At 32.9% G+C, this 53750-nt stretch overlaps 3 protein-coding genes across 3 annotated transcripts; 2 read left to right on the top strand and 1 right to left on the bottom strand.

Moving 5' to 3' along the window:
* Positions 1-29702: 29702 nt before the first annotated feature.
* Positions 29703-32086, bottom strand: LOC120580530 (uncharacterized). The gene is made up of 3 exons (XM_039834262.1): positions 31939-32086; positions 30862-31778; positions 29703-30749 (listed from the first exon to the last, which is right to left on the bottom strand). Exon 3 carries the CDS (start codon positions 30579-30581, stop codon positions 29727-29729), a length of 855 nt encoding a protein of 284 aa, XP_039690196.1. The 5' UTR covers positions 30582-30749; positions 30862-31778; positions 31939-32086; the 3' UTR covers positions 29703-29726.
* Positions 32087-32860: 774 nt separating this feature from the next.
* On the top strand, positions 32861-35421 carry LOC112422073 (uncharacterized). Its single transcript, XM_024784809.1, has 2 exons — positions 32861-34523; positions 34607-35421. The coding sequence occupies exons 1-2, from the start codon at positions 32861-32863 to the stop codon at positions 35419-35421; spliced, it is 2478 nt and encodes an 825-aa protein (XP_024640577.1).
* A 9119-nt stretch (positions 35422-44540) lies between these two features.
* LOC11427253 (cytochrome P450 83B1) lies at positions 44541-47163 on the top strand. Its single transcript, XM_039834077.1, has 3 exons — positions 44541-45495; positions 46397-47026; positions 47070-47163. The coding sequence occupies exons 1-2, from the start codon at positions 44611-44613 to the stop codon at positions 47003-47005; spliced, it is 1494 nt and encodes a 497-aa protein (XP_039690011.1). The 5' UTR covers positions 44541-44610; the 3' UTR covers positions 47006-47026; positions 47070-47163.
* The last annotated feature ends 6587 nt before the right edge of the window (positions 47164-53750 follow it).

Here is a 53750-nt window from a genome sequence, read left to right as displayed (position 1 = left end):
CATCCTTTTTAAGAAAAACACTAAAAAAACACTTTAAACGTATATTTTTTAATTTATTTTTTAAGGAAAACTAAAGATAACTTCAATGAAATAACACTAACTGCTTCTTTATGGCTTTTAAAATCACTTTTAATTATATATTATTTTTTGTTTTTAAAAAAATATTCTTTTGGAAACTTACCTATTTGTTAAAATAGTATTTTTTTTTTTTTGGTTACATGTTAAAACAGTATTTAAGGTGTTATATAAAATTCCCTAAAAAAAAGGTGTTATATACAACATTTTAATCAATAATTATAATTTATGCATAATTTTTATGTATATAATTATAATATGCACAATAAATAAATTAAAAATGTTGACTGATTATATGAGCAACCAAAAAGGTAGCAAGTGTTATTTTATTTCATAAACCAACAATAAACTGGTTCAAGTGTTAAGGAATTTTGACCCCTTAAACAAATGGTTACATGTTCGATCTCAGACTCTACCTTATGAAATGATAAAAAAAAAAAAAAAACTTAGATTCACTCTAAGCATCAATTGGGCGTCCCTGTTAATAGCAATATATAATGAATTGAAAAAGACATAAGGAGTTTATAACCAGATCATGATATGCATCTATTCATTCAATTATACAATAATGATACCTTTTTAATTGATTTTGTATAAATGTTTTTATTATACTCTTTTTAACATTTATGGTCATATTATCCTTAAAAAAAAATATAAACGTGTTCAATGTGATATTTAAGTCATGCGGCTCTTCTATTAGATTAGTCTGGATTAGATTCTCTTCACGTGTTATGTCCTAATAGTTGGTGTTTTCATTGAGAGTTGACTCATCGAAAGGGCCACCTATAGTTGCATTAAGGTACTCCGTCGAATATTGATAGACGAGTTAAATCGTTAAAATGGAAAAAGTTATCATCGGATCAATACTATAGATTGCAATTGTCATGATGGATGTATGTTCTTAAAGTGTGCGACAATGTTATAAATATCACATTAAATAGATAAAAGGTGTGTTTGATTTGCTCAAAAATCATATAAAACAAACAAATATTATTCAATGCTATTAAAATTTGTCATGTACTGTTCTGCCTTGTGTTGTGCTGTTCTATCTTGTACTGTTCTGTCCAATACTTACTGTTTTGCAAACCAAACACACCCAAAAATACTAAATGTGACTTAAACTCATGAGCTCTTCCATCCATCTATTAGAGTAGTATTTTGATGTAATTAAGTCCTAACAACCTTCCTTCACTCTCCACATACATACATAATAGAGCCATTGCATAGATTTTGTTCATAGTTATATGGTTATACTATCATATCCATGCATAATTTGCCAAAAAAGATGGTAATCATGTGACTTAAAAGACTTGTAAATAACAGCTATAGCACAAAAACATAATTTGAGTCAATACTATTCCACATTCCATAATCATCAAAAGAAGAAGAATAGATTTAGAACAGTTAAAAGTAAAGAAAAAATAATGTAGAAAACAAAAGAAAGCAGTATGAAACAATGCTCTTGGATATGTAAGAGTATATGATATGACCTAAGGTGTGGCAAAAATAATTAACATTTTAATAAACTAGTTATAATGATACATAGTGGGGTGGCAGCAACAAGGTTTTAACAAAAGAAAAAACAACATCCCAGATTTTGAGGCCAAAACACGTGAGGATGGGAATCCACATTTTTATATTCACTATATGTGTGTCACACCCCAATTAAATCCTTTGTACATTTTGTTAACGTGAAAATAATTCTTTAAATGTAACAAGTTTGATTAATGAAGAGTTGGTAGTCATAATAATATATTAAACAAGCTATGGTACCTTAAGTCCAAATATGAATGAATATAAATGATAGTCCAAATAGGCCATACCCATAAAACAAAACAATTTTAATTTAAAAACATAAAGAGCCAAAAGGGTAGAAAAAAATTAAAGGTAAACGGCGCTGCTCTCTCTTCGTCTTTGGCCCCTATTTTAAGGGTTGTGACATTGGGAAGCTCACTATCGGAATCTATGCACAATTTTTTGTTCTATGTATTAGTGACCTCCTCAGTCTCAATCAAAAACACCACTATACCTAACACACACCCCAACCTTCTTAACTTTCTGAAAGTGGGCATGCAATTTTACTCGAGGATAACCCATTTGGGTTGGTCTGGTGGTATTGACTAAAGACATGAGAATATGCTTCTTCTCGAAGTTTTCAGACCTGAGAATATGCTTCTTCTCGAAGTTTTAAGTTCGATTATCTCCAGTGTCAATTTAGATGAAAAAATTTAGCTTATTCAAATTCTTTTTTACTAAAGGATTAAAATTATCTTTGGTCTATGTCATAATCATGGAACATCATCTAGTTTGATCAAAAGCTCCACATCATAGTTTTTATAAAATCATGATGATTCAACGTGATTCTGACCTATTCATCCTATTCACCGTAATATTGAACATACACCAAATGCATCATCTTATGTTTGTGATTTGAGTGCTTACAATATTGAATTTTTATTATAAACAATTATAACTATATAATTAGATGTGAAAAACAGAAACATAAGTCCAAGATGTGTGAGAGTTTCGGAGTGACATGACATTCAGAGATGGTACCAAATCAAATGGATGAAAGAGCTACTTTTACCCCCTCGTTGATTTCTTGAAAATCTTATCCCTCCATATTTATCTAATATGACAAGGAAAAAAAATAATGTTCATTTTGTGTGTAGATGGAAAAATAATATGGACAAAACTGAGTTTTTATCGTCGGAATAAATAAATTCAATATGGAATTAGTTTTTAAGAATCATAAGTGGCGGAGCTGAGAAAAAAAGCCATGGTGGACCACTAAAATAAATTATAATATATAAACATAATTTTCCTTCAAAAAAACATAAATTGAAGTTGTAATATGCATTAAATACGAAGTTCTAAAATGTTAGGGTGAATATTTAAAGAATTACATATTTTATAACTACTATAAATTATGAAACTTTTGACAGAACAATATGCAGTAGATTTGAAACCCATGCAAATGTGAAGGTCTATAAGCATCACAAAAATCACGTATGCCACTTTTGAAACCGCCGAAAACTAAAATCGTTGAAAAGTTGTTTAAAGTCTCGCAAAATAGACTTGTAATATCTTTATTCAAAATGAGTTATATGCCTTTGAAATTAATAATTGGTCATTTCAATTTAAAGTGAATTATTTAAATTTTTCGGATGGATCGCTACACCATTTTACAAGTTTCGATCTGCCGAAACTTAAAATCAACACAAAATTGTATAAAATCTCGCACAATAGATTATATTCATTAATTTTTTAATTTTTTCGGATGGATGAACCTATGAAGGGCCCCGCCTATGAGAATCATTACGGTGCGAAAAAAATGGATAACCAAGATACACAACCTTGAATTGAACAAAAATTAAATATAAAAACTATAAACTATTACTTTTTTCATCATAAATGTTTCTTAGGTTACGTGTTCTATTTTTTTTTCTTTTTTAAAATACCTTTTAGATTTTAAAATCTAAAACCTATTTAGAATTAAATATATAATCCGAAATCATGCAGTTTACAACTATCAACATGCACTCATTTCATGTCTTTGTGGATTTAACAATTTTCAATATATAAAATAATATAAAAGAGATTGAGGTTATAATTATATATAAAAATATTATAAATATATATATATATATATATATATATATATATATATATATATATATATATATATATACACCAAAATAGTTGAATTTATATATATCATTACGCATTTCAAATAATGATATACATTTCAACGGATCCACCCCAATATCTATGCTACAATCATCAAGATTAAAGCTTTCATCCTTTTCAATCTTCACCCTATCTCTAACCTTCTTATCAGCAATGACTTTCTCTTCGGGATCAAGATTTTCAACAAAGTACAAATCTCGGTCATCTCCTACAACCTCATGATCCGCCGCCCCACATAGTGCATTATATAGTCAACCATCCTACCCATATATCCTTCATCCCATTTTTTGCATCATCTTGACTGTGTTGTCTCCATGGCGCAGAAGTGAGCGAAATTGGACAACCCTCTTTCAAATATATTACCATAAAATGGTTGTTATTCGAAGGTTTCATACTCTATAGTCTGATTGTTTCCCACTTTTTAAAAAGTAAATATTTCGGATTATACTATTCAAAATGTTTAAAACTTTCGTATTCTATTATTCGAAACAGGTTTTCATCCAACTCTTTGCAAGGATGAGTCTTAGATATGCTGGCATTCAGTTTTTACGTTGTTGGATTGTATAATCCTAATAGGTTTCGAATTCTAAAATCCAAACAAAGAGTAATTTTGAAAATAAAAAAAGGGGGCTTGAGAAAGCCTTAGGGTGGAATAAGTAATAATAAAGACCATACAATACAAAACGAGTACAGTAGCCCAATTGTTTCCAACTATCCAAAACACACACTAGATACTATCAGATGTTAAGCCCAACCAAAATATAGCAACATAAACTTTTTTTTGTCAAGAAAATAATGGGACGAGATAAAAAATAAACCAATTCTATTAATAGCAAAATATAGGAACATAACCAAGGTTTAAATCTAAGTAAATTACCATTTTATCCTTAAAGTTGAGCGATTAAACAATTTAATTTTCCAAATATATAAAATGGAAGAATTATTATCTCTTAAATTAATTGTCAGTCAACTCAATATTTGACAATATAATTAAGCTCGATTGAATTGCTCAAAACTTTGCAAAATCAAACATCATAAGTTAGCCTTGGATTCACTTCCAGATATGCTAATACAGTCCCCATGACACCCTTACTATTATGATACCGCATCTTGAGGTGGACTCTCGAGGACATCACACCTAATCTGTCAGAGTGGGGCGCCAAAGATGCAATTATATACTGAAGGGTTTTCGATCGCTAAGAACTTACTAATGATTGTCCTTTGTGTCACTTGTCCCAAAGGTAACGGGTAATTTCAACAAACCTCAGGGGCATGAAGACGGTCCATCAAAACCTTGGAGATCTCGACCTTCGTATCAGGAAATGTATGTCTCTGAGACCAATAATGTTGAGAAGACTGATGTACATTATGTCGCATGAAACTTCTTTGTTGATGATAACCTTTTGGACATCATAATTAGCAATCATGGTCCAAACCACCAGTGGGACATGGTCATTGGCTTTCCCATTGACCAGGTGTGCTTCCCTGGAGCATAAAGATTTCGATGTTTGCTTGGAGGTTGCTAATTGATATTCTTTCAGCAACCTGTTATAAAGATAAGTTCAAAGCTAAAGGATTCTCATATGATTTTTATTTGTGAAGCACTCAACCTGTTATATTTAGGTGTGGTTATACCGATAGTACGATTTTAGATTTTTTACTTTTTGGTTAGTGATGTTGTTTTGGCACCTTGTGATCTTGTAACCTTTGCAAGTTTTAAACCACGGTATTTCTTATGCTTTAATTGTTTCTTTCAACCTATTGTTTTTTGGCCTTTTTATTTTTACAATTTTTTCGGCCTTCTGAAAAGAAAATAAAAAAGTAAATCCTATTATATAATAGGAATAATCTCACCAAAATAAGATCAATATGAGTTAACCCTCCGATTTGTAGGAGAAATGAGTACTTGTTTGGAGTTTGGCATGAAGATAAGTAAAATATGATTAAGAATTGTTCCATCTAGATATTAAACTCGAATTATCTCATACAATTCGTCATTTTGATGGATCTCGTTAAGCACTTGAGTCCAATCACTTAGTTATACATAATACACTTTCAAGAAAATATTTGATTTGTGTAGTGTAAGTTAATATTGAAGATCTATGTAAGTTTTTTTTTTTGTCAAAAAAAATGTAAGTTTTTTTTGTTTTGTTTTAATAATGTTTCATATGTTTTCCCAATCGTGGTTGTAGCAATGATCGATAACCAATGCTATAGCTTACTATAAATAAATACTCAATATAGCTAGCTGATTAATTAATATTTTTTTTGGTGGTGGTCGGGATTTGAACCTCAAACTTTGTATATTTTATGCATTGTCCTTACCAACTGAGCTAAGTTCACTTAATATGATCACATGGATAAGTTATGTACTTCTTGCGATCCTTTTCTTAAAAGTTTATCACGGTGAAACATCATCAATGCTACAAATATCTTATCTATAAAACAACATGCATGAAGCTTATTTGATTGTTTGCTTGATTAACACTATATAGTTCTTTTCTAATTCGTACTTTGAAATGTTGATGACTATTAACAGAAAAATAAGTCTTGTGGAACTAAAGGTATGTAAATATGTAATGACTGTTTGCAAATAAATCTAATATTCAATGTCACGTATGGAAGAAGTATGGATGTAGTATATAGCAACCACAAATTGTTCTCCTCAGGTAACCTAGAATAAGTTATACAAGCTCCAAGACCAAGAAGCACCTTAATACTCTCAACCACATCGTCTAACTTGAATAAACCAACATTAACAATGATGTCGTTCCTCACCTTCCAAATAACCCACAAGGTCGCATGCCAAATAATCCAAAAGCCATGACGAAGTTTCTTAAAGGGCACAATTTTAGACCAACATTCAAAATGAACCGAGAGGTTATTAGGAATAATGTAATTGAATTGCAACCAACACATTAACTTCCGCCACACCCTTTGAACCTCTTCACAATGAAGAAAGAGATGCACTTCAGATTCCTCCCTCATCCCACATAACACACAACTTGTACTAGAATCCAACACAAGCACTCCTCTAGCCGCTAAGTTAACCCTTGTCGGTATCCAGTTGAGAAGTGTAGCCTAAACAAACGCCAACACTTTGGATGGGGCCTTGCTCTTCCAAATATGGTGAAACACAACCTCTTCCCCACTAATCCCTTCGCCTTCAAACAACCACAACCTCTCAAGCAACTTGTAACAAGAGCTAACCGTAAACACTCCTTCCGCACCCGGTCTCCACCTCCACTCATCTCCCCCCTCATCAAGCACCACCCTCTCCACCAAACGCCACAAATTATGAAGAAGCTCCCTCTCCCACACAAAGAGGTCCCTTCGCCACGTTAGCCTCCCACTCCCCTCCTCTCCCGACTACACCTCCCCCACCTTAATATTTTGTTGGTTAGAAATAGCAAAAAGCCTCGGAAATAAATCACCAAGAATACCTTTGGCAAGCCATTTCTCCTTCCAAAATCTCGTACCCATGCCATTCCCCAATTTCCTAATCACCTCCATTTTGAACCAAGGCACACCCTCTCTACCTTCCAAATTCGTCACGTCCTTCCACCAATTCGAAGCATATAAAGGCCAAGACACTCCACCTCCTTCCCCCAACATACCCACTCCCTCCCCATATTTATCCTCAAGCACCCTCTTCCAAAGAGCTCCATCCTCGTTAATAAGCCTCCATCTCCACTTCGCAAGAAGACTTAGGTTTACTAACTTGATGTCCCTCACCCCCAAACCACCATTGCTTTTTGGTAAACAAACCCTCCTCCACTTCATCCAACATAATCTCCTTCCCCCCATCACACCACCCCAAAGAAAATTCCTTTGAAGCGCCACTACCTATTTCACAACTTTAGCCGGCATTTTAAACAAGGATAAGTAGTAAATAGGAATAGAATTAAGCACCGAATTTAGGAGGACTATGCGCCCCCAAACTAATATACCTATTTCCCCATGAACGAAGTCTTCGCCTAATTTGCTCCACCAACGGCTCCCAAGTATCCACTCTCCTTGGATTTGCACCCACAGGGGGACCCAAATACACCAAAGGCAATGACGTTTGCCGGAAATTCAAAAAAATACACGCCCTTTCCATAAACTCCGGTCTCTTAACAAAGAATATTCTATAAAACGAGAGACATGTTTATTTTTATTTTTTTTAGAGACAGTGAAACCTGCACATATGGAACTACTAAATACTAATGGAACATTAAACACAGGAAGGAATGGGATCCCTATAATTACTTTACATCCATATTCATACGATCGTTCGTCTCCAACGTTGGTACTTACAAGTTCATTACTGATTTAACCTCCAAATTAGCCTAAGAAGACACTTGAAGTGATCGATTCTACAATGGACTAGTCTAGGATATATAGTTTTCCTACATATATGAGTGACTTTAGAACAAATTTTGAATCTGACAGTTCACTAGCAAGTAATAAAAAAATGAGTTTCATAAAGTAAGACCAGCTAGTGTTTAAAATAAATGCTAAGTGAGACCTGCATTGCATAAATATCAAGTGCCCCTAGAATTGGTGAACCATTATTTTTTATAAGGAGACAAAGTACATTTTGTTCAAACCATCAAATCCGGTATACATATAAAGAAATTAACAAAAACACCAGGTATACATATAGGAGCTAGAAACATTCATATAATTGACAGCTTACATGCGGGAGAAATTTTGGGACAGGAGTACAAATCTTCTAAATATTGGGGTTTCGGCACTGGATTTGGATTTGAATATTTAGCATTGCAGATTGTCATAACCTGTAGAAGTCTTGCATTCTGCAAAATATATGTTGCAAATTGAAAATCATGTTCGAAAGCTTCATAGCCTACAATGTTACATGTTGTGAGACGAGACAAAACACATTCAGGAACATCATATGGGTATTTCCAATTCTCTTTAGTTGTTGAATCAAACCCCTGTCAATCGGAAACAAAATAGGATTTGTAAAAATACTTGAATACAAAAAAGAACAAGAAAAAATCAGTAACTATCCTTTGATGTGACAAACAAACCTTTACAATTTTAAGTGCTTGAAGTTTGGGACATTTCTGGAGCATTTTCACTACCTCACCCCAGTCATGAATGCCACGACGAAAATATAGTTGAAGTTCTGTTAAGTTTCCGAACAAGGGAAGTCCTTTGTAATATGAATATATTTCGTCATCGGAGATAGTTTTCCCCAACTGCATGACACAATAAGAGACATGAAGATTGCAAAAACAAACTAAATCGAACCACAAACATGATATAAGAAGAGTTGTAATGATTGGTTAATTTAGTCCTTCAAATTTAGTCTTCTAAAAGAGACTATTCAAGAAAACATCTTGGTATTTTTGCATCAAAATAAACCTAAAACATTTAAATGAAGGACTAAAGTGACTATAACCCTTCCGATTTTAATGACTAGAATGGTGATTTAGTGCAATAATATGATATCGATAATAAAAGAGGATGCATGACTATCATATATTATACCCGAGAATTAGTAACACAGAGATACTGGACATTATAAAGTGCTTTGAGCGGAACATCGCGTATATGGATACTAGCGTTGATCAAGTTGGACAAGGGTTTAAAGTACCCTCTTTCTGTAACACCGGCATTAGCTTCAACAATTGTAAAACCTGGTTTTATAAAAGTTGTATCCAAACATTCAAGTTTTGGACACCCTGAAAGAAGTTTAAAACAGTTCTCCATATCCTCAAAGAAAACTGCGAACATAACCAAGGTTTTGAGCGACGGAAGATGAGCAGAACAATTAAACGAAGTGCCTACACGTATTCTTGCCAATTTTAAAACCACAAGTGTATCACAACAAAAAATACTTGGCGCCAAAGGAACGTTTAACAAGCATAGATCGAGATACTCGACATGACGTTGCTTTGCTGCTTCAACCAACTTGTCAAAACCATCACAGTCGACAAATTCGGAAGAACATCTGAGATTAAAAGATTTGAGGGTAACGTTTTGAGAGTGTGGGGAGAGAATGATTGCGTCCACGAATCTACGGAAGTGAATCCAGTCCTCCGCATTGTTCACGCCTTCATCGTTGATTTCGAGATTGGAGAGTTTGTAGCATAATGAGACCCATTTCTTTGAGAGAACGGTGGTTTTGAAAGCGTCTTTGAATGGAAGAAAAGAGACGATGTGAGTTAGTATATCGTCTGGGAAGTCGTTGATCCTCCTTTCTACCATCGTCGACTGTGTCGTCGACATTTTGTTCCTCTTACTACAGTTTCTTTTGTTTAGGTTTTCCATGGAATGAATGACGATCTATTGTTCTGAAGAGGATGTAAAATTGTGCGGGAATGTTTTTGAAGAAAAGGATTGTAAGAGAAAACCCTATTTCTGATTCTGTTATCTTCTTATATATTAAAGTTAACATGTAACCCTAATTTAAACCTAAACGCTATTGCATAATTTTACTGTTTTAACCCTAATGTTCACACCTAATCTCCTATTTTCATGAACAATCCTAATGCTCTCTCCTAATCTTCTTATATATTAAAGTTAACATGTAAGCCCTAATTTTAACCTAAACCCTATTGCATAATTTTACTGTTTTAACCCTAATGTTCACACCTAATCTCCTATTTTCATGAACAATCTTCTTATATATTAAAGTTAACATGTAAGCCCTAATTTAAACCTAAACCCTATTGCATAATTTTACTGTTTTAACCCTAATGTTCACACCTAATCTCCTATTTTCATGAACAATCCTAATGCTCTCTCCTAATCTTCTTATATATTAAAGTTAACAAGTAAGCCCTAATTTTAACCTAAACCCTATTGCATAATTTTACTGTTTTAACCCTAATGTTCACACCTAATCTCCTATTTTCATGAACAATCCTAATGCTCTCTCCTAATCTTCTTATATATTAAAGTTAACATGTAAGCCCTAATTTTAACCTAAACCCTATTGCATAATTTTACTGTTTTAACCCTAATGTTCACACCTAATCTCCTATTTTCATGAACAATCTTCTTATCTTCTTATTCCTAAACAAAGCTTTGTTGCCCTAATTTTAACCTAATATTTTAAACCTATTATTTTAGCAACTTTTCCCTCCTTTAAAACCTAACCATATTTCCTAATTCTCCTCCTCCAAACCCTAACCATCTAACTTCACTCCTCCTAAACCATATTTTCTAATTCCCCTCCTCCAAACCCTAACCAATATATTTTAATCCTTTCTCCTAAACCGAAATCTCTTTTTAAAACCATATATTTCTCTCCTCCAAACCCTAACCATCTAACTTCACTCCTCCTAAACCATATTTTCTAATTCCCCTCCTCCAAACCCTAACCAATATATTTTAATCTTTTCTCCTAAACCGAAATCTCTTTTTAAAACCATATATTTCTCTCCTCCAAACCCTCACCAATATATTTTAATCTTTTCTCCTAAACTGAAATCTCTCTTTTCAACATGGCTTCCAGAAGCATTCAGACTTTGCTGTCATACCACTGCCTCACTGGTAACCATATCTTCATTCCACTCTGGTTTAAACTAAATATATAGATTTTTGCTCTTATTCCTCGCTGTTTTAAAGTATAAATCATTCTTTCAATCCCTTTCAATCTTTTGTAGGTCCGTTGGTGAAAAACCCTTTTTCCGATCTTGACAAAGCAATCAACAAGCTCAGACTGAAATACAGATCATATATCGTTGAATATGACATTAATGTTGTATGTGTTTTTTGCGAAATATACCTATTCTCAATTATTTGCATTCTATTTTATCAACGTTTGTGATCTTCTTATTCTTAAACAGAGCTTTGTTGCCCTAATTTTAACCTAATATTTTAACCCTATTATTTTAGCAACTTTTCCCTCCTTTAAAACCTAACCATATTTCCTAATTCTCCTCCTCCAAACCCTAACCATCTAACTTCACTCCTCCTAAACCATATTTTCTAATTCCCCTCCTCCAAACCCTAACCAATATATTTTAATCCTTTCTCCTAAACCGAAATCTCTTTTTAAAACCATATATTTCTCTCCTCCAAACCCTCACCAATATATTTTAATCTTTTCTCCTAAACCGAAATCTCTTTTCAACATGGCTTCCAGAAACATTCAGACTTTGTTGTCATACCACTGCCTCACTGGTAACCATATCTTCATTCCACTCTGGTTTAAACTAAATATATAGATTTTTGCTCTTATTCCTCGCTGTTTTAAAGTATAAATCATTCTTTCAATCCCTTTCAATCTTTTGTAGGTCCGTTGGTGAAAAACCCTTTTTCCGATCTTGACAAAGCAATCAACAAGCTCAGACTGAAATACAGATCATATATCGTTGAATATGACATTGATGTTGTATGTGTTTTTTACGAAATATACCTATTCTCAATTATTTGCATTCTATTTTATCAACGTTTGTGATGTTTTTGTTTGTTATTTTTTTAGGGTGCACTATGCTTGCCAAACATGTTTGGCGGTGATTTCGGAGATCAAATTGGGCGCTATGCAATATTGACTGATCCTAAGTCCAACAAGTTTGAAGTATTGGTCGATAGAGTAAACGAAGCATTTTTTCTCACAAAGGGATGGAAAACAATTCGTGACTTTTACGGAATCGATCTTGGTGCCTGGATTACCTTGGTTTTTGTGGGTGACGGTGTAAAGATCAGAGGGGGTGCTCCGATGGTTGGGTCACATGATACCATCTACCTTGATGTTATTTACAATTAGTCTATGTTTAGATAAATTGTGCAAGACCTTTCCAATTTGAATTTTAAGTTTTAGTTTCTTAGAGTTTTGGAAGCATCTATTTGTGTTTGTTTTTGAATTTAGCAAATGTCCCTTGAATTTCATAAATAATTTAGCCTTGCTTGCTTTGCTTTTTTATTTATATATTTGTGTCTGTTTTTGTGTTGCTGAATCAATTTAGTAGCATGACTATGTTACTGAAGCATTTTAGTAACATGGCTTTTAGTAACATTATTAGTAACAATTACTAGAATCAATTTAGTAGCATAGCGGTGTAACGTCTCCTCTTAACATTATTATTACTAACAATTACTAATTCTAATCTCTAAAATATGTGTTGGGTGGAAACAAACTAAAATCCTAATCCTAATTTCTCTCATTCAAGTAACTAAAAGATTTCATTCACATCTCTTAACTAAGTTTTTGGTGGAAACAAACTAAAATCCTTATTTCTCTCATTCAAATAATCAGGGGATTTCATCCACATCTTTAAAATATGTTTTGGGTGGAAACAAACTAAAAATCATAATTCCTCTTATTCAAGTAACTACTAAAGATTTCATCCACATCTATAAAATATGTTTTGGGTGGAAACAAACTAAAAATCCTAATTCTTCTCATTCAAGTAACTACTAAAGATTTCATCCATATCTCTAAAATATGTTTTGGGTGGAAACAAACTTAAATCCTAATCCTTATTTTTCTCATTCAAGTAACTAAGAGATTTCATTCACATCTCTTAACTAAGTTTTTGGTGGAAACAAACTAAAATCCTTATTTCTCTCATTCAAATAATCAGGGGATTTCATCCACATCTTTAAAATATGTTTTGGGTGGAAACAAACTAAAAATCATAATTCCTCTCATTCAAGTAACTACTAAAGATTTCATCCACATCTCTAAAATATATTTTGGGTGGAAACAAACTAAAAATCCTAATTCCTCTCATTCAAGTAACTACTAAAGATTTCATCCACATCTCTAAAATATGTTTTGGGTGGAAACAAACTTAAATCCTAATCCTTATTTCTCTCATTCAAGTAACTAAGAGATTTCATCCACATCTCTAATCTAACTTTTTGGTGGAAACAAACTAAAATCTTAATTTCTCTCATTCAAATAAGTAGGGGATTTCATCCACATCTCTAAAATATGTTTTCGGTGGAAACAAACTAAAAATCCTAATTCTTCTCATTCAAGTAACTAAGAGATTTCATCCACATCTCTAAAGTAACTTTTTGGTGGAAACAAACTAAAATCCTTATTTCTCTCATTCAAATAAGTAGGGGATTTCATCCACATCTCTAAAATATGTTTTGAGTGGAAACAAACTAAAAATCCTAATTCCTCTCATTCAAGTAACTATTACACATTTCATCCACATCTCTAAAATATGTTTTGGCGAATCAACTATGGTAATTCTTAAGTACAAAAAAATGTCAATTCTTAAGTAAAACAAAGTGCCCCATCAACAATATTAATTTCATTTTATTCATATTAATCTTTATCCTAAAATGTTGGCCATTTCCTAATTTTGTTCCACTATTTTGTGCTTATCCTGATAACTAATACTCTTTATTGCTCAACCGACATATCCTACTCACACGTATGCCACCTTTTTCCTATAAATATATCATAACATATTAGCCAAACCATCTCAATCTAAATAAGCATCCTCTTTCTTGGAAAGGAAAAAACAAGCCAATGATGTCTGCCAAATACACTCCAATCTCAGCTGTTTCTGGAGGAAGAAAGAATTTCAAGATGTGTGTGCGAGTTGCTCACATTTGGTTGATGAAAAGGTTTCTGCATGTTTGCACTCTTAGCTTTAAAATTAAACTAATGTCATTGTTGTTTTTTAGTTATGTAATTTAACCAGCTGTTTAATGTTGTTGTTGTCGTCAATAGGGTGGACATATTCACGCCACAGCTAGAAAAGATTTGGTGGCAAAGTTCAGGTCCATGGTTCAAGAAGGGGGTACATATCAGCTTGAAAATGCAATTGTAGGTTTTAATGAAAGTCCTTATAAGGTAACTTCACACAAACATAAGCTTAGTATGATGCACAATTCAACTTTTACCAATGTACACTCGCCTGCTATCCCTATGAACGTTTTTTATTTCAAGCCATTCAATGAAATTCTCTCTTCAACTGTCGAGGAAGTATCTACGGGTAAGACTTCAATTCTGAATGTGTGTTGTACATTATTTCTATCTATAAGCATTCGTTTAGGAATTTCATACATTTGTTTTTGCTTTTGTATACGTAATTTCAGATGTTATTGGTCATGTAATTGAAAGAGGTGATATAAGGGAAACTGAAAAGGACGGAAGGAAAAGTAGGGTTACTGATCTCACTTTAGAAGATCTTGAGTAAGATTTGTCTCTTTCTTTGTACCTGGTTGTAATATAATTTTAATATACCTTATGTTCCTGAATTGATATTTTGGTAATATTTTATTACAGAAACAACCGCTTGCATTGCTCTCTTTGGGGTGAACATGTTGACAAAATTGTGACCTTTTTTTGCAACCATGACAACGACACACCTACTGTATTGATATTGCAGTTTTGCAAGACACACATGTAGTTAGGTATGTCGTGTTTTAAGTTTGTGCTTTCTGCTGATATCAACAATGAAATGTGAAATTATGTTCACTTGCTGTTGATTTTTTAAAAAATTAGGTGCTATGGGAGTTGCTAATGCCTTTAATGGGACTAAGCTGATACTTAATGGTGATTTGCCTGATGTCGCTGCGTACATGATATGGTAACCATTTACATTTTTATATGCTTTAGAATAAAGGCAAGTTTTTTTGGTCGTAATTAAGTTGTCTGGAGGTCTCGCCACTCTTCTATTAACATTGGTGCCCTTTTATTAGAATGAAAAATGCATCAATACTGTTCACCCGAAGTGTCAGCCAAATTTCAATGAACAGCTCCGCGTCTTTATCAGATGACTTGCTCAACACTAACCGAATGACAATTGAAAGCATGACTGAGTCAACTGAGGTAGCTATCTCTTTATTGAAATTTTTAGATGTCGTTTTGGATTCATCTTTGTTATTTTTCACATGGACAGTTGTACGTCGCAATATCACGGGTTACTTCGAGGGGTGGTTTAAAGATATTGATTAATGACGACGACGGCGATGATACCGATGTTGCATCAAGTGTGGTCTACAGAGAAGTTTTCCGTAATGTGTAGGACTTTTTGTGTACTATTCATTTTCTTACTTATTGAAACTATTTGCATGTCAACGAACTTCAGTTTCCCTTTTAAAATTATATGTTATGTTAAAGTAACAGGAACTACGTACTAGAATTATGGAACAATAACAAAGTCTATGGTAATTGACATTTTGCTTTGATTCACGACAATTTTTACATTCAAGCGACCTACAGTGTCTTATTTTTTCTGTGAGTATTAATTTTTTAAATGACACGTGCGTTAGCACGGGTCAATGGTCTAGTTACTAATGAATCGGTGCAATTAATCTTTTTTTTAACCTACCCGAGATTTCCTACCTAATGGATGGATCGGTGCAATTAAAGAGGGTCTCATTATAGATGTCTCATTATGCAAAATAAATCCAATATTCAATGTCATAAATGTAGCAAGAGTGTAAGACATAATACATATCAGCCACAAATATGTCCTACTCAAGCAATTTAATTACGAAAAATGCTAAGTAAGACGTGCATTGCATAAATATCAAGTCCCTCTAGAATTGGTGAACCTTTGTTTTGTATAAGGAGACAAAGTACATATTGTTCAAACCATCAAATCCGGTCATAGCATATATAGAAATTAACAAAAACACAATGTATCATCTGATGAGTTTTAATTAGTGTCTTTTATTTAATATTTAAGTTTATTTTAATTAAATTTAATATCTTGTAGAACTATTTTACTTCAATTGCAAGTTTATTTATTTATTTTAGGAATAAATATTTGAAAGATGGAGTCTTGGAGCAAAAGAAAGGAGAATTATAGCTTATTGATGCCAAAAATATGAAGATCTCATACAAAAATATCTTGTGCAAGGGTTCATGCCAAAAATATGAAGATCTCATACAAAAATATCTTGTGCAAAGAATTTGAAGATCTTATACAAAAATATAACAAGTGGCGCGCCCCATATTACCCTTCTGCTGCTTTTGCTTATTTGACAAAGCTGCCTATTTTAGTATTTCTGACCTAGAGCCTATGGTTTCTTGTGCAACACTTTAGTGATTTAATTCTTGGGGCTCAAGTCAATGTAAGACTATAAATAGAGCAGCCATCTAGTATGTAAAACCATATTTTGTTCTTGGAATAAAAGTTCACCTTTATTTTATTTACTTTTATGTTCTTCTTCTTCTTCTTCTTCTTCTTCTTCTTCTTCTTCTCTTCTATGTCTACAATGAATGTGAATGAGTAGACTCTTCTTGTATTGAGATTGTTGGGTAAGTCTAAATGACATAACCCTAATCAAACCAAGCATTGAACCCTAATTTTATATAAATTTACTTTCTAATCTAATTTCACCGTTATTATAATGAATTAACAAATATCAAACTCATGAAGCGAAAGTGGAGAAACATAACTGCATACAAGACGTGAATTAAATTGATCCAATAAACAAACAGAGGTTCATCTTAGAAGCCTACTCAATTAGGGTTTAGTTACTCATGGTAACTAAAAAAAAATTACAAAATCAATAAAACATACTCTAGAGACAAAACTTTGAGGAGAGACTCCTCCCTTGATGCTCCTAGTGTCTGCCTTCCTCTTGAACCGCTTTGTTTTGAATGAGATTTTGTGAATGAGAGAAGTTGTATTTATAGGTTGTTTCCAATGAGGTTTGAACTGAAAAATTGGGCTTTTCCACAAACCCACACTGGAAAAACATCAAAATGATGTTATTTCACAAAAGCGCACGCGTGGCGCATTAAAGCGATGCTTTTAAGAAGTTTTTTTTTCTCACTAGTGGCACACGGCAGCACACCTAGGGTGCATGGCAGAACACCCGAGGCGCGTAGAACCTTCTTCAAATGTGTTTTTGCTTTTTTTTCCTTTGTCTTTTTGAATGATTTTTTCCCTCAAACTTATTTTTGGCTTGAGACAAAATTTTCTCAACTTGTAATGTCATCAGAGGCCTCTTGAATCCTCATTCATTGTATTCCTAATTCTTCATGCGGTATCTTACTTTGCCGAAATACTTGATTTTTTCAATGAAATACATAAAAAAAAACCTAAGAATTGCTTGTTTTAGGAAAAACTAGAATTACATGACTGGATATGAAAACATTACGAAATGTCCCTTAAACCATATGAAATTGTTCTAAAATTCATCTAATTGGGTCAAATCATAACAAAAATGACTGAAAAATATGCTAAAAATAACGTAAGATGGCATGTCATCAATTCTACAACGTGATTTTTTGTGGCCTACCATGTTTAAGGATTGTATAGAGTTTGTGGAAAAGTGTGACAAATGCCAATGTACAGGTAGTATAGCCAAGAGGAATGACATTCCCTCAATAAAATTCTAGAGGTTGAACCTTTTGACGGTTGGAACATCGACTTTTATAGAATATTGTTGCAACATCAAGGAAAGATTGGTCTAAAAAGTTGGATGATGCATTATGAACATATAAATGCATTCAAGACACATCTTGACATGTCACTGTATCACTGGTTTATGGGAAATATTGTCATGTACCGATGGAGTTAGAGCATAAGGCATATTGAGAAGTCAAGTTCCTAAATTTTCATCAAACACTAGCTCGAATGAAAAGATTGCTGAAAGTGAATGATTTTATATAGATGAAGTTACAACTTACAAGCTTATGAGAATGCAGTCATCTAGAAAGAGAAAACTAAGAGGTAGCATGATAAGAATTTGATAAAGAGAGAGTTCTACATTTGCTAACTAGTTTTATAAATCAATTCATGGTTGATCTATTTTCTGGGAAGTTAAAGTCCAAGTGGTTTGATTCGTTCGTGTTCAAAGATGTATCATCTCATGACACAGTTGAAATACAATAACCCAACACCACCTCCACAAAGTGAATGTGCGTAAGGGTCATCAAGCACCAAGCTAGAGATGCTAAAGAAGTGTTTTATGGGAGGCAATCCATTTTTATTTTTTTTAGATTTTTTTAATATGTAGTATAAAAAACTCCCTCACTGCACAAGAGTAACATGATTTGGTCAGATAGTGGCGCAATTTAAGAATGAGAAAACATGTTTTTGATTCGTCAAAAATCACAAATGACATGGATCATGATGCAATTTTTGAATTTTAAAATCCAAGGTGTCTTTACAAAAGCAATGTAGGGCGATTAAGGCTGATCGTGACGCGATTAATCCAAGATTGTGATTTTGTCAATACAAGAGTAGCCATATCTGGAGTATCTCTTGGATATTAATAAGCACCAACATCCTGTTATTTTTCTTTTATTGTAATATTTGCCTGTAATTTCTTGCATTTCTAGTTTATTATAAGTGGACAAGTGAAATGGGAGCAACTCCCATGCAAATACTGTATCTTATTTGTGTTGTCTCAGTTGTACTTGAACCTCGGCAGTTTAGTAGATCATGTTCAAGACCCATACTATTGGATTGATTGAAAGGTATTAAGGAGTTGTTAAATATTGTGTTTACACCTTTTTTTTTGTATCAGGATATCGTGTTTACGACTGCTCATGCAATATTTGTTTTAGGTTGCAGTTAATTTTAATTTAGTAATTTATGTTCAGTTTACATGTTGTTTGTGGTAGTTTTTAAAAATTATTGTTTTTATGAATCAATGGAGGCATATTTGGAAGCTTTGGATGTGCAGAAAGCAGTGGACGAATATTATGAAATTCATGTACTTACGAACAATCCCACCATGGCACAAATAAAAGAGCAAAAGGAACATAAACAAAGAATGCAAAGTCAAAGGCCTGCGTGTTTGCTTATAGCTCAACCACTATTTTAACAAGAATCGTGTCCTTGAAATCAGCAGAGGAGATATGAGATTATTTCAAGAAAGAATTAAATACATGCAAACCTTGAATTAGATAGGGGAATTCGAACTTCAAAGAATGAGGGATTTCGAGATGATTCAAAATTACCCTGAAAAGCTTCGGTGAGACTTTTGAGATCGTAATTCGTTGACTCAAGAATTGTTGAAAAAGTTCTGGTAACGGTACCCAAAAGTTATGAAGCAATATGATGTTGTAAATTCAGCAAGTGCATCAAATCATACTCAAGTAATAAAGTAGTAAGTTATAGTCTCCATAAGGATTGTCGTTCAACTTGGTAGTTAGATGAATTTATTTAAAAGTAAAAGAATTAAGAAAACATGAACGTGGTTCCAGGGTTTTAATTGCCTTATCCAATGCGAGATTAAGTTTTGTGATTCAGAAGTTTAATGATGATTAGGAAACCCTTGAATCCTCTCCTCCATTTTTCTTTTGGAATTAACTAGGTTGATTATTACTTATGTCATGTCTTTCAATTTAAGAAAGCTGTTTTGGTGTAAGCCCTAGAGGCCAATAGTTTATGTCAGACTTATGTTATGTATCATGACTTTTATTATTCAATAATATGACATTCTTTATTATATTTGTTGTAAGATTAATAAAGTCCATAGAATAGATAGTTCATATAATGGAATATTAAGTGTGACTTAATCATGAGATTACATTAACGTAAATAACGTTATTCTTAAATGTATTCGTAGTTAAACTTTAATATAAATTGGGATAATAATAAAGCGTCACGACTATTATGTATGTAGACTGATGATCACATCTCATGGGTCATGAATATGAGATATTAAGTCTATAGATAGGTATCAATATTAGGAGTAATACTTATACTGGCTTGACCCAACGTGAGAAAACTACATAGTATGTTATGAAAATGTCATAAGATATTCTCACAATGATAATGGTGTATACCACTCTTAGACATGAAACCACTATGATCCCAAGATGTGGACTCAAGTGCTTTATTGCCATTCAAACGTTGTCTGTAAAAGGATAACCATAATGTTGGTTGATGGGTACTTGACGAATAATGTTGAGGGACATGAATGTCCTAGATGGGACTTTTCCCTCCTCATAACATGAGATATATCTTTAGACCTCTTGATCAAATATGACTATAAAATTGCATGGCCATGTCGAAGTAAGTCAATATGAGATATTGGACTTATTCGTTATTTAGTATATTTCGGGATTAAGAAATATAAATATTGATCTATACAAGGGTGATATAATATATGCCTTGTGATCAATATAAATATGAGGACAAAGGAGTGATTGTGCACATGAACATTATCATGGAAAGATTTCGTCAGATCATATGACATTCTTGTCACTTGGGTAGCAATGATGTGTTTCTATAAAGTATAGTGTCACACACAAAAGAATGGTCAAAAGGAGAAAATATAAGTAAGACTTATATTATGGATACATTTAGCAAATAACACTAATTAGTTAGCAAAAGTTGAATGAGTTATTGGGCTTACGAAAGCCTAATAGTGACTGCTAACTTTCTGAACACAGAAGGAGTTCTCCAAATAGGACCCTTGTGCTGAAGACATGTGTCATACCCCAATTTTTGACCTAAGGCCCCACTAACACATGTCACTTGACTCTGATCGATCTCTGATTTTTCAGTGAAAAAATTCGGCAGGGAGGTATTTTAAAATAACTCATTTTTGATTCCGAGTCGGACCCTCTTTTCTCTTTTTATTTTCTTTCCATCTTTTATTAATTTTAATTTTAAGATTAGTTACTTTTTTTATATTTAATAATTTTTATTTTCCATCTTTTAATTTTATTTTTCTTTACATAATTTAGTTTAATTTGTTTTTATTTTATTTCGTATTAGATTTATTTTATTTTTATTTTATTTCTTTTTAATTAATTAGTGTCCAAAAAAAAAAACAAAGTGTCAATAGGTCCAAAATAAAATGTACAAGGTCTAAAAAAAAATTTCAAGTTAAGTGTCAACTTTAACATTCCTTTTTCAAAATTCACCATAATTGTCCATCATTTTCATTAAATCAATTTTCCATTTTTCATCAACCTCCTCACCTATAAATAGAGCCCTCATTCCACACAATTTCACGCACCAAAAGTTCTATTGAGTTGTCAAAGAACTTTTCTCTCTTCTCCCTCTTAGCTTGTGTTGACGAGCTATTCTTTTCTTCTCCCTCTTTTTTCTGTCCCTTCGGAATAAGTCCCTTCGGAAAAGTCCCTTCGGAATTTTGTCCCTTCGGTTGTCCATTTCTTTTATTTTCTTGCATTTTATTTCTTTTTAGCATTTTAATTATTGTTATTTATTTTCCAGCAATTAGAATGTATTTAGGTCCAATGTAAATATAAATGAGAAAAGTGTGTGGGTTTGTGTGTCCTTTTATTTCTTTACCGCCTTATATATATATATCCAAAAATGCAAAAAAATTAGATTAGGAATTTTGTGGTGATCCAACGTCACTACAAAAATCCACGCGCTTTTATTTTTATTGTTCCGTTAGTTTAATTTTTATTTAATATTTCAAAAAACAACAAAAAACATGCAAATAATCAAAATCACAAAATATTTTCATAATAAACCTTGATCCAAATCAAGTGACCGCATTTTTATTTTCTTTTCTTAATCAAACTTCAATCAATTTAACTTTACTTTAAGCCTCTTTTTTCAATATTAAAAAACACAAACAAATACTCATTTGCCACTTGACTTTTCATTTTAAAACCTTTTTCAAAACAAATAAAAAACACTCAACAAATCAAACGTCAATTTCTACCCCGAACTACGAGGTTTTGATCCCTCACGAGTACGTAGGCAGAGGACAATCGTCCTTCCAAATCAATAAAAAATGTAGATAATTAGGTCTTTATTTTTCCACTTTAATTCCTTCTTTTTAAAAATAAGCAAGCAAGTTATAGCACATTAATTAAATAAAATCAAGAGGTTCCCGTAGAGTACTACGGACATAAAGGGTGCTAATACCTTCCCTTTATGTAACTAACCCCCGAACCCAAAATCTTTTCAAATAGGGGTAGTTTGAACTTTTTTCCCCTTTTCATAATAAAATTAAATGTTCGGTCGTGAAATAAATTAGTGAGTCAAAAGCTAATTAAATAGCCTTGATCTCCGAAAAATGACGCGACAGAAATGGCGACTTCACTGGGGAAACCCCTAAGAGGGTTGAGCCTAACTTGGCTTTATTTAAATTTTGTGCTATAACTTGCTTAAAACAAAAACAAAAAATAAAAGATGGAAATACGTGTATATATGTTCTCTCTTCTTCTTTCTTCTTTCTTAAACGTGAGTGGTGAGATAAGTCCTACACCGGGACTTGAGAGAAATATAAGATAGGAGTGGTAGACTCATAGTGGCATACCGAGAGTATACTCGTGTCTTGTCACACGTGAAATAACCACACTTAGCGGAGGAGCTTGAAGTGATATATGTCGGCGTGTGTTTTCACGTTTAGACTTTATTACTCTTAAGTTTCCAATGAAGCTAAGGACCTTTAGTAACCCTTAACCCATCTTGGCTTTTAGGACGTAGTGCGGTGGCTAACCGGCTGTTTTCTCGGAAATAGTCGACACGCGATACTACACTCAAACGAGACTTTCCTACGAATGTTGTTGGACCGGGTGTTTTCTCGGTATCCAATAAAATTCGAAAGTGGTTGTAGACTTTGGGAACTTGGTAGAACCCGAAATACAGGTACATGTGAAACCATAGTCCCTGGCGTTGTTACCCTTAAACTCCAACATTGTGGACTTAACCTCACCATGCATTCCATGTTCTTTAGCATAATCATGCATACATGCATTCATTCATTGATAAAAACTTTTTTCTCACTAATATTGAAGGACTTAGATAAGTTCTTGTAAACATCAAAGATATGGTCCTTGTAAGAAAGAACACCAAGAAATACAACTTCAAAAATCTTAACTAAGCTTTAGCTTTTGTTAAGAACTTTTTCCTTGGTTTCGTTCTTACTTTTGAAAAGGAAACCAATTGCAACATCTTCACAATTTTCAAATAAAACAAGTTTACAATTACTTTGACAAGTCCTTCAAAAAAAAAAATGTGTCTATTTTTTGCATAAGCATAGCATGCATCATTTTGCATACATAATTTCAAGTCTAAGTCTTACACTGTGTCTTTTCTACTAAAGGTCAATCCATCTCAAAGGTGTCCCAACTGTCCTCGTCCAAAGTCAACTCGCACCTACGACACTCGTGCAAACAAAAAAGAGAACGTATCAGTTTGAACAAGAAATCCACGAGCATTCGTGAAGAGGTAACAACACTATTGACGTTCCTTCCGCTACTTTTTGTTCAATTAATGTTTGTTTGTTGCTTTTCGCTTTTTTTTTTTTTAAAAAAAAACATCCTTTCGTCCCGCCCGAGATGAAAGTGATCTTGTGTAGGGCTTTTTCTTTAAGTATTGGTCATCATTAACAAAAAGGTCGTTTTGATCCCGACTTTATTTTATTTTGTGCTTTTTCTGAAAAATGGTAATACAAAAAACCAAAAAAAAAAAATAATAAATAATCATTTTCAAATATCTGCATAATCATAACTTGTACTTACTTGTCAAAATCAATAATCAAATCATGCATTGATAAACCTGTTGAACACAATAACCATGTACTCTCTTCCAACTTTGAGTTCCTTGTATCCGAAGCAGAAGAGAAAAGTGAAGAGGCTCCCGATGAGATCTCTCATCCACTAGGGCATCTTAGCCGTCAAAGCTGCGAACAAAATATCAAAGAAGATTGCCCAGAAGATGGCGTTCATTTACGAAGCTTAGCACGAGATGCTACCATTTGCACTTCATGAGTATTGTCCGGTAGTACACACTTCAACAGGGGAAACCCCCTATTTCCTTAACATACGTCATGAAGGACATACTTCCCGTGGAGGTCAAAGTCCCGTCGATAGGAGTTCTGCTGAAGTCCAAGCTTGATTGAATTTAAATGCATGACGACCTTGTACAACCATGTCAAAAGAGGTTGAAACAAACTTCCAACAAGAAGGTTCGTCCCCGTGAAATTCAAGAAAGAGACTTTGTGCCCAAAAAGGTACTACCTTTCCAACCAGACTCTAGGAGCAGGTAGACGCCTAACTATGAAGGTTCATGTGCAATGACTTTTACAACTATGGATGGTGACAAACTTGCACTTCCTATGAATGCCGGTGCAGTCAAGAAATATTCTATCAAAAAATAAAAGCTCGATAAGTCGCAAACCTGAAAAAGCGGCTTAGGCAAAAATGAGTGTCTCGATAGATTGAAAACCCGAAAGGGCGGTCTAGGCAAAAATTAGAGACATGAACAAAAAGATTATCCTGATAGATGAAAACCCGAAAGGGTGATCTATGCAAAAGTTAAGGATCAAAAGACAAAGTAACTGCATCCGGTCAGGCACAATCCACTTGGGGCATCCAGCTATCAAAAGACCTTCGATTCGAAACATCTACAGATCAAAGACTCGGAACAGGGGCATTCAAAGTTGTTAAGGAGAATAGCGGTTATTTGTGTTCAATGTACCATCCCATACATTTACCATTTTCCAAATTTTTCAAAGATCCGTGGAACCATGCCCTTGGTAGGTCACCACTCAATTCATCAAATTTGAGCCTGTGCCCATTTATTTAGAACTCTCATTTATTCTATTTGCAAAATTTCTTCTATTTTTGATGGCAATACTTAAAGCAAAAATTTTTAAAATACAAAACTTTTTTTTACATCTTTTGAAAAGTGTGAACAACAAACACACTCACTTTGAACTCATGAGTAGGTGAAGCGTACATCAACATTCGCCTCGAGAACGGTTACACTCCAGAAGAGAAACATAGCTAAGCACTATGGAAAGGACCTCTGCCTTGAACAAGATGCTGTCACAGTAAAAAAATATAAAAAAATAAATAAATACAAAAAATCAAAGCTCGCTAAGTTGAAAACCTGAAAAGGCGGCTTAAGCAATAGAGAGCGTCCTGGTGGACTGAAAAACCCGAAAGGGCGGTCCAGGCAAAAATTAGGGGCACAAAAAAGGAATATAATCCTGGTGGACTGAAAATCTGAAAGGACGGTCCAGGCAAAAGTTAGGGATCTTTTAAAAAAAAAAAAAAAACGACTGCTGAAGCATACCAATGGAAGAATACTCTCTGCCGGTTTTCAAATAGCGACTTTCTTCCAAACTTTTTATCAACAATGGGCTTACCCCCTAGAGGCATCAATTGCTACCTTGTGCCAGGTTCTTACATCGTCAATGGCTCGATTTGTTCACAATAGTATCATCTCCAAGGAAGTTTGCCGAGTGTTTGTACTGCGATGTCAGTCCACCTCCCATCTTGCCTGTCTTGTCTCGTTTCATCGAGTCACCTGTCATATACAGTCTATATAGTCATGCAGTTGCATATTTGTATATTCACACATTCATACATTCACACATCCATGCATTCATACAATCATGCATTCATCAATATTTTCACATATTCGTACGTTTATACGTACACATCATATGCACAACATCAATTCACACATAATTGCATCAGTCGTCCAGAATCTCGATTCGGTCGTGTCTCTTCGGTTCAGTCTTAACTTGCCATTGTGTCAAGCCGCAAGTTTCTACAAATAAGCCTCTTTCATTTACCTTCTTATTGTCAAAGTGTCTTCCCCGGCGTGAAGCCGTGCTAGTCATGACACTAATCAAACTTCAATTTCAATTTCAAAAAGTGTCATCCCCAGCGGTAGCTGTGCAAGTGGTGTCACCAGTCAATTTCAACTCTCAATAGTGTCATCTCCAGTGTGACTGACCAAGTTGTCCTTTCATTCTTACCTTTGTTAAGCTATCTCATCGATAGTTAGGTAAAAGTATCATTTGTCTTTGTTAAGCTATCATTTCAACGATAGTTAGACGATGGTTTTTCTTTCATTCTTACCTTTGTTAAGCTATCTCATCGATAGTTAGGTAAAAGTATCATTTGTCTTTGTTAAGCTATCATTTCAACGATAGTTAGACGATGTTTTTTCACTCATTCTTACCTTTGTTAAGCTATCTCATCGATAGTTTAGGTAAAAGTATCATTTGTCTTTGTTAAGCTATCATTTCAACGATAGTTAGACGATGGTTTTTCTTTCATTCTTACCTTTGTTAAGCTATCTCATCGATAGTTAGGTAAAAGTATCATTTTTCTTTGTTAAGCTATCATTTCATCGATAGTTTGACGGTGTTTTCTCTCATTCGTACCTTTGTTAAGCTATCATTTTGATAGTTAGGTAAAAGTATCATTTGTCTTTGTTAAGCTATCATTTCAGCGGTAGTTAGATGATGTTTTTCCCTCATTCTTACCTTTGTTAAGCTATCTCATCGATAGTTAGGTAAAAGTATCATTAGTCTTTGTTAAGCTATCATTTCATCGATAGTTAGACGATGTTTTTTCTCTCATTCTTACCTTTGTTAAGCTATCTCATCGATAGTTAGGTAAAAGTATCATTTGTCTTTGTTAAGCTATCATTTCAACGATAGTTAGACGACAGTTTTTCTTTCATTCTTACCTTTGTTAAGCTATCTCATCGATAGTTAGGTAAAAGTATCATTTGTCTTTGTTAAGCTATCATTTCAACGGTAGTTAGACGATGGTTTTTCTTTCATTCTTACCTTTGTTAAGCTATCTCATCGATAGTTAGGTAAAAGTATCAGTTAGACGATGGTTTTTCTCTCATTCTTACCTTTGTTAAGCTATCTCATCGATAGTTAGGTAAAAGTATCATTTGTCTTTGTTAAGCTATCATTTCAACGGTAGTTAGACGATGGTTTTTCTCTCATTTTAACCTTTGTTAAGCTATCTCATCGATAGTTAGGTAAAAGTATCATTTGTCTTTGTTAAGCTATCATTTCAACGATAGTTAGACAATGATTTTTCTCTCATTCTTACCTTTGTTAAGCTATCTCATCGATAGTTAGGTAAAAGTATCATTTGTCTTTGTTAAGCTATCATTTCAACGATAGTTAGACGATGGTTTTTCTCTCATTCTTACCTTTGTGAAGCTATCTCATCGATAGTTAGGTAAAAGTATCATTTGTCTTTGTTAAGCTATCATTTCAACGATAGTTAGACGATGGTTTTTCTCTCATTCTTACCTTTGTTAAGCTATCTCGTCGATAGTTAGGTAAAAATATCAATCGTCTCTGTTAAGCTATCAATACGATAGTAGACAATCATTTTCCCCAGTGAAACTACATTCCCCTAGCGGAGTCGGACCCCTCTTTTCTTCAACGAATTCGGGTATCCCGTTGTTATTTCTCATTCGAGTCAAATCATCCAGCATTCATAAATTGCATCACATGCATCCATAGCATGTTAGGTCAAAAATTGTGTACTTTGTATTTAAGTCTCTTCGACTCATCAAATCAAAGATTTCATCTTCAAATCTCCGGACGAAGAAACTTAAATAGGAGCATCTGTCATACCCCAATTTTTGACCTAAGGCCCCACTGACACATGTCACTTGACTCTGATCGATCTCTGATTTTTCAGTGAAAAAATTCGGCAGGGAGGTATTTTAAAATACCTCATTTTTTATTTCGAGTCGGACCCTCTTTTCTCTTTTTATTTTCTTTCCATCTTTTATTAATTTTAATTTTAAGATTAGTTACTTTTTTTATATTTAATAATTTTTATTTTCCATCTTTTAATTTTATTTTTCTTTACATAATTTAGTTTAATTTGTTTTTATTTTATTTCGTATTAGATTTATTTTATTTAATTAGTGTCCAAAAAAAACAACAAAGTGTCAATAGGTCCAAAATAAAATGTACAAGGTCTAAAAAAAAATTTCAAGTCAAGTGTCAACTTTAACATTCCTTTTTCAAAATTCATCGTAATTGTCCATCATTTTCATTAAACCAATTTTCCATTTTACATCAACCTCCTCACCTATAAATAGAGCCCTCATTCCACACAATTTCACGCACCAAAAGTTCTATTGAGTTGTCAAAGAACTTTTCTCTCTTCTCCCTCTTAGCTTGTGTTGACGAGCTATTCTTTTCTTCTCCCTCTTTTTTCTGTCCCTTCGGAATAAGTCCCTTCGGTAATTTTTGTTCCTTCGGTTGTCCATTTCTTTTATTTTCTTGCATTTTATTTCTTTTTAGCATTTTAATTATTGTTATTTATTTTCCAGCAATTAGAATGTATTTAGGTCTAATGTAAATATAAATGAGAAAAGTGTGTGGGTGTGTGTGTCCTTTTATTTCTTTACCGCCTTATATATATATCTAAAAATGCAAAAAAAATTAGATTAGGGATTTTGTGGTGATCCAACGTCACTACAAAAATCCACGCGCTTTTATTTTTATTGTTCTGTTAGTTTAATTTTTATTTAATATTCCAAAAAACAACAAAAAACATGCAAATAATCAAAATCACAAAAATATTTTCATAATAAACCTTGATCCAAATCAAGTGACCGCATTTTTATTTTCTTTTCTTAATCAAACTTCAATCAATTTAACTTTACTTTAAGCCTCTTTTTTCAATATTAAAAAACACAAACAAATACTCATTTGCCACTTGACTTTTCATTTTAAAACCTTTTTCAAAACTAATAAAAAACACTCAACAAATCAAACGTCAATTTCTACCCCGAACTACGAGGTTTTGATCCCTCACGGGTACGTAGGCAGAGGACAATCGTCCTTCCAAATCAATAAAAAATGTAGATAATTAGGTCTTTATTTTTCCGAAATTTTTTTTTTTCTGCCCTTATTTAATTCCAAAAATACAAAAATGCCCTAGTTTTGAAAAAAATTGCATAAATGCCCTACTTTTTAGAATTTACTGATACCTTGCAACCCCCACTTGCGGGGTACCTTAAAAAAAATTTAAAAACTAACTACCCCGCAAGTGGGACTTGCGGCCTCCTTTTTTTTTTTTTTTTTTTTTTTTAAAAAAAATTAAATAACTATAACTACACTACATGCCTATATTTTTTTTTTTTTTTTTTTTTAAAATTAATAGATTGCTACCCCCACTTGCGGGGTAGGCTTAATTTTTTTTTAAAATTTTTTTAATACCCCGCAAGTGGGGCTTGCGGGTTTGTTTTTTGTTTTTTTTTTTAATTTTTAAAATAAAAAAAATAATAAAAAAAAAGAAGGAAAAAAAATAATAAACATATTAAATATGATGATATCTACAATTATTATAAATGCCCGGCTGTCCCACACCCTCGTCTTCGACGATTTCTTCCGCGATTTACTTGAGGGTCATGTTGGTCTTCGTCGTTGTTATCTGCAGCTGATTGTATTTGACTACCATAACCCAATGACAATGACACATCGTGTTCCCTTGTTGGCCATCCCATATCCAGAAATTGATCACTAGAGTTCAACGAAGCCGGAGAAAAGTGAGATAATAGGTTTGTTGGTGTTGGTGGGTGGTTGTAGTTTTGGTTGGTGTACATTGGGTACTGTGGGTTGCTGTAGGGGGGGTAATTGGTGTTGGACGGTCCAGCTTGGTTTGGGTCATTATAGGAGAAGTAGTTGTTGTTGGATGCGCCAGCTTGGTTTGGGTCATTGTAACCATAAGTTGACTGATAATGGGGCTCATATGCATTTCTCGGGGAGGTATATGGTGGTGGTTGGATGATGTTTTGTTGGGGGGTGTCGAGAAATTCATACATTACAGAACCATGAATGTTTTGGGTTGTATGTGGTTGGGATTGATGATCATGTAGTTGAGAAAAAATGTCTTGATCCCAAAAATCATCATGAATTGGTGTTTGGTTGTTGCGAATTTCAGGTTCATGTTCCGGCTCTTCGGCTTCGTCTGGATCTGAATTTGATGGGTTTGTTTCAATTGAAATCCTTAGACGTGGGTTGCATGTGGTTGTCAACCACTCAATATACGCATGAGTGTGGGTGAGTGATCTTGGCCGCATGCGTGGTAAAGTATGGCTCCGTCGGTTGTCCCAATGTTCGCACTCTTCTGGAAAGCGATAACCATTTGATTTGTACCACGTCTTGAACCGTTTGTCTATTACATGGTACTGTGTCATGTCTCGTGGGGGCCCTGGTATTTCTTGTGGCAGACCAAATTGGAGCTTGACCCTATCAGTTGGATGCCATTCAACTTTGTCAAAACATATAAGGTAACTTGTTGCAGTCCACTCCCAATATTCTTCAGGCAAGTTGTGTGGAACATTCTTGTATGGTCTCCATTTAAACTAGCACAAGAGATAAGATGTAGTGTAAGGTTAACAATTTTGATATATATATATATATATATATATATATATATATATAAAGTCATAATTAAAAAATCAATTATAATATTACATCATGGGGTAGTATGTCATCAAACTTTTTTCGGTAAGAAATAGTGTCATGGCTTGGATTTTCATAATATCTTGAACCTGCACCTGTCCATCTAACAAATGATATAAACAATTTAGTAACTAATTTATCAAATAATAATATTAATAAGAAGTGAGAAAATGTGACGAAATAAATATTAAAAAAAAAATTGATCACGATTACTTTAATCCAAGCGGCCACTGGAGTGGGTTATCATTTTTCGGAGCGATATAACTCAACCGACAATATCCCCAAACTTGTAACAGGAAATGACATCCTGTTAGTGCTTTTATATTTGGGTGTGATGCCTCACACAAGCCACGATAAAGGTAAGTCAACACTGCCGATCCCCAACTATAGTTTCTTGTTAGATTAAAATCCATTAACAAATACAACCAGGAGTTGTGCACAAATAATCCAGTTGTATTAGGAAACAAGAACCCTCCAAAGAGGTATAGTAGGTACCTCCTAGTGTGTTGTATTTTTACCTCCGGAGGAGATTGTTCACTGAAGTTATTATCGACCAGATTATCCTTTAACCACGACAATGAGAGGGTAAAACCATCAGTTTTATTTGCTGGAGGAGTTATTCCCAACAATTGAGCACAAATGTTCCACGCAAGATTTGGAGGAGCCGTAACAAATGGTCCGCAAAAAGGTAATCCGAGTAACATATATACGTCTTCCAACGTGATTGTGCATTCACCCGTTCGAAAATGAAAAGTATGTGTTTCAGACCGCCACCTTTCTACAAGAGCGGTTACGATGTGTCTATCGATTTTGTAACGCCCTATTTGAGAAACCTCAAAAAATCCGGTTTGACGTAGATACTCTTCAATATGAGGACTTGGTATTATGTGTTGTCTAGTACGGGTGACGAGAGGTGCACCCTGTGCATCCTAACAAAAAAAAAAAGAAATGAATACAATTAAAACATAATCAAAATATAAATTTAAATAGTTCAATATATATTGAAATTAATATTGAACTATAATATTAAGAGTAGTATTAATAATTAAAAAATGAAAACGACATTAACAAATTAATATTTATATATACCCATCTTCTGATATGTTCTTCATTGGATCTGTGATCATTTTCCAACCACAAGTATGCCATTACTTTATATAATTTGTTTGAAATATTGGTTGTATGTGAGTGAGTAAGGAAAGGAATGTGAGTGAGTAAGGAAAGGATTGAGATAACTAGAATATGTCTGAAGAGTTAAAATATAGTTCTAGTATTTATAATGTAAAGTTATGTGTAAATAGGGGAAGTAGTTGTGTGGTATCGTAATGAATGAAGTGAAGAATTCAATTCATATCTTTTACTAATTCAACACCTGCAAAGCAACAACACATGCAAAGCAACAGTCTTAAAATAAATATAGAAGTGACAACTGCATCAATAAATATAGAAGTGACTACTGCATCAGAAGCACAGAAGCATGGTGTTCAACAAGCATGCTACTCAACAGTATCATATTAATCAAGTAAGATATGACTATTGCATGCAAAATACATTAATTTCTTGGGAGAAATTTTTCACCAAAATGACACATGCATGGTTGATCACGTGATGCATGCAGTCCATGAAAAAGCAGTACCTTTAATCCAATCCAGCTGGCGCGTGGGGCGCGTGCTGTCCTACCTCGCAACTCCAGCTTGCGGGGTACCCTCCAGTTGGCGCGTGGGGGCGCGTGGGGGCCTAACCCGCAACTACAAGTTGCGTGGTACCCCAACCATTTTTTTTTTTAAAATTTTTTTAAATTTTACCTCACAAAATATTATAAATGTGGTCTGCATGTTACGAGTATATTGCATCAAACCACTCTACTTCATACACGCTTAGTCATTCTTAAGACCAAACCAAATCAATGGCATCAAATATAAACGTTTTTGTGTACTATAATGGTGAAGTTAAACAAAATGATTCCGGTATTTTTTTTCAAAGTCAGTATACCAAAGGTTTTAAAGTCAGCATGGCTAGTACTTACTTGCATCTCAAAAAAAGAATTGCGGAGAAAATATGTCTCGGAGATAATATGGTTGTGTCTGAAATTATGTGTCGGAATCCCATGTTTGTTGGAGCTACCGCAATCCACTACCAGGCGTTAAGAATAACTGATAACGACGATGTCGAGTTTATGTTTAACGTACATAAAAGTCATAGTTCGTTGTCCTACATAGAGCTTTATGTTACGTTTGAGATGAAGAATCCAACATCTAATTTTGAGTTAAATTACCCCTCAAGTTCTAGTCAACACCAAAATCTACCACAACAACAATATAACACACAACACTGCAATCCCTCATCGTCATCGTCCCAACCGCACTACAACCCGTCATCGCAACCGTTTCAATCACAGTGGTCACAAAATGTGTACGAACCACCACAACTAATAACTCAACCTCATCCCTCTCAACCCGAAACTTTGAACGATGAAATCAATATATTCACCTCCCAATTCCAAGACCAACCAACTGATGAAGTTCAAGATGATGAAGACAATGATGATGAAGAACTCCTTGCCGCACAAAACGGTGACGAGAACGAAGAAGACGATGAAGACGATCTGCCACAACTACCAATTTTACCAATTAGAGCTTCTTACAACCCACCAAGGTCCATGCGCAACGTCAACGATGACCACTCAACTGAACTTTACCATTCAATGGCTCTTCCGGTCGATCAAGGTATTGCCCCAGGGATGCAATTTCATAACAAGAATGATTGCATTCTCGCAATTAAATATTATCACATGAAAAAATCAACCGATTATATTGTGAAAAAATCAGATCCTGAAAGGTATGTCATCAAATGTAAAGATACAAAATGTGGTTTCAAATTGCGGGCCTCGTGGAGGAAAAAAACTGATAAATGGGAGATTGGGAACATGAATGATCATACATGTGTCTCAACAGAAATGACACAAGATCATCACAAACTTAGTTACAATGTGATATGTGAAAGTGTTAAATCACTACTATATATGGATGCCTCAATTACAGTGAAGGTTATAATTGCACACATCCGAGAGAAATTTAATTACACAGTTTCATACAGAAAGGCATGGAGAGCAAGGAATAAGGCGATTGAATCAATTTATGGTAATTGGGAGGAGTCTTATGAAGAACTACCACAGTGGTTGATGGTCATGGAAAAAGATTTGCCAGGAACAATAATTGATTTTCAATCAGACCCATCAACAGAAGTGGCAAATGAGACCGTCTTCAAGCGTCTCTTTTGGGCCTTTCGTCCGTGCATCTCAGGTTTCGAATTCTGCAAACCAATTGTCCAAATTGACGCAACTTGGTTGTATGGTAAATACAAGGGAACATTGTTGTTAGCTGTTGCGCAAGATGGGAACAACAAGATATTTCCCATAGCTTTTGCAATCGTGGAAGGCGAGACCAAGGAGGCATGGAGTTTCTTTTTGAAAAATTTAAGGCAGCATGTCACCCCACAAGAGAACATATGCCTCATTTCTGATAGACATGTGTCGATAAAGAGCGCGTATGATGATCCACAGAATGGATGGCACGATGCTCCGACAAGCCATGTTTATTGTGTCCGACACATTGCACAAAACTTTATGAGATCATTCAAGGATGGAGAACTAAAGAAGAAAGTTGAATGCATGGGTAAAAATCATATCTCTTTCCACGTAAATTCGACATTTTATTTGTTTAAAATGACACATCTAACTTTTTTCAAAACAATGCAGGTTACGCCATGAACATCCCTACATTCGAATACTACCGTTCTGAAATTGCTGTTGCAGACCGAAAGGCTTTAGCATGGGTCGACAATATTCCCAAACAAAAGTGGACTCAATCACATGATGATGGTCGACGATGGGGCCATATGACAAGTAACTTGGTAGAGTCACAAAACAACGTGTATAAGGGTATTCGAGGACTTCCGATCACAGCTATCGTGAAAGCATCATATTACAGGTTGGCGGCCTTGTTTGCTAAAAGAGGACATGAGGCAGCGGCAAGGGTAAATTCTGGTGAGCCATTCTCCGAAAACAGCATGAAATATCTCAGGAATGAGGTGATTAAATCCAACAGTCATCATGTCACTCAGTTTGACCGGGATCGATATACCTTTTCCGTCCGTGAAACCATCGATCATAAAGAAGGATTGCCAAAGGGAGAATACAAAGTGGACCTGCAAAATAAATGGTGTGACTGTGGACGGTTTAGAGCGTTACACCTACCATGCTCACATGTCATTGCCGCATGTTCTAGCTTTTGTCACGACTACAAGACTTTTGTCGATAACAAATTCACAAATGAGTGTGTATACGCCGTATACAACATCCACTTCGACGTGGTTCACCACCAGACATATTGGCCTAATTATGAAGGACCGAAGGTGGTTCCCAACAAGTCAATGCGTAGGGCAAAGAAAGGTCGTCCACCAATTACTCGCATTAGGACCGAGATGGACGATGTGGAAACTGAGAGAAGATGCGGTGTTTGTAGGATGACTGGTCATTCCCGCAAAGATTGCATTAATATTAGACATCAGTAGAAATTTAGTCTTTATTTTGTTTATAGGATGTCTAGTGATTAATATTATTATTATTATTAATATTATTATTATTATTATTATTAATAATAATTACTATTATTATTATTATTATTATTATTATTAATATTATTATTATTATTAATAATAATTATATTATTATTATTATTATTATTATTATTATTATTATTAATAAAATAAAATAAAAAAAACAAAAAACAAACCCGCAAGCCCCACTTGCGGGGTATTAAAAAATTTAAAAAAAAAATTAAGCCTACCCCGCAAGTGGGGGTAGCAATCTATTAATTTAAAAAAAAAAAAAAAAAAAAAAATATAGGCGTGTAGTGTAGTTATAGTTATTTAATTTTAAAAAAAAAAAAAAAAAAAAAAAAAAAGGAGGCCGCAAGTCCCACTTGCGGGGTAGTTAGTTTTTAAATTTTTTTTAAGGTACCCCGCAAGTGGGGGTTGCAAGGTATCAGTAAATTCTGAAAAGTAGGGCATTTATGCAATTTTTTTCAAAACTAGGGCATTTTTGTATTTTTGGAATTAAATAAGGGCAGAAAAAAAAAAATTTCTTATTTTTCCACTTTAATTCCTTCTTTTTAAAAATAAGCAAGCAAGTTATAGAACATTAATTAAATAAAATCAAGAGGTTCCCGTAGAGTACTACGGACATAAAGGGTGCTAATACCTTCCCTTTATGTAACTAACCCCCGAACCCAAAATCTTTTCAAATAGGGGTAGTTTGAACTTTTTTCCCCTTTTCATAATAAAATTAAATGTTCGGTCGTGAAATAAATTAGTGAGTCAAAAGCTAATTAAATAGCCTTGATCTCCGAAAAATGACGCGACAACATGGTTACACGTTTTTGAGAAACCCTAATTCTCTCATAACCTCTTATCGTTTGGCTAGCACCGGGAACTAGAGGAGCACCGTTCGTGTGGACTAGTAGAGACTACTCTTTACTTTGTTATGATCAAGACTTTTCTGCACTTCGAGAGGTAACATTCTTTCACTGATCATGCCCTAAACTCATACTTAGATTTGATTAAAATAATTTAATTTAGAAAATAAGAAATTTAGTATTGTTGGGTTCAGATAGACTTAGGGTCATCAATCCTAATATGCTCCATCTAAGATGTGGTATAGAAACGAACATATAAAAATTAAATCTGACACTTGAACCATAAATTGAATCCAACAAATAAGAAGGGGTTCATCATGGAACCCTAATCAAAGAGATTTAGTTGCACATGGTAACAACCATCATTACAAAATAATATAAAAACATACCCTAGAGAGAACAACAGGATGATGAGGATCTTCTTCCTTGAAGTTCTGATGCTTGACCTTTTCTTTGTACCTCTAGCTTTCTAAAAGAATAAAAGAGTATGAAAGGGTATCTATTTATATTACATCATTACTTAGGGGTTAACAGAAGAAAAATAGGGTTTTTCCGACTAAAACAACGTGAAAAACAAGCAATCAACACCTCCTGTGCGAAACTTGGCGCTTGGAGTGAGGTGAATGGGCACATGAAGTAGCAAGGAATATTGTCTTATGTGAAGGGGCGCAAGACCTATGCGAAGGGGCGCATGAGGCAATGCATCCATACAAATTTTGCAGTTTTCGTCCCTTTTTCGAGTATTCTTCCGTCTTGCAGTGCCTTAGAACTTGAACTAAATTTGTTCAACCTGTATTGTTTTCAAATACTTTATAAAAACCATTGAACTTCATTTTTCATATCCTTAATCTTTCACGTGATGTTTTGTTTTGCCGATTTACATAATTTTTCACTAAAAAAAGACTCAAAACACCTATGGAATTGCATGATTTAGGATAGAACTGAATTACAAATACTCGAATAAAAACAATAAAAAATGTTCCTCAAACTATTGACAACTCCTCTAATAATTTTTAATTTGCCTTCAAATGCAAAGAAAATAATTAAAAACATAGCCTAAAATATCATACGGTGTTCCATTATCACAACCATTATTACATTAGAGAATATATGATTTCTCAATATTTTCTTTGAAATAATTGCTTATTGCATTAAAGGCGCAAGAAGAGAGAAGATTAATGAGAGAGGAAACAACATTTGAAGGAGCATTAGCATCCAAGCAGCCAAATGTGGGAAAATTCAAGAAGGATTTTGGTGTAATTAGAGTGGGATCGACATCAGCCACTACAAGAGAAAAGAATGAAATTCGAAGAAATTGTATCCTCCCTGTTAACACTGAGGGAAGAAAGGTAATTCACCCTTTAGATGTTGGGGATGACATAATGCTAAGTGTACTAAGTGTAACCAAATGAGGAATGAAGCTATTATTTGTAAAAATGAAATCAACAACTTAGTGATGACGCAAATGTTGTTAATGAAGAAGAAGAGGAGGATCACTTATTTGTTGCAAGATGTTTCTCTAGCTTTGAATCAAGATAGAATTGGTTGATTGACAATGGTTGTACTAACCAAATGACACATAACAAGGATTTATTTAGGGAACTAAGCAATGCAAATAATCAAAAGTTCAGGTTAGAAATGGAAAACACATTGTTGTGAAAGGAAAAATCGAAATCTCAACCTATTCAAGTACAAAGTAAGTTTTTGTTGTGTTGTACGTTCCTAAAATTGATCGAAATAGGTTAAGTGTTGGGCAATTAATTCAAAGAGGTTATAAGTTTTGTTAGAAAACGAAAGCTGCTTGATTAAAGATAGTGATCGGAAGAAAAAAATTCAAAGTAAAAATGAGAGGAAAGTGTTTTATTTTAAATTGATTAGAGGATGAGAAAAAAGCTTTTCAAATTAAAGAAAATGTGATAGACTTGTGGCACTAATTGGCTCGAGCATTATCATTACCAAGGCCTACTGCAGTTAAAATCTAAGCAGATGCCAAATGACATTCCAAACTTAATGACAATATTTCAAATTGCAAGGCTTGTTAGTTTGGAAATCAAAGAAAGAAGCCATTTCGAAAGACAACATGGAGAGAAACAAAAAAGTTGCAAATAATTCATATTGACATTGCAAGCCCACAAATAACACTTTCTTTGGATGGTAGTCATTATTATTCTATATTCACCTATGATTTTATTCGTATGTGTTAGATCTTCTTTATGATGCACAAGCCATTTGTAGCACAAGTATTTTGGAACTTCAAAGAAAAGAAAGAAAGTGGTTGTAAAAGTCAAACTCTCGTATCAGACAATAGAAAAGAGAATACTTCTGAAGCATTGGATCGATTATGTGATGACACTGACATTCATTATCAACTATATGTTCCATACAATCCAGAACAAAATATAAATAGTAAAAGAAGAAATAGATTTATATTGGAGATGAACCGATGTATGATGCATGAGAAGAACTTGCCCATGCAATTGTGGGTGGAATTAGTGAAAATTGTTGTTTATTTGAAAAATAGGCTTCCTACAATAACATTATCCCCATTTGAGGCTTGGTATGGCTACAAACCCTCCCTTAATTTCCTTAAAATATTTGGATGCTTGGGCTTTACTCATGTTCCACAAGTTAGGAGAGATAAATTGACAAAAGAGCTCTTCGAGGCATTTCTTTACAAACGGTTTTTTTCCACTCCCCCCTTCATTTGACCCCTCAAAAAAATATTTCTCCCTTTCTTTAGATTCTTTCTTTTTGGACACAAACTGCATGGACTTGTAAGCATACTAAAAAAAAAAGTGACAATAAGCCTAAAATAATGAAGATGTAATTACTCAATGCATGATTCATTTAAAATTCCTAATTCATTTCTTATGAAAAAGAAATTTTATTTAGGCAAAAGTGTAGTAAAAAGATTTGTGAGTTTGATTAGATGTTTCTACAAACTCAATCAAGCAATCCTCTTTTTGAACATGGTCTCTAAAATAATCTCATTGTGTTTAGTTCCTGAGTGATAAACCATATTTTTTGTGAGATTTAAGGCGATGGTGTTGTGACACTTAATTGGAACAGTTTTGAGATGAATCCAAAATCACTAAACTATTGTTTCATCCAATTAATTTTTGCACAACACCAACCCGCAACCATGTATTCCGCTTCGGCGGTGGACAAAGCTACACTTGCTTGTGTTTTACTATGTCAAGAGGCCAAGGAATTTTCAAACAAGTGGCATGTTCCACTAGTACTTTTTCAATCCATTTTGCAACCAACAAATTCTGAATCTGAGTACCCAACCAAAGTGCAATATGTGCCTTTTGGATACCATAAACCCATATTTTTTTGTGCTGATGAGTTAACTTCAACCAACTTACATTCCTCATTTTTATCAAGGTAGCATGAGGTGCTCAAAGGAGTTGCGATTTCTTTGGAATTATTCATTCCAAAGTTCCTGAGTAGCTCTTTGCAATATTTGGATTGATTTATGAAAATTATTCCTTTTTTTGTTTGATGAATTTGTAGACCGGTGAAGTAGGGAAGTTCACCCATCATAGTCATTTCAAATGCACTTTGCATAGTGTTCGAGAAATCCTTACATAAAGATCGATTAGTTGCACCAAAGATATATAGAGTCATGCTTTGATTTTTTTTGATAAAAAGAGTTGTATAAACTTTTCCTCTTTCAAAATCATTTTCAAGTAAAAATTTGATTAAACGGTCATACCATGCTCAAGGTGCTTATTTCAATCTATACAAAGCCTTTTTTAATTTGTAAACATGATTTGGAAATTCAAAATTTTAAAAATTGGGGGGTTGAACAACATACACCTCTTCTTGAATATAACCATTAGGAAAAGCACTCTAAAACACCATTTGTACAAGAGAATGCAAGAAGCATGCGAATGGCTTCTAATCTAGCTACGGGAGCATAGGTTTCATCAAAATTTATGTCCCCTTGTCGATTGTAACCTTTGGCAACAAGTATTGCTCTATTTCTTATTATTACACCATTTTCATCAAGCTTGTTTTGAAAAACCAATTTCGTTCCAAACACTTTTTCTCTCAAAATGATTTAACTCCTCTTGCATGGCAAGAGTCCAATGTTCATCAATGACAACTTCATTGATGTCATTAGGCTCAATTTGATAGACAAAAGCCTTATGATTACATGCTTCATTTAAAGAGTTTCGAGTAGTTACCCAATTTTAGATATCACCTATAATGTTGTCAAGAGGATGGTTCTTGGAGGATATCCATTCTTTTGGTAAGTCTTGGTGAGGTGCTTCCTCATTATCTTACTTACCTTTATCTTTGTCCTCTTGAAGACTATTTTCCACAATTTCTGCAAGATCATCACCATCCTCTACAACATTTTTAGGTTTAGTTTCATCAAAGGGAACATGTACAGATTCTTATATGGTTATGATTCTTCTATTATAACCACCATGATCACTTTGGATAGATGCAATTTTTAAATCGTTTTCATTTTGAATAATTTTAGCAAGTTTTCAAAGGCAACAAAATCGTCGTTTTTATGAGAAATAAACAAAGTCCATGTATAGAGTGAATAGTCATCCACAATAACAAGTACATAGTAATTGCCACCAAAACTCATAGTTCTAGATGGAGCAAATAAATCCATATGTAAAAGTTGCAAAGGCTGATTTTTAGAAATAATGTTTTCTTATTTAAAAGAAGGGTCACATAATTTTTCTTTTTCAAAATGGAACTTTGGTAAACCAGTTACTAAATCTTTGCGGACTAATTTATTTAAATGATCCATGTAATGTATGCCATAATCAAGTTTTATTTAAATGATCCTCTTTAATAATAGAGTTATTTTGTACCCTTCAGATACAAACTTAAATACCTCCTTGTACCCTTCCCAAAAGTTGCACATTGTAAAAAGGTCAAATACATCTAAAGGTCCTTTAAGTTTTTCGTTTTTCCTAAAGTGGTCCTTTAAGTTTCAAAAGTCCCAAACAAGTCCTTTAAGTTTCAAAAGTTCCAAACAAGTCCTTTTAGTTTTTGAATCGTTTCAAACAATCCTTTTAGAGGATGATGGTGATAATTCAGATGATAGCAACAAAGAGCATTATCCACAATTTGTCATGCCTAAAAAGATGACTAATTTTAAGTGGGTGTTAGGAGTCAGATTTGGTACTAAAGATGAGTTCAAGGAAGCAATTACCAACTATGTTATCTACATTAGGACTTGTTTGAAACGATTCAAAAACTAAAATGACTTGTTTGAGACTTTTGAAACTTAAAGGACCACTTTAAAAAAAATGAAAAACTTAAAGACTTTTAAATACATTTCACCTTGCAAAAAGTATGGACCAGTGGTCCTCAAATATGTGAAAAGACGGATAGATTTAAGTCATGATCATTGCTAGATATTTCACTATGCCAGGTAAGTGATAGAATCGTCATGGTTGAACAACTGAGTAAGTGATTTATAAGCACCCTAATTTAGCATTGGCTAGTTTATAATTTATTTGTGTACGTTGAACTTGGCATCTTGCTGTGTATTTTTGGTGTTGTTAAAATTGATGGTCACCATTGTTTACTTCCACTAATGTTGATGACTAGATTTGGATTACCTAGATTTGAATGGACACAGATACCACACCTTTCTTCAATTTGATGTTACGTTGCGTCTTTAATTTTGTATCTTAGAGAGTGCAAATTTTGTACTTCAATTACTTTGACTGCATTAACAGACCATTAACATTTTCAAATGCTCCTCTTAAAAAAAATTAAAATAATAATCCAAATCCTTGCAAGGCTGGGAGAAAATTATTGAGCGTGTTGCTTGATTTTTGACCTATACTTTTGACTTGTCGAGGTGTGCTCATGAAAGATAAAAGCATGCGTGAATTATGATTTGATTTGCATCAAGTAGAATTGTGTGATAGGTTATATGTCTAGCCAACGAGTGCTTCCATAAACTCTTTAAGAATTTTAAATGAATTAATTAGTTTAATTTAATTAATGATTTTAAAAAAAGTTAAATACTTTAATTTTTATCGTATAAAATTCACGAATTTTCTTAAAAACTTAACATATAATTTTTTAAGGAGAATGTTAACCATTACCCTTGGAGCATTGGTTAAAGTACTAAAATAAGTAAATTTGTATTTAACATTTTCTATATTATATTGTTCTTGGATTTTGTACCTGTATTGGATATCGGATAGAGTATTCAAGACGTTTCTTAAAGGAAATGCTCACCAGTGCTCTCAAGCCAGTCAAGTGTCCCGGGATACTGATTAAGGAAGCAATTATAGTTTAATTCTTTAATCAATGTCTCTAAAACACTCATTAGTATGACCCTTTTTTTAAAGCGTTACTAATGTTCGTTGTTCTTCGTTATGTTTGGCCCCTGATTATTTTGTATTTCTTGTTTTCATTTTAATAATGTTATTATGTGGTAGGCTAGTTCTTCTAAAATCTTGTGTATCACATCTCTTCTGGTCTATTTTCTTTACTTCTTTAAGGCTTCCACATCCATCATTTTCTATCTAGAAATTTTATTTACTCTTTTTTTTTTTTTTTTGGGAGGGGTGGGGTGGTGAAGATACATGAAATTTTTTTTGGGTTGATTGCGATACTATTTTTCTGGATAAGGAGGTTGGAGGTTTGTGGGTCGAGAGAATGATAAAAAGTACGATTAAAATTGGTTGAAAATTAAGGTTTTAAAAAGTAATCAAGCCCTTTGAATTCTATATTGCTCGTTTTAAAGTAATTTGCACCTCTTTCCTATCATTGTTCACCTAATTTTACGATGAATTAACAAAATAGTTTTGATCAATCTCTTGAATCAAAACCTTTTCGTAAAATTACAATCCCTTAATCTATTAAGTAAATCCGTTACAGTTAGAAGTTTTACTTGTCTCTTAATTCCTATATCATATCTCAACAATTATCTATATCTAGCTTAATTCGTTAAGTTAATCAAATTTTCTACGTCAGATTTAACATCTATGACTAGTAGTAAATTAAGTTATAGGATTCGTATATTTAAAAAGGTATGGCTAGTAGTCATTCATAAACATACAAAAAGCATTACATAGTTTAAATATTTTGGGTTCATTTATACAAAATGACGGAGAAATTAAAGCAGATGCAAATCATCATTTTCAGGTTGGATGGTTGAAATGGAGAAGAGCCTCAGGTGTTTTATGTGATACAAACACATCGCTTAAGTTGAAGTAAATAAATATTAGACAATTGTTAGACCATTGATGTTTTACGGAACATATATTTGGACGGGGAAGAACCAACACAAGAATATAAAGTGAGTGCGGGGAGACGTGAATGTTGTGTTGGATGTGTGGTAACATTAGATGAGATGAGATTAGAAATGAAAACATTGTTGAGATAGATGGGGTAACACATATAGTATAAATATTCTGCAAAATAGGTTTAGGTGGTTTGAACATGTTGAGCGACAACCTATAAATTTTGTAGTAAGTAAAGTAGATCAAATAGATGATAGTTATATTACAAGAGGTATAGGAAGACCTATAAAAACTATAAAAGAAACTAGGGTTAATAGGTCTTTACCCTTCTGTAATATAGGTCATTTCCGGTTTTACACCCTGTAACTTTTTTTTTATTTACCCCTTGTAAAAAAATTGTTTTGATTTACTAATAGGCTAAACAAAAACGAAAATTTCTTGAAAAAAAAAATTGGTTTTTATTTGGCCTATCAGGGGGTAAATAAAAAAAATAAAAAATTACAGGGGGTGAATAAAAAAAAATTATAGAGGAGAAAACCGAAAATGACCTATATTACAGAAGGTAAAGACCTGTTGACCCAAAAAATTATTAAAAAAGATGTATAGATTAACAAGTTAGATCTAAATATGGTATATGATAGAACAATATGACGTATTTTGATCCATATAATCGACCACACTTAATAAGATATTATTTGATTGTTGTTGTCGTCGTCTTTTGGAAGCATTAACGCATACTCAACATCAACAACAACTATTATTTCATTTCATATTCAACCACCATATTTATCAATCAATGGGATAATCAACTTCACCTACATCGCACGGATTCAAGGATTAGTTGATATAATTATGCCATATTTTCTAGTGTAGAAAAGTGCCTACTTTATCTTATCCGCAAGGTTAAAAAAATTGTGTGGCTCCCTAAAATACTAACCTATATGGAGGTCTACAAAATCAGGTTATATATACGGATACGTATAATATATTAATCAAAGTTGAGGTTAACAACTAAACCATATTTCTCCATTACTTCGTTGTTTTTGACAATGTTGCCATTCCTCCTTGTTTTGTGCCTAATCTTTCCATTACTTCTCTTCTTCTTGAAACGTAGTAGAAACATTAATGCACGTCATCCACCTGGGCCTAGAGGCCTACCCATAATTGGGAATCTTCATCAGCTTGATAATTCTATTCTCTATCTTCAATTATCAAAACTTTCAAAAATTTATGGACCAATATTTTCCATGAAACTTGGTTTAAGGCCAGCAATTGTTGTTTCTTCAGATAAAATTGCCAAAGAGATATTTAAAAATAATGATCATGTGTTTTCTAATAGACCTATGTTATATGGCCAGCAAAGATTATCTTATAATGGGTCAGAAATTGTATTTTCTCAATATAGTGATTTTTGGAGAGATATAAGAAAATTTTGTGTTATTCATATATTTAGCGCTAAGCGTGTGTCATATTATTCTTCTATAAGAAAGTTTGAGGTGAAACAAATGATAAAAAATATTTCTAATCAAGCTGCTTCTTCAATTGTTACAAATTTGAGTGAGATATTAACTTCTCTTTCCAGTACAATAATTTGTAGGATTGCTTTCGGTAGGAGGTACGAGGATGAAGGAACTAAGAGGAGTAAATTCCAGGGAATGTTGCATGAGTTTGAGGCCATGATAACAGCTTTCTTTATTTCTGATTATATTCCATTCACGGGTTGGATTGATAAACTATCTGGACTTCGTGCGCGTCTCGAACGAAATTTTAAGGAGATGGATGAGTTTTACCAAGAGGTTATTGATGAACATTTGGATCCAAATAGACAACATGAAGATGATGAAGAGGTCATTGTTGATGTCTTACTACAATTGAAGAAAGAACGTTTGTTTCCAATTGATCTTACTTTTGATCACATTAAAGGAGTTCTCATGGTAAACTATCTTTTAAATTGATGTCTTGATTCATTTTTTCCAATTTGGTTTTGTTTTTGTTTTGGTTAAATCTTTTAAATCAATCTCATGCAAGAATGTTCTATTATTGCGTTGTGAACTTTTATATTGCGATAAAATACAAATAAATGCATCTCTTGTGGTAGTCGTTCCAGATACATCCGAAGTAATGTATATTTTGGGTGCAACTGCGGTTGCAAACCTCCATTTAGAATACGATATGTTGAAGATTCAAATATAGAATAATCCCTTTATAATATGCCAAAGTTGATCCCTCAAAAAAAAAAAAAAAATATGCCAAAGTCGATGATGTTTAACTTGAAGGTAAGAATTTTACAAAAACTATTTTCGAATAGCACTTCAGTACTAACAAGCAAAATACCCACGCATTCACAAAACTGAATTTTATTTTATAGATAAGATTGATATTATATTACGACATAAAATATATAATAAAGTTTTAGAAACTTGTTATGAAATATTAATAATAAATAAATGAAGCCATTTTGCACTTTCATATAAAACTTATTATATCAATAAATAATTTTATTAAAGATATTGTCTTGTGTATGTTTTTATAATAAATTACTATTATTCTCATTTTTTTAAAAGATAGCAAAGAAGTTAGAAAATTTTAAAAGAATATGATTTTGTGGAGAGTTTTTTTTGTAGGTGTCCGGGGTTCGAAACTCGGACATTACATATATTATGCATTGTCATTACAAACTGAGCTAAGATGATCACGAGAATAAAAAAAATAGTGAGTTTAGCTATAGTCTAGTTATTTCATCAAAATCAACCCTAATTTTTCTTACGTCTGTTGTGTGTTATTTCATCAACTATATATTTATTCTCGTGATTGATTGATATTCTTCATACGCAGAACATGCTTGTTGCTGCAACAGATACCACATCAGCCACAACAGTATGGGCTATGACTGCATTAATAAAAAATCCAAGAGTAATGAAGAAAGTACAACAAGAGATTAGAAATTCAAAAGTTAAAAAAGAATTTATAGATGAAGATGATATACAAAATTTCTCCTACTTGAAGGCAGTGATAAAAGAGACACTGAGATTGTACTTGCCAGCCCCATTGCTTGTGCCAAGAGAAACAAGGGAAAAGTGCACTATAGGTGGCTACCAAATTCCGGCAAAGGCGGTAGTGTTTGTGAATGCTTGGGCTATTCATACAGACCCTAATGTTTGGAAAAATCCAGAAGAATTTTATCCTGAGAGATTTTTAGAAAGTTCGATAAATTTTCACGGACAAGATTTTGAACTAATTCCCTTTGGAGCCGGTCGTAGAATTTGTCCAGGTATGTCTATGGCAGTTGCATCACTCGAACTTATCCTTGCAAATCTTCTATATTCCTTTGATTGGGAATTACCAGATGGTCTAGTAAAGGAAGATATTGATACTGAAAGGTTGCCAGGACTCACTCAGCACAAAAAGAATGAGCTTTGCCTTGCAGCCAAGATTCCTATGTAGCTTCTATTGATTGAAATTCTATCTTGGTGTCTCATATATTTTCATTTTCATATGCCTTTCTACTTGTGATACACTTTGAATAATCTATTATGATGTATCTATTATATCTTCCATTATATATATTATAATATATAAATGTTGCAGCATTAATACTTTTAGTTTACCCAAGCTTCTATATTTCTTCGAGTAATGATATATAGACATCATTAGATGACAATACACCCTTTGACACTCACATAAAAATCTTGCACGTGACCACGTGGACCCTGCACAAGCACACTTTCTATTTCCTCTCCTCTTCTCTCTTCCTAGTTCATGAGATTTACAAAGGTGTATGAGAATAAAAAATGTCTATCTAACATTTTCCTATTTCTTCCATGACGAAAATTAGTGATAAAAAAAAGGCAACGACCCTTATTCCTATTGAGGAACCATTTCGAAGACTCAAACTTTATTTTCTCTATAGCTCTAAATGCATCTGGAGATTTATTTGAGAAAATACATCCATAAACTAAGATTACATATAGAACAAACAAAACTGAGTGCCAAATTAAAGTCACATCTTGTCTACACTTATTACTCCTCCTTAAAGATTTAAAGCTAGGGGAACATCACACCCAACCACCTAAAAGGCGCTGTCTCCCGTACGCGACCTTTGTGGGTCTCGTACCGTACATGATGTATGAAGAAGCAATGGTAGCCATAGGATTTATATAAATTAATGAGTGGTTCTGATTGAAAGCCAAATTACCAGTTAAGTTTTATATAGTGGGCCCTGTTATTATATAAAATTTATTACTAATAAAAATTGGAACTTCGAATAACACAATAGGCTTAAATATGCTTTTCATCCCTGTAATTATAGGTCGTTTGATTTTTCATCCCTGAACTTACTAATCCTTCCATTTTGCCCCTGTAATTACTAATCATTTGAAAGTTCGTCCCTCTTCCCGGATAATCACTGCCACGTCATCAAATTAGCAAAATGGCATGGGAATTGACAAAAATACCCCTGGCTTATTTTTAAAATTCTGAAAATTGTTTTTATAAATTAAAAAATCTGAAAATAATTTTAAAAAATAAAAATATTTTGAAAATAACTTTTTCGAAAAAAAATGAAATAATTTTTCACATAATTTTAAAAAATATATAATCAGATTTTTTCGAAATTAATATTCTGATTTTTAAAAAAATCAGATTTTTTAATAATTTTCGAAATTATATATTCTGATTTTAAAAAAAATATATAATTTTCCATTTTTTTTTCATATTTCAAAAAATATATTTTTTAAAATTATATAATCGTAAATTTTTTCGAAATTATTATTATGATTTTTAAAAAAATCAGATTTTTTAATAATTTTCGAAATTATATATTCAGATTTTAAAAAATTATATAATTTTATATTTTTTTCATATTTCAAAAAATTATATTTTTTTAATTTTTTTTATTTTTTAAAATTATTTTCAGATTTTTAAATTTTTAAAAATAAGCCAGGGGTATTTTTGTCAATTCCCATGCCATTTTGCTAATTTGATGACGTGGCAGTGATTATCTGGGAAGAGGGACGAACTTTCAAATGATTAGTAATTACAGGGGCAAAATGAAAGGATTAGTAAGTTCAGGGATGAAAAATCAAACGGCCTATAATTACAGAGATGAAAAGCATATTTAAGCCAACACAATACAATGAAGGATGTTTTTGGAAATGTTGCAAAAATATGAACAGTCCTTTATCATCTACTCTTGCGACCACAACCACCGAGTTGACTCACTATATTTTTTAATAACCTGAGTTGACTCAAATTAACACAATCAAAACCATCTCTTTCTTTTCTCAAAGATATTGAATCTCTACTTATTTTGTCCAAACTTTCAAAATTAACAACCAAAATTAACCTTACCATTACCCTCCAGATCCAAACTAATATCCTTCAATCTCGTTCTTCTCTATCCATGTGAGATTGTTTAAAATCTGAGTTTTTTCATTTCCGTTCGTAAAAACCAAATTGATTTCCAGTTGAATATTCATTTAGTTTATGAAGAAATATTTTGATTTACCTTTCAATTTATGCATCAGAGTGTTGGAACTATGTCTAATTGATTTATTTCAAGAACTCGCTTTGTTCTTGTTTTTACAAGAAAGACCCACTTCATTAGCCATGGAGTTAGAATGCATTTTCATTGTTAAAAAATATTAATTTTATAAAAAAATGTTGTGACATACTATTATTAGAAGTTAGAAATGCTATTTGAGCAATCTCCGTGAGCTTAGTTTAGTTGGTATTATATCAGGGATCGGGGTTCGAACCTCGGACACCCCACTTTTCCATAATTAAATTGTGTGAATTCTAGCCACTAGACTACTTGACCAAAAAAAAAATGTTATTTGAGCATGACATCTCAACAATATTAAATGGTGTGATTCAGAGGCGGAGCCCTTCATGGGCTAGGGTGGGTCACGGCCCACTCGGAAAAATTAAAAATTAACGATTAAAGATTTATTTTGTGAGATTTTATACAATTTTATGTCGGTTTTAAATTTCGGTTGATTCAAATTTCCATAAAGTGGTGTAGTGGTCCATCCGAATTTTTTTAATAATTCAATTATAGTTTTTTTTTTTTTGTGGTGGCCGGGGTTTGAACCCCGAACTTTGCATATTATTATAGGTTTATTTTACGAGACTTTAAACAATTTTTCAACGGTTTTAATTTTCGACGGTTTCAAAAGTGACATTTATGTGATGCTTATACTTTGCAAGTTAGTGGAGGTTTACAAGCCTTCGAATTTGCATGAGTTTTAAATCTCTCGCATATTGTCTTGTCAACTGTAAAAAAAGTTTCATAATTTATAGTAGTTGAAAATATGTAATTATTTAAGTATCCACCCTAACTTTTTAGTCAAACTCCATTATTTCAACTTTGTGTTTAATACTTATTACAACTTTAATTTATCTTTATATATTATAATTTATTTTAGTGGCCCACCGGAGTTTTTTTTTTTTGACTCGGCCACTGGTGTGATTCCTTTAAACAACTTAAAAAAAATAGAGTTAAATATTTTTTTTCCCATTCAAATAAGATAAAGGATATCTTGAGTAATTTTGCCAATAATAATATAAAATGTTGTCCAAAAAAAAAAAAGGAATAATATAAGATGATACGAATAAAATTTAGAAATAATTAGGTTTACATTCCCTCAAAAAATAAAATTAGGTTTACATCAGTTTTTATCCCTATAAACATCTCATTTTGTTTTTAATCTTCCTAAAGAATTTCACAAATTTTTATCTCCAAACATTTTATTTCGTTTTTCCAATCGACTCAGGGAGGGATAATTTGTCGATTTGATATATTCGAAAGATTTTGATCAAGGAAATTCAACCGACTAATAATGTATAAAAAAATAATCAATTAGGCCCTTGAACATGATTTAATTGAACTAAAAAAGAAATAGGAACTATAATTTCAGTGATAAAAATGAAACCTAGTCAACATGGAATGAAATTCCCCTGACTATCGAAATTTTTTAGAATAAGTCAATCAGTAAAACTATCCCTTTAGAAACTTAGTAAATATGAAATGAAATTCCCCTGACCATCAAAATGGATCCAACCGGCTAATGGCATCAAATATAAACAAATGCAACCTTTGAATATTACCTAATTGAACTAAGAACGAAGTAGGAATTGAAATTGCGGTAATTGAAATCTTTGGTATAAGTCAGTATGACAAACTATCTCTTCTAAAACTTAGTCGACACGAAAAGACATTCTCCCGACGACCAAAATAGACCCAACCAGCTAACGGATGGGTACGTTGAATATGATCTAACATGAAATTATATTTGATACTATTAGTCGGTTGGGTCCATTTTGGTTGTTCGAGAAATGTCATTCAGTGTTAACTAGGTTTCTGAAAGAATAGTTTGTCGAATTGACTTATACCGAATACTGATGGCTGAAATTCTAGCTCCTACTTCATTCTTAGTCAAATTAGGTCATATTCAACGATCGGATATATTATATTTGATATTGTTAGTCGGTTGCCTCCATTTTGGTTATCAAATGAATGTCCTTATGTGCTGACTACGTTTCTGAAAGAATTTCTTTTTGGATTGACTTATACCTAAGATTCTGATCATAAAAATTTCAGTTCCTACTTCGTTCTTAGTCCAATTAGGCCATATACAACGATCGGATTGATTATATTTGATATCGTTAATCAGGTTGGTTCATTTAAATCTCAGTTTCAAAAGTCTTGATCTTCCTATATAATTCCATCTTGACATGTTTTTGCATTAAAAAATTTCCCTTTTCAATTTCTAGTCCTAAATAATTGATTTTATTTTGGGCCTTAATTATATTTTTGACAACTAACTTATTTAACTTAAATATATCTTGTCAAAAAAAAAAAAAACTTAAATATTTTTTTATCAAAAATTGGTTTAATGATCTTAATTTTATTTTTTAAATTAATCTATAGAAAATTTATTTATTTAAATTAAAAATATATCTATATTTAATATTGATCTAAATGTACATTCAACTATGTCCATTTATATGTATTTAATTATGTCGGTTTTAGTACTTATACATTCAAAAACAATTTTGATCAAAACTATCCAAACAACATTCAACGTGTTTAATCAATTTTGCATTATTGTATCCAAATGTAAATCAATTATCTTAAAATCAATTATGTTAGAATCAATTCTGTCATAATCAATTTTATCCAAAGTTGAACCAATGGTTTCACGATGACTAGAATTGAGTTTGATCGAATTGATTTTGGTCAAAAGTGAGTTGAGTTTAAATTTATTTATGTTTGGATACACTAATGCAAAAGTGATTCTTGTTAATTGATTTTGTTTGGGGTATTTGATATTAAAATTGCTTTGGATGTATTTTCAAAATGGGTTTTAATAGAAGTATATATTTAAAACTAAATTTTGTTAATAATTTAAACGAGTTTTAGTAATAATGTTAACCCACGTGTCACTTCCACATTTATTCTCAATATTTTTATTTCTTAAAATTAATATTTTATTTGACATAAATAACTCAACAAACTTCATATATTCATTTGATTTGATCTTATCCACTAATATTTTATTTAAGTTATTATTTATTTTTAATATGTATGTAGCATAAATATCTCAACAATCTACTCATTATTTTTTAAAGTTTTACAATCATCAATTACTCTATCTTTTTTTTTTAAAGAACAATAGTTTTTTTTTAACGAGAAAAAATAGAATATATTAACACCAACAAAGAGTCCTTTATAAACATAAGGTGTGCCCACAAGGACCTCAAAAGTTTACAAACAAACCAGTTGAAACCAAAAACAATTAGTAAATTAATTATAAAATAACACCAAATCATTAAATAAAATAATTTATTATTTAATTTTTACTACATAAATTAATTATAAATTTAAAACCCAGATCTTCATCCCAACATTCACATCTTCATCTTTGTCAAAAAAAAAAAAAAACACCAAAAACATCCTAAAAATTAGATCTGAGTTTCATTCACACTCAAAACCAATTTGGTTTTTAAAGTTCTCCTCCATCAAAACCTAGAATCCCAGTAAAAAATCAAACCCACGAAAATTAAACACAATCCGCAATCCACCAAACATAAGCCATACTCACACTTTGATTTTCTTTTTTCCCCATCAATCAATATCCCATGCTATCTTCCTCTGTGGATATCGTTGGGATGTTTGGTTTGGGAGGAGTAATAATTGGATTGAAAAAAATGGGTAGTGTGCAAGTTGGGATTTTTTTAACTCAATCCAACCATATTTCTTCTTTTCTTCCGATCCAAATCCAAATCCAAGAAAGAGGTCTAAAACAGTTCACAAAAGGAGCAAAAACAAGTTAGGATTTTGATTTTTTATGGGAGTGGAATGATTTCAAATTCAGATTTTGATTTTTGTGGGGAGTAGGTTGATGATTTTTGTGACCCTCTTATTCTACAACAACAACAATCCAACAACCTCATCATCCTTCTTTGTTTAACAGATCAAGAGCATAAAGCCTGAATCTCAAAAACAAGATTACCGAAATTGCCCTTGTAATTTTGGTGGTAATGTAAATTTGGAATAATAATTTCGTAATAAATTAACTTTCTGCAACAGGTAGTAACACTGTACAAAACCTACACATGCAGGTCAACAAAGCAAAAAGCAACTCATGTACCGTACATGACCCATGGAGGTCGCGTACCGGAGACAGCGCCCACCTAAAAACGTAGGGTCATATTAACTAGTGTTTTTAAGGTATTTGTTAAGAATAAAAAAAAAATACTTTTTCTGTTGAAAAGAATACTTTTTAAACTTTCAAAAAGTTAAATACACAACTTTAAATGTTTTATATTTGAATCCTAACAAGTGTACCAAAGTGAAAAGAAAATCAACGAGAGCTTCCCTTACCGGTATCAATATCTTGCTTTACTACTTAAAAGAACTCTTAGTGACACTTAGACAAGACTTGAGGGTCTTAAGCAAATAACTCTTAGTATATCAAGTACATTCACGATAATTATATCACTGGCTACTAGAAAAACTGCTTTTAGAGATTGAAGTTTTGGTCACTAATTCAATTAGCGATCGATTCAGCGACCACTTAAAAGTTGTTTGGTGATCCACCAGTCACTACCGATTTAGCAACCAAAACTGAGTGACTAAATTAGCAACCAAATTCAGTGGTCGATTTAGCGACCAAAATTAGTGACC

This window comes from Medicago truncatula, chromosome 5 (assembly GCF_003473485.1).
Source record: "Medicago truncatula cultivar Jemalong A17 chromosome 5, MtrunA17r5.0-ANR, whole genome shotgun sequence".
NCBI lineage: Eukaryota > Viridiplantae > Streptophyta > Magnoliopsida > Fabales > Fabaceae > Medicago > Medicago truncatula.
The sequence above is the reverse complement of the archived record's forward strand: the minus strand, read 5'-3'. Positions and strand labels throughout refer to the sequence as shown.

Coding starts and splice junctions, on each gene's coding strand:
- LOC112422073 (XM_024784809.1), top strand. CDS start 32,861: ATGGCTAGTACTTACTTGCATCTCAAAAAAAGAATTGCGGAGAAAATA. Junction 34,524..34,606: donor GAAGAAAGTTGAATGCATGG/GTAAAAATCATA, acceptor AAAACAATGCAG/GTTACGCCATGAACATCCCT.
- LOC11427253 (XM_039834077.1), top strand. CDS start 44,611: ATGTTGCCATTCCTCCTTGTTTTGTGCCTAATCTTTCCATTACTTCTC. Junction 45,496..46,396: donor ACATTAAAGGAGTTCTCATG/GTAAACTATCTT, acceptor CTTCATACGCAG/AACATGCTTGTTGCTGCAAC.
- LOC120580530 (XM_039834262.1), bottom strand. CDS start 30,581: ATGACACAGTACCATGTAATAGACAAACGGTTCAAGACGTGGTACAAA.